Source organism: Coturnix japonica, chromosome 23 (genome assembly GCF_001577835.2).
Source record: "Coturnix japonica isolate 7356 chromosome 23, Coturnix japonica 2.1, whole genome shotgun sequence".
NCBI classification, from domain to species: Eukaryota; Metazoa; Chordata; class Aves; order Galliformes; family Phasianidae; genus Coturnix; species Coturnix japonica.
This window is the reverse complement of record NC_029538.1, coordinates 119,954-173,222: the sequence shown is the minus strand read 5'-3', so window position 1 is coordinate 173,222 and position 53,269 is coordinate 119,954. Positions and strand designations below refer to the sequence as shown.

Genomic DNA, 53,269 nt, shown 5'->3' with positions numbered 1-53,269 from the left:
AGGTGTGCGTGGATATACACACGATCCTTCATTCACGTCGCTGCCTGAAGGAAAAGCGCAGGGCGGGGGTGGGTCAGGAAGGGCTTAAGGAAAGGCTCCGCACCGCAGTGGGCTGCCCAGGGCAGCGAGCGCAGCCGAGCGACGGTTCCCCGAGACCAGCTCGGAGCCGCCCCGGAGCCGGGAGGAGCCGCGCCGCCCCCCGCCCCGCCCCGCCGCTCCCGGCCCGGCTCGGGCAGCCGGTGCCCAGCGCGGGGCACGGAGCCGAGCGTTGCCGCGCCCTGCGGGGCTGCTCGCCGGCAGGATGCCGCTCGCACAGCTGGCCGAGCCCTGGCCCAACATGGAGCTGGTGCAGCTGGATACGGAGGTGAGCGGGGTGAGACGGGCGGCGACCCCCAGGGGTCTCGCGGAACAAAGGAGAGCCCGGCCGGCCTGCTCCTTTTCTTCCTTCCCTCCCTTCCTTCCCTCCCTCCCTCCGCTCTTGCCCCGCTGCTCCAACTGAGCCCCGCGGGGTTGGGAAGCGCGGCGGATCGCTGGGAGCTGCCGGCTGCGCTGCTTTCCTTCGGCTCCTCGGTACGAGCTGTGAACGCGAGCACGGCTCTGCTCTGGGAGCTTCCCCCGCCCGCCTCAGCGCTGCCCAGCCGCCGTCCTGCGTCTGTCCGCTGGATGTTGTGCGCTTCGCTCTTAACGAGCCCCCCCAGCCCAGGTGTGCGCTGCCCGCACCGCGCTTCGCACCGCAGCCGCCGCAGCACGTCGGCACCGCTCGCAACCTTTTCCTCGCTGTGGTGCAGCCGAGGTGTGAGCACAAACGGCTCCTCAGCCCGGCTGCAGCTCGCGGCTTTCGGGATGGGTTCGTGCGGGTTTTGTCCCGCTTCGCTCGCTCCCTGCCGCTCTCCCGTTTTAGACCTTCTGCCTCTTACCCCTCCTATCGTGCCGAGGGATGTCACAGTGGTTAACTGGTCAGTTTCGTTTATTCCTACTTAAAATTATCTCTTAAGGAAGCTCTGCTGGGAACGGAGGCCAGGTTGCCCAGCTGTCACAGCCAGATGTGAGGGGTGGGCGGCTGCGCCTCGTGCTGTGCACTCACCTCTGCTTGGGGTGTGGGGATGTGCCTGTGTCCTTCGGGGACTGGGTCGTGGTCCTGAGGCCATAACGTGCTCAGGGAAAGCTGGGTGTGATGGGGGGATGCGATTTGTCTGGAAAACAAACTTGGAGTGGGAGGAAACTAATGCTGGTGCCTGGGGCGATAGATGCCATGGGCAGGATTGGTGTGTCACTTAATCCTGGGGATTCGGGTGCTGGGTGGCAGCTGTGCCAACACCACAAACGTCTCCCCTGGCTGGAAGCAGCCACGGGGGCACCACATTCATCAGCCAAAGTCCCTCAGGAAGATTGTGGCAGCAGCGAGGGCTCCTCTCCCCATTGCATTAGTTGTGGATGTGTACTCTGTAAACTGCAGCTGCAGGCTGCCTTTCCCAGCTCTCCTTGGCAGGGCTGGAGGTTGGCGGCAGGGCTGGGAGCAGAGTGCTGGTGCTGGAAGGCACTTGACACCTCAGCACTGTGCCAGGTGGGACACCAGCAGCTCTGCTCCCTCGGGCTTCAGGTGAGCGATGTGCTCGGTAGCATGGGCACTCTGCACCTCTGGGCGCTGCTGCAGGCACCTGGAGCCGACAATCTGTGAATGGCAGAGAAGGACTTGGTGGAGTTTTGCACGCAGTGAGGTTCTGTTTGCCAGGGGCAGGAAGGTTCACCTTCTGTAGGGCAAGGTGGCACCAAAGAGAGAAACCAAAGAGACTTTTCTGGAATGCGTTACGTAAATCGCCTGGGATCGCTGCCATCGAGGTGTAAAGCCAGCTTCCTCCAACCTTTGCTTTCTGAGTCACGGAGCAGAGGTGCTGGCACTGTGCTGCGGAGGCACCCAACTCATTGTGTCAGGGGGTTTTTCCACTGCTCCCCAGGAGCAGCTGCTGAGCTGGTCACAGCCAGCACCCACTGTCTCAGAGCTGTGCTGAGGAAGCAGTGGGAGGGTGAGCTGTCCTGTGGACTGAGCTCGCTTCATCATGCTTCCTTCTGTTTACAAGGGTGGACAGTGATAGGACAAGGAGGAATGGTTTTAAACTAAGACGGGAGATTTAGGTTGGATCTTAGGAGGAAGTTTTTCCCCAAGAGGGTGGTGACACACTGGAACATGTTGCCCAAGGAGGCTGTGGATGCCCCATCTCTTCAGGCATTCAAGGCCAGGCTGGATGTGGCTCTGGGCAGCCTGGGCTGCTGGTTGGTGACCCTGCACACAGCAGGGGGTTGGAGCTGGATGAGCATTGTGGTCCTTTTCTACCCAGGCCATTCTATGATTTCATTCTATGATTTCATTTATTCCAGTTCTTTTATTTTTATTCCCTGCTCTATTTTTTTCTGCCTATTTGGAATGTTGCTTATGTGGTAGAAAAACCTGTGTGGGGCAGAGCACTAGAGATGGAGCAGAGCTGAATGACTGCATTGCCATAGTGATGGGAGCTGCCATCATGGCTGTGCATGCCTTTAAACTCTTGTTGTCATACACAAACACAGAGCAACACAGATGACATGAGATTACGACAAACCCAACCACTCCAAGCTAATTATTTTGGCCTGTGTGTGTGCATCTGCTCATCCCTTGTTGAGCAGAAGCTATTCAGGAGTAACTGTCTTTCTCTGTGTGCATTTCAGCTTAAAAGTGAAGACAGTGATGATCAAAGGGGAGGAAGCAGAGAGGTTTCTGTCCATGATACACTTTGAGCACTGTCTCCTCTTGCGTGGGGAACTCTGGAGGGAAGAGCTGGAGATGGTTGTTTTTGCAGAGTTCTGTCCTTTCCCCTGTGCCATGGGGTGATGTGTGTTGGCAGCACTGAGAGAAGCGCACAGCCCGCATGGTGCTGCCCGTCCTGACATTTGTCCTCCTTACGTATCAGAGCAGCGGTTCCCTGTTCTGTAAATTGCTCCTCCACATGCTTCAGATTAGGTGGAATTAAAGGGATTTAAAATGCAAGATGTCCTAAGAGAAATATCTCCAAGTTCAGCCAGGATGGCAGTTACGCAACCGAGTGCACTTCTCTGCGTGCCATTAAGAAAAGTTCTGAGAGCAGCATGTGCAGCAGCACTTTACATCCCCTCCTCACATGCAGAGCTGTTCCTTGAGCATTGTGCCCTGCTGCCAGGCTACCCTTCCATCCTGGGTGCTCCCAAATGGCTCTTGAATCCCATATGAGGACATAAAGGCTCTGCTTTTTCTCTAGGGTAGAAGGAAAGCACTCAGCTCCAAACACTTCAGTTCTCACCAGTCTGCCCAACATCTGCTGGAGAACACGGCAGTCACATTAGAGCTTCATCTCTAAGACCATTGCTCTGCTGATACAGGGATCTGCTCTCAGCTGTGTGCCACACACTGCTGTGTCTGGCTCAGAGGTTCTGCTCCTTGTGGAACTCGAGCTGCTTTGGACATACACAGCCCTCCCAGCGCTATAGTTTTGATTAGCAGTGACTTAATAATTGTTGATGGGTGACAGCTGAGCCAGTAAACACGAGCATGTTTCCAAGTCTGACTATCTTCAGCTCTTTGTGGGGGATAAACATAAACACAAAATCTTACTTCACTTCTTAGATATTCTCTGTGCTGATGGCACCAATAGGTCCATGTAAACACTGGGGCTGTGCTCCTCTGAGCCTTCACAGCAACCCTGTTCCTGCCCTCCAGTAACCAGCTGCAAGCACTCGTGCTCCTAAGGCAGATGTCAGGTTGATGTCCCCTTGCTTCTCCAGGGAAGGAGTATCATCAGCTGTGATATGGTAATAAACAACTGATGAACGTTCCCATTAAAACTAGTGTGGAGCAAAATGGCTGTGAGGCTGCAAAGTGTTCTCTGGCACTGCTTTGCTATCCCTGCCTCATCCTTTGCTGCATGATGCATGGAGAGTGCTCCATACCCTGTCTGAAAGCGGCACCTCCAGCTCGTCCCATTTGAAATGCTCTCAGAGGCAGTGCCAGTGCCTGGCGTGTGCTAACAGCAGCTTTTCTTCCTTTGCAGAACGGGCAGGCTGCTCCAGAGGAAGGCAGGAACCCTCCGTGCAAGGTAAAGCCACAGCGGGGCCAAGTCCTTCACCGTCACTCTGAGCTGCGTGCGGTGTGTGATGGCGGGTGAAAGGGCTGAGGACAGCTATTTTTAAATCCTCTAAGCCTCTGCTTTGTAATCTGGATAAGTGCATGCAGGAGCACGGGGGCTGGTGTGGGGAAAGATTGCAGGCAGACCCTCTTTTTCCCCATCCATTTGGTTATCCAAACTCACTTGGGCAATCCCAAAGCGCTGCCATGGAGCAGCATGCTGGTGTCAGACAGCAGCCAGAGCAGAGGGCTCAGGTGAGAACTGACAGAGTGTTTCAGGCTGTTTCAGTGCCTCAAAAGCACAAGCCCTGCAAGATTTCCTTTTCTGATGCACACACGCTGTAGCTATGGGGAGCAACACCACGTGTTTGCTTTGGCTTGGGATCCCTTGCTGCATGGATTGTCTGGAGCTTGTCCTGCTCCTCACAGCGAGCACCCTGGTCTGTTGTTCATGCCAAGGGCCCTGGAGGATTATGGCCATGCTTTCCCACTTGGTCACTGTTACACATTTAGTAAAAGAAATATAAGCCAAATCCAACTGGCGGCTTCTCAGCTCATCCTTTTCTAGAAACTTACACTGAACTTCCAGCATTGCTGTTGCATCTCAGCCACCTGTTCTGCCCTTCTGGGCCAACTGATGGGCTGGCACCATGGGAAAGCTGGCATGGGTGGGATGAGCTCACGTCAATGACCCTGCGCGCTCCTCTTCCCTGAGATAATGTTTGTATGGTTCTTCACCATGCACACATCTGTGGTATGGAAGAGAATATCTGTCTCTTGTGGTTGGATTCCAGCTGGGCTTCTAAGACTTGAGCTTTTGCCTTTTTGATCATCAAGCACTTGGCTGAACTGCCCTCCTGGTACTGTGGGTGCCAGCGTCCTGCTTTGCCCTCTGCTGAGGTGCTGTGTCCGTGTGCTGTGCCAACAATCCCATTTTCAGTCATTTTTAAACCTACAGAGCCCTACAGGAATAACCTCTGGTGTGTTTTCCAAGTTTGTACAAGGCGTACGTTCTACAAGCATGAAGACAAATGAAATCCCTGCTGTAAACACATAACTTACACTTAACTCTGGCACTCTGCACCAGCTCCAGCGCTCTGGAGGGGGAAGTGAGCAGGCAGCAAACTCAATATATCTGTTTTTCTGCTCGCTTGGGAGCCGATGTCAGCAGCAGATTGTGGCACTGCCTCCTTTCACCTACAGCAAGGGCTAAAAAAGGATAAGGAAGCGGCAGCCCGGGGCTGTGTGTCTGTGATTGGAAAACTGCTCAGGGTCTCTCCCATACCCCTCTGTTTCAGCTCTGCTGCTGCCCTTCCTGAGATGGCAGACAGGAAGGTTGGGTTTCTGCTTTCATCCTTTTGTGGCTCATTCTGTGATCTCTGCTAAAAATAGCTGGAAGAAGCAACAGCGGCGATTCCTCAACGCCCACACAAAGTGCCATCCGTCCCTCCGTCCCCGCCAGCGGGATGCTGCCAGAAGCAAAACCTTTATCTGCTTGGGCAAGAACCAAAGAAACTTCAACAAAAAGGAAATCCAAGGGTTCCTCAAAAGAGTTGGGAATTTGGCAGCAAAGGGCTCTGTCACATCCATCTTCTCCCTCCCATCCCACCTGCTGTTGTTGTTCACTGGGGCCTTTGGATATGAAGCACAAGAGAAGGATTGCTGCAGATGTAGGGAGAGGAGATCTGTGTTCAGCTGCTTGTGGTCTGGGAACAGCTGGGCAGCCCTCAGCCTCCTTCCAAGGACAGCTGGGGCATTTTGCAACTCCTGGCTTCTATTCCTGTGTGGATTCCCACCTTTCGAGAACAGCTGCGGTGCGCAAGTCCCTGCAAGCAGTGTACCTCTCTGTGTTTATCATCTCAGTATCTTGGAAATGCCTGCAAGATCCTACAGGTCATGCAGAGCCTGGAGTGACTGCCTGCACTCGCATGGTCAGAGCCATCTCAGCAGCATTCCAGCTGAATGGCACCGGGATTTCCAAGCCAAACTCTCACCTGACAACGAACACAATGCTAAATTGCTAATGCGTGAATCCTTGCTTATCTGGCTGTTCCCACTGTAAGAGTTTGCAGTCTGCCAGGCAGTTCTGGCAGCATCCCTAGAACCGGATTGCTGATCCAACTGCATTGAGCAGGAGAACTTTGGACAAGATGGGTACAAGTGTGTCTGCTTTTTGCTTTTCTCGCTGTTGGTGGTGGTGGTCAAACCATTCGGCGTTGGCTTTCAGCCATCAGCAGTGACCTGGATGCAGTTTCAGTGCAACTTCTGCAGCGCAGCCGAAGGTCTCTTGCTTTGCTCACAGGGCTGCTCTGTGCCAGGGGCTAATTGCCAGCGCGGCACACTGCTCTCCAGGGTCCAAACCTCATTCTCTCCTATGTTCTCTAGATTTAATTGTCATGTAGACTGAGGATTGATCCTTGTTCGGGTGGGGAATGGCAACAGAGGGCTTGAATTGAGTGGAAAAACAGAACCTGTTGTCATTGGGGTTTTACAGCCAGTTTGGCTGAGGGGTGAGCACATGCTCCCTGAAGGTGCTGAGTGTGAGGAATTGTACATGAAAGTACAACACCCTATTAGTGAAATCACTTCATAATGAAGGGCAGAGGAGTGGATTTGCAGTGCTGAGTGTGCCCACTCTCTCTGGAGGTAATGCTGGGAGTACTGAGCAGTTTGTTCGTGGGTGATAATCACAGCACTCAGTTAAACCTGGGGAGGTGAATGAATAACCTCTTCCAGCTCTGCTTGACACCATAAAAGAGACCTTTGAAAGCAGGGAGCTGCTGTTGTGCCAAGCACAGGGTGCTCCATCGCAGCACAGTGCATTGGTGCTTGGCCATGGCTGTGCTCTCCAGCAGCCCACATTGCCCAGGCTGTGCGTTCAGCACTGCAGGTACCTCCAGCTCCAGGCTGAAGCCAATGGGATGAAGTTCAACAAGGCCAAACGCCAGGTCCTGCTCTTTGGCCACAACGATCCCAGGCAGCACTACAGGCTTGGGACAGAGTAGCTGGAAGACTGCGTAGAGGAAATGGACCTGGGGGTACTGATTGATGCTGGGCTGAACATGAGCTGACAGTGTGCCCAGGTGGCCAAGAAGAAATAGTGTGGCCAGCAGGAGCAGAGAGGTGATCATCCCCCTGTACTCAGCTCTGGTGAGGCCGCACCTCGAGTGCTGTGTTCAGTTTTGGGCCCCTCACTGCAAGAAAGACATTGAGGCCCTGGACTGTGTTCAAAGAAGGGCAACAAAGCTGGTGAGGGGTCTGGAGCACAGGCCTTATGAGGAGAGGCTGAGGGAGCTGGGAATGTTCAGCCTGGAGAAGAGGAGGCTCAGGGGAGACCTCATTGCTCTCTATAACTTCCTGAAGGGACGTTGTAGTGGGCTGGGGGTCGGCATCTTTCCTCATGTAACTGGTGATAGGACCAGAGGGAATGGCTTCAAGCTGCACCAGGGGAGGTTCAGGCTGGACGTTAGGAAATACTACTGCTCTGAAAGAGTGGTCAGGCAGTGGAATGGGCTGCCCAGGGAGGTGGTGGATTCACCAGACCTGGAGACGTTCAAGGAACGTTTGGACGTTGTGTTGAGGGACACAGATTAGTGAGGACTGATGGTGATGGGCAGATGGTTGGACTGGGTGATCCTGGGGGTCTTTTCCAACCTTGGTGATTCTGTGATTCTATGAATAAGAGAGCAACAGTGATCCTCATCAGCACAGACTGCGGATCCAATTGCAGCCTCTTAAAGTGAAGAGTTTTAAAACAAACAAACAGAGTACTCTTCTTTGAAGCAGCAGCCGGCTGTGCTTGCACAGCTGCTTCTGTTTTCTGCAAGAGTTAGAAAGCTGCTGAGTGTGGGAAGAGACAGGTATCTCCGCAAAGGCATTCTCTGCCCAGTGCCCCTCCTTGTTGCTTCCAGCTGCATAGCAAAGCATGCTCTTGCTGGTTGGATCCCCAAGCCTTGGATGCAGAACACCACAGCATTGCCTGGAAACCCTCCTGGCCTGGCTGCAGTTATTGCATCTTTCCACATGCAGCCTTTCAGCCTGACAGTGGCGAAGCTGTGGGGCGAGCTGGCTGCTCTGTGTTGCCAGCTGAAGTCATCAAGTGATTTTGTTCTCAATGCAATGCCCAACAGTTTTTTGTCCTCAGCAGGGCCAGGCTATGGTTAATAGCAAGTGTCTGAGCTCCTTAAAAACACAGCAACTAAATGCCTGCTTTAGAAGCTGAGCCTCTCTGATGAGCTGCAGGCTCTAATGAATAATTGAAGAGGGGTCAGTTTGCATGAGCGCATGTGAGGAAGGCAGAGCTGGGAATCCCACACACTGGTGTCTGACCGATCAGAAATCTGCTCTTCTTTCTCCTCTTCCATTTCCATCCACCTCACTGATTAATAGAAATTGCTACAAGGTCTGTTTCCCAGAAGCCTCTTTTACTGGGAAACATACAAACAAACAAACAAAAAACCCTCTTTGGCCATATAAAGGAAATTTGTGTCATCCATCTGCCCACCAGAGTTCAAAAGAATGAACTTTCAGCCTTGTGGGAAAAGTCCTTCTCACCTTTAGGTACCAAAAATGAGACCATTTGTCCCTTGTTTGTACTTGAAAGCAGCACAGCTTCTACTGCAGGTCTGGGAGTACTGAACTGACTGAACAGAATCTTTTTGTGCTCTGAAAGCACTCTGGGATGGGGTACTATCAATTTCCTCGCTGTCAGAAGGTGTGTTTCACTGCTCTGCTCTGGCTGGGCTGGTTGCACTGTGCTGTGTACACAGGGCAGCGATGTCAGTGTGTGGTGTGCTGAGCCGGGTTGGCTCTGTGTTGGCTGTGTGGGGCTGCTGCATGCAGGCAGAGCAATGCTTGGGGCTCTGCAAGCACAGTAGGGAAAAGAAGCGCCTTAAGAGAGCTGTCTGAAAATGTGCTGTCTTCTTGTGCATCTTGCAAGGAGAAAACTCCTTGCAGCCTGTGTGGTGGGAGGAGTGTGGAATTCCTGCATCAATGCAAAGAATAGTTTCCACATCCCACGACAGCTCCAGGAGCAGCAAACAGTGCTCGTGGTGAAAGCAGTGCTGTGTCCTCAGATTCGGACAGAAAGAGCCTGTGCATTTTGTGTGAGGGCAGCGTGGCTGCACAGCACATTCAGGTTGTGTCTCAGTGCTGGTTCATAGTTTCATAGTTTCATAGTTTCATAGTTTCGTGCGGGTTGGAAAGGACCTTAGAGATCATCGAGTCCAGCCCCCGGAATTCGAGCCTCTGTGTAGCAGAGCGGCACTTCTACCACTTGCGCCACAGGGGGGAACTGTATTTATTAAAACGTGGCAGTGGGCCAATGTTTTTGTGCTCCTGCTCCAGTGAGTCAGGTACCAGTGAGCAGATGCATGGAGATGTCAGCATAGCTTGCCTTGCCATGGCCAATTTCTATCTCTTTCTTTCTTCAGACTCAAGTTTTATCCCTTTATCTGTTCCTAACGCCCCATTTCGGGGTGCCATCTGTTCCACAGGTGGTTACAAAATGAGCCCTTTCTGTTTGTTTAGGACTTTGCAGAAGCTCTGAGTGCCACCTGCTGGAGTGTGCCCAGCTGGCCCTGGGCAGCCTGCTGCCTTCCTCCCTCCTCATCCTGCAGTGGGATGTGGCAATGAGAGAGGACAGTGGCACAGGACAGCCTGTGCCATGACCCTGGAACACGTTGCCCCATGCCCTGCTGGAGGTCTCACACTGTCCCTGCTGCTCCTCTCGTTGCCCAGGAGCACCAACATCTATTTGTGTCCTCCAGGATTTTGCAGCATTTCCTTCCTGCTACAGTTCCCTCCACCTCCATAGGAGAAGGCGTGAGTCGTTTTCTGGAATACAAAAGCAGTGAACTTTTGCTCTGCTTAAAGAAAGTGCCAATTAAAATAAAATGAAACAAAACAAAAACAAACCACCAAACCAAAACAACAACAACAAAGCAAAACAAACCAACAAACCATGAGTCCTTCTGAATACCAAACAAGGCAAAAGTGGACTGGTTTGAATTTTCGCTTCTTAGGGATTTGCTTGTAACCTCTTTGGGGGGAAACTCAGGCAGTGAAGTTTTTCGCAGGGGGTGACCAAATGAACGTGACGTTGGAGTGCATGCAGAGCAGTGCAGCACTTCCAGGATGTTACGGTGCCTGGGGTATGTGGTTCTGTGGCAAGAGCTAATGTGTTAAGATGACAAATATGATTCCAAACATGAGGGCTCCTGATGTAACACTGGGGGATGTGGTCAGTGGGCATGGCTGTGATGGGTTGATGGGCTAGGTGATATTAGGGGTCTTTTCCAACCTCAGTGATTCTGTGATTCTAAGAGGTCTTGGGCAGAAGGGTTTAAAACCTGCTTGTGGTTTCAAATGATTGTTGCTGCTTAGGGCGATAGGAGGTGCAATGCTGACATGATGGATGTGCTGCAGAAGGCACTGTGTGGGTATGTGGTGACATTCCACTGGTCCCAGAAGGGCTTGGAGCAGCTGTGGGCATACTGGGAAGTGTCAGGGGGCAGTTTCCTCTGCAGGAAAGCAGCATCACCCACCTTGCCTTCTCAGGAGCTGGTAGGCAGCAAGGCAGTGAGCTACAGACCTCAGCAATGTGACCACCTTGGTGCATCCTCTTGCATCAAAATGGCTTCTGCCTCAAGGGCTGACTGTGTTTGTGGCCACAGTCCTTCTGTTGCTGCCTCCTCACCCCCTGGCAGCCCCTGTGTGTGTGTGCAGGGTGTGCAGCACCTGGTGGGATTCCTAGGGACTGAACCTGACTGCTCCCAGGAGCTCCTGGGTGGCACCCACCAGAGAAGGAGAGACACATGGCCGCTGTTCTGCTCAGTTCTCTGCTTGCACACAAGGGTAGCCATCAGCCTTGCCCAAATAAGGTCTGTGCATGAGGGGAATAAGGGAAGGCAGAGGCTGGTGAGGTTTCTTTGCTTTGTAAGTTCCCTTTTTTGAGAACCACCACTTTAAAAAAAAAACCAAAATAAAACCAACAAACAAAAAAACCAACACAACGTTTTCAGACTGAGCTGCCACTGTCTCTTTACTCGTTACAGCAGCAAAAAGTGCATTTATTTCCTGTGCATCTCCTACTTCCCACTTGCCCCAAGATCTGCAGTGGGAGCACCACATACCTGATATGGAATAGGGCTTACAAGCAGCTGAGATCTCCCCAGGTGTCAAACTCAGATCTTCTAGAAGTGTGATATGGGAAGGCTGGCTCAGCCTGGCTTTCTCCTGCTGGTTACATGTTCATGTGCTGTACTGCACATTCCTGTGAATGCCATAGCAGTGATACTGGTGAAGCAGCTGGGTAACTGCAGAAGCCATATAGGGCATCTACTTTGCATAGATGAAATGCAGATGGCCTCTTGAAAGGAGCTAGGAGCATGCACGTGGCTCTCTTTTCTCCTACACTGGGAGAGGACTGGCTTAGAGCCGTAGGACTCAAGGCCTCCTGCAGCCCCGTGGTAGTGCTGCTTGATGTGAGCGTTCCCAGTTCCTGTCTCCTCACCTCCTTTCTGTATCAGGACATCTCTGTGCTGGGGGGCAGTGTCATGGTGCAGGAGCTGACACCGAGCAGGCAGCGTTGCACAATACTCAGCGGATGTCAGTGTGCAGGGCTCACGTGGGGCCTTGCAGCAGTTTCTAAAAGCCCTGATGCAGCAGGATGCAGGTGGCCGAGTTGAGACTCCAGCACGGGGCAGGGACAAACAAAAGGTGTAGAAACAGCTCCTTCTGACCTTCTGAGAGCTGCATTCCAGCACTGGGGGACTGATGCTGGAAACAGCGTTTATGCTACTCAGAAGGGCAGTGTAGCTTTAGGGAAGAGCTGAAGGGGCTCAGCTGCTATATGCTGCCTCACATTGTTCTGTCTGTGATGTGGGACCTCAAAACACATCCTCTTGGAAAGCCTGCTGAGATTTGCTGTTGGAAAGAGCCGTGTCTGAGCACACAGAAGTCATCTGGTGTTCGCGTTGTGTTGGTGCTGTGCAGCCATCGCCACACGGTGCAATTTCCCCATAAGGAACCGCAGTTTCCTTTCAGAGAAAACTCCCAAAATACATCCCAGTGACGTAACTCCTATTTGGGGTTCTCGTGGCAGTCTGGGTGCTGCAGAGAGCTCTGGGTTCAGAAGCCAGCTTGCAAACTATGGGAGAATAGCAGCCCAAAGCGTTAGAGATGTTGAGGCTCCTCTTCCGCAGCAAGCCGAGGATCCAGGAGGCAAGTGTTTAGCTCTAAGGTATCTGCTGTGCACAGCTCTGTACTGTCTGCTCTGCAGGGTGCAGGGAGGAGTGGGGAACCTCCTGCTCTCAGAGAGCCGGTCCTCGTCCTGTCTTCATTAATGACTTCTTTCTTGCAAAAGGCGTTTCTGATGGTAAAACTGCTTTCCTAGAAGTGTCTTTCCTAGGTGCTGCCAGAATTTGGGGACCAGAGCATGTGTGAAGCAACAGAAATTACAACAGCTTCTGGTTAGTTGTTGATGAATAGGAAGCGAAATGCCAGAAGCATAATCTGCTTCTAGCTCTTGCAGTTTTTTCTTGCATTTCGATGTGACTGTCTCAACTGTCAAAGTGACAAAACGCGAGCAAAAACAAACCTGTCTCTTGGCTTCTGGTTCGCAAAAGCTTTCCTCAGAAGGGGGAAAGCAGGAAGGAGGACTTGGATTTTGTATTTGGAGTGGCTCGTACCCCTCGCCCTTGCATGGGATGAGCCATCTGTGCTGGGATGTTCACCAGAAGTCGTCTCCAGCTCCGACTTATGCAACTTCCTGCGCTCAGAGCTGCCGGACACGTATGGCTGCACTTTTCCAGGAGTGCGGAGGTGATTTCCCCAGCGTGCAGGAATGTGCAAAATGGCCTCCCCTGGGGCTGCGGGCAGGAGATGGCTGCTTCGTGTTCGTGGGGTGGGACTTGTGCAATGGGTCCGTGCCTGGTGGAGGGTGCTGGAGTGGGACAGCCCTTCCCCACACCCCCAGGGAGATGCAGTGTGGCAGGAAGGGGAAGAGGTGAACAAAGGGCCCCTCCAACGTGATTCAGTCCTTCCGGACCTTCAATCTGTCAGCTCTGAGTGCTGATCTGCAGCTTTGACGCACCTCCTTTCCCTTGGGTGCTCCTGTGCTGCTGGTGGAGCAGCAGGAGCTTGAGTCCCTCCTCAGGGCTCTCCTGCACAGACCTGCAGGCTGAAGGCTTGGACCCTGGGGAAACATCTCACATATGATCAGATTTTTCTGGTCTGATCTTTTTTGAGTGTTTTTTGTTTTTTTTCCTATCTGAGGTTCAAGCTCATTCTCAAAACCAAACCAAAGAGCATCTTTGTGATAGCATATCTACATGCACTCATAAAAACATAAGAGGTCTCAGGATCTCAGCTCTGTCCATCCAAAATGTCTTACCTGTTTGAGTTCTTAGGAGGAGAAAGAGCCATATCCTATCCAAGAAGCACTTTTTCTAAGCTCCCTTTACATGTTCCTTAGTTTCTCCATAAGGTTTCATAGGATTGCATCCAGTACCAAAGTGTACACCAGTATCTCTAGTGCTACTCAGGCCTGCACCAGTCTTACCCTGCCCTCCCCTAGAGGGATGCAGTGAGGTTCAGTGTTTGGATGTGTTCCCCTGGTTGCTTCAGGAGTGCTGGGCCTCCCTCCTTGGCAGCAGTGCTCTGGATTCAGCTTTTTTAGATGAAAAGTTAATCTCAGCACATCTGCGGTCTCCATCCATCCCTGTCTGTGAAGATGGCTTGAGGGAACTGGGCTTGTTCACCCTGGAGACAAGGCAGCTCCTGGGAGACCTCACTGCGGCCTTCCAGTACTTGAGGGAAGCTTAAAAACAGGAGGGAGAAACTTTGTACACAGTCAGATAGTGACAGGACAAGGAGAAATGGCTTTCAACTAAAAGGCAGGAGATTTAAGTTAGGTGTTAGGGAGAAATTATTTACCCAAAGGCAGTGAGGGCCTGGTGGTGCTGCCCAGAGCTGCGGTGCCCCATCCCTGGAGGTGCCCAAGGTCATGGCTGGGCAGCCTGAGCTGGGGGGCACGGCAAGGGGTTGGAACCAGATGATCCATAAAGTCCCTTCCAACCCAACCATTCTGTGATTCTTTGATCATGGGGAAGACGTGGATCCCATTGCCAGCACCATGTGTCCTTCTCTGCTGCCTGTCAGAGTCTGTCCAAGGCTCAACAGCAGCTGGCTCCTCCTGCTCTCCTGCAACCACCACCAGATCAGGGTGTGTAGTGGGACATGACTAGGGGCTGCAAGCAGCTTGCCCTCCTGCTAAACAAGTTTGCTGGCAAAGCTTTAGTAGAATATTGCAAACTCTTTGTGCTGACACTTATTTATTGTTCTTCAGGCAAAGTCAGACATCACTTGGGTAGAGAAAGATCTGATGAACTCATCAGACAAGGTAAGAGCCTCTGGGAGGGTGGTGCACTGAGTGGCGTGTGTCCCATGGTAGCACGTGTGAGGAGGAAGCAGTGCTTGCAGGGACCCCAGCACCATCCCTGCCTTGCAACATTTGCCTACAGACCTCTCTCTGCTCAGTGGAAGTGCTCGTGGAGCAAACAGCGCTTAGTCACTTGCTCATGTGACATCCCAGACTTGACTTCATCCTCCTCCTCCTTCCTGCCCACACCAAACCCTTTTAAGTGCTGTCGTTCTTTTCTCCTGCCACGTTCTGATCTTCTCAGCTTGCAGGGGTCTGCTGTTGAACTGTGTGGATGTAAGGTGGCTTCTTCAGAGTGCTGAGTGGTGGTAACCCAACATGTAATGGTGCCGTGGTTGGAACAAAACTTATCAGATCTAAATAGCTCCAGCTTCAGATGTCTGAAGAGAGCTGTTACTGCAGCTCCTGTGGTGAGGTCTGCACCCCTGAGGAGTAAAGAAGGTGTCAGAATGAACTGAGGCTCTGCAGAGCTCCTGGTGAGCAGCTGTGCAGTGCTGTCCCATGCTGCTCTCTGTTTCCAGCCCCTTGCTTTGGGCATCCTCACCAGGTGCTGAGGCTCTCCCTGCAAAGCTGGGACTTGCTGGCATTCAGTCATTTGATTCTTTCGTTATTGGTTATCAAAGAGCATGGTATAGGGGTGGAGGAGGCAGGACAGTCATAAATGGGCTCTCTGAGTCCCCTTTTCAGACTGTGTGTTCTGCAGAAATTCAGAAGTCAACACCGTTATTTCTAGTTGCAAAGGGTGTGTGGGTGTCTTTGTACTCATCTCAAGGGGTTTCTTTCTTACCTACACTCTGGGGGTGCTGCTGCAGAAGACATCTTTCCTGACCCCATGTAAAGGTCAAAGGGAGATGTGGGTTTAGGGGGGAATGAAACAAAAGGGATTGGGTTTGAAATAAAAATGAAGGGGTATGTGTAAACCTCAATGATGGCAGAGGGTTCACCATGGGATTGGTGCCCACCACATTCCACTGAGGGTGACCATCATCCCTGTGGGAGAGCCAACTGAAGTGCTTCCAGGCATCTGAATGGGGTTTCATTCATCTCTTCCTTTTAAAAGAGAAAGAGGCTTACCAGCATATTCCCCTGTTGTGGAAATACCCAAAGAGTGAACATGGCCCACAGTGCTTAATAGAAGTCAGACGATGACCTACATCATGCACGTTTTCTGTCAGAGAGCATCTTTTCTGAGCGAGGGAAGGGAAATCAAATGTGAACACAGAGCTGTGAGATTTTTTTATAAAGCAAAACAACAACAACAAAAAAAAGCCCCAACCACAAGCACCGCCAAGGAGCATGAACCTGCCTCTGTGTGACCAAATTGCTCACTTCTGCCACACATCTGCCAGCGGGCTTTAACCACCCGCATCTCCTCCAGCGAGGCTGTGCGCCCATCTCCGCGTGCTCATGATGGAGCCTCCCCAGCTCCAGGAGCTCCCCGAGGTGGTCACTGGGACTCTGCAATGTTGAGCGGGATGGGAGAATGGAGAGGGACCCCAAGCTGCCCCGCATCTGCACCTTCCTCACGCTGTGGCTGCAAAGGAAGCACCGAGCGAAGCCCTGCAGCCTGCAGCTGCCAGCCCCCAGCCCGCTCCCCAGCCCGGTCAGTATGTAGGTTGTGTCACCTGCTGCACATCCCAGTGGGCCAATGCTTCAGATGAATGTTCTGGTTTGCTTTTGTCTTTGTGCCTTGTGGGGTGGTTTGCCTTGTGGTGCCATTGTAAGAAACTCGTTGTGGTGCAATGAAGGCTGTTAGTGCTGTGGCTCAGTGGCACATGGGGGCTGTTGTGCTGGTGGTGTAGGACTTGGTCTCAGAGCTGCAGGTTGCTGGGGGATGCCGCAAGCTGCAGCTTGGTCTGCAGTGACCCTTCACAGCTCAACACAGTGGGTCTTGCCATTGGCCAAGGCAAAGAGTTCCCACAGCTCTTGTATGAGGAGGTCTTTTGGAAGTAGACACGGTGTTTGTTTTGAATGTTCCTCTCTGAAAAAGTGTGTGAAGCTGCAAGGTGAAATACATGGGAGTGACATGTAGGCTTGGTTTCCCACTTGAGTTTCCATGAAGATGGCAGGAGGGAGGGAAGGAGCCCAGCAGCCTGCAGACAGCCCCATTGTGACACAACCAGCCTCCAGGGTGATTGTTTTACTGTGCCTAAAGGTTCATGTAACCCTACACAGCCCACATTAGCACCTGGATTAAGGACAGCCATGGAGACCTGTGGGCCAATTGTTGGCTGGAGGGGGGGAGCTTTTCCTGACCAACAGGTTTCTGCCATGGGCAAAGCCTGCAAACAAAACTAGAGGTGTAAGATGGCTGATTTAAGCTGAGAGATCACATGGAATGTGAGACCTTGTTGTCATAGAGGTTATAAGAGCTTTCTTGGCTGTGCTCGCTGAGTTGGACATGGTGGTCTTAGAGGTCTTTTCCAACCTTCATGATTCCATGAGTGGGCATGGAGTGGGTTGACACTTGGACTAGATGATCCTAGAGGTCTTTTCCAACCTTTAATGGCTCTATGATTCTGTGACATAGGAGGAGCTTCTGCCTCACCACCCTCTCTATGTGCTCAGGCTGTATTGTGCATGGGTCTCTGACAGATCTGAGTGTCTGGATATCATGGGATCTTGAGAGAGCAAAGCTACCAACAGACATGGAGCAAAGCTCTACTAGAGAAAAGACAAGCACAGGAGTGGGAAAGGAAGGGTGCTCAATGCTGTGCTGCAGGCAGCAACCACATCCGTGTGCTGTGTGAGGAGGAGTGAGGGTGGGAGCTCAGTGTGCGCAGGGCAGAGCCTGCAGCTTGGTTCCTGTTTTTTTCTAAAAGCTTTGATTAGGTGGGTTCCGCAGTGAGTATCTGAGTAGCTCTAGAAAACGAAGTCTGATTTTCTCACTAATTTCTCCCCTACTCGGCAAGGGGAAAATCTAACTAGTAACTAGTAAAAGAATGTGTTTTAAACAAAACATGTGCCAGAGACCTTGGCTTCCCCTCAATCTTTCTGAAGGCTTGAGTCTGTTAAAAGCATCATCTGTATGTGCTGAAGATGCACCAAGGCTTATGTTGCAGAGTTGCTCAGATTGCTGAGCAGATGGGCTCCAACATGTCTGATTTTTGCCAGCCCTGGCCATGTTTTGACAACACCACCATATTTTTGTGTTGTGGGATTTTTAGTGGCATAAACACTCCTGTTTTTGCCACCAGTGCCTTAAAAAGGAAGGTGCTTTCAAGAACTCTTCTGAAATGCAGTTCAAAGGAACGCAACACCTCTGGTGCCGGGGAGAGTGTGGGGATGTAATGGTGCTGCCTGGTGGTAACCCACTGGGGACTGCTTTGTTCCAGGTGTTGAAGCCAGGAGGTAGCTGCGACATGCACCTGCTTTTATGGCTCTGTCAGATGTGGTTCCTGTGAGTCTGCAGCTGTAGACCTTGCTCTTTGACTCAATAAGACCTTTTTCCCCTTGTTCAGTATATTCACAGCCAACCATGTCCTCTCTTTTCCAGGGTGAGGGTGTTGTGAAGGAAATCAACATCACACACCATGTGAAGGAAGGTTTTGAAAAAGCCGACCCTTCGCAGTTTGAGCTTCTGAAGGTTCTGGGACAGGGTTCTTTTGGCAAGGTGAGCTCAGCTCTTCCTGCGTGTCACACAGATAAGTGGTGTTGAAAGAAGAGCTGAAAAAGGGACTGTCCCCAGCGTAACCTCTTTCCTGATTCTCACCGGACCGTATCCGGTGAGAATCTGATATGTTCACTTAGCAACTGGCTGCTTCTAGTTTGAAGGGCAGCTGCGGAGACACTTCTCATCAACGTCAGTGTGCCAGCTCTACCCGGAGGTCTTTATGCAGCTGGTCAGGAGGAAAGAAGCATGCAGTGCTGTGTGGGGCAGAGGGCTGGGGCATGCCTCTCTTCTCACGGTGATGCTGTGTGCCAGGGACTGGGTTTGGCCTATTTGCTGCTTCCCTTCTGTGAAGGAGGAAGGAAATAGCCTGTAATTTGTATCTGTTTCAAAGTGCAAACAAGCTAGGTCTTTTGCAGACCATCTGCTCCCATGTTGTCTTCAACTTCACGTCAGTCAGCCATCACCACAGCAAGGGGTGGTGCAGCAGGGGTGCTGTGCATGTGCAGCAGCAGCTTTGTTGCAATGAATAAAGGACTTTTGAAGCTGTTTAAAACCAGCTTGTGTGTTCTTCTGCCTCAGGTTTTCTTGGTGAGGAAAATAACACCACCAGACAGCAACCACCTTTATGCCATGAAAGTGCTCAAAAAGGCAACACTGAAAGGTAAGGGAGCCTTACTGCTGTGTCCTATTGCTTCATGGGAAATGGCACTGCAAAAAGGTCACCACCAGTCACTGCTGGCCCTGGGTTGATGGAGATTGGAAAGATCTGGCTCCAGCTGCCTGATCCCAGAAGGCTTAGGGCTAGGGGTGAAGCTGACATCACGGCTTTGATCTTTCTCCAGCATCTGAACTGTTCCTCTCTTTTCCCACAGTGCGTGATCGTGTAAGGACAAAGATAGAAAGGGACATCCTAGCTGATGTAAACCATCCCTTTGTGGTGAAGCTGCACTATGGTGAGTACGGGGTTGGCTGGGACAGGTGTGTCTGCCATGGTCCTGGGCACCTGCAGTGGCAGAGCCTGTGTCAGTCCATGTCTCTCAGTGGCTGTGCTGTGCTGGAGCATTCACAATCCCCTTAAAACAAATCCTTTCCTGGAAAGGCCTTTGGTCTTGTGTTCACCCTTGAGTGGGGCACCAGGAGAGGAGGTTTAAAACGTCAAATCCTTGGGATTAAAACACTAATTCAGGAGAAACTGAGAAAGCTGAGTTAACTGTTCAAGTCAGAGCATGGCAGGATGAACACTCTCACTCTGAGGAAGTTGAGGACAGCTTCTGCCCCAGTAAATTGACCAGTGTATTGCTTGAGAAACAGCCCATCCAGCAGGGCATCAATGGCTGAAAAGGAACAAATCCCACATAAAATGATGCTTTTCTGCACTGCCAGGGGATTGCATCCTTTTCAGTATCATAGGCAGGAGATCTGATCTACCTTGAATAGTTACCCTACTTGAATCCTAGCAATAATGCAGGGCATTTGCACAACTGAAGCCATTGGAATTTAAGTGATTAATGTCACACTATCGAGCTTTCCCTCAGTGGAGGGGTCTGATTCCTGCTCTGGCTTGTGTTTCAGCATTCCAGACAGAGGGGAAGCTGTATCTCATCTTGGATTTCCTCCGAGGAGGTGACCTTTTCACTCGGCTTTCCAAAGAGGTGGGTATACTGTGGCATCTTAGTGGGTTGCTGAGGCTCTCTGTTTGTGTGTTAATTGCCTGGAGGAACAACTAACCCTCAGAAAGTCCTTGAGAGAGCTGAAAGGAGCCTCCAAACTGCTGCTAGCCCAAAGGAGGGTATGTCAGGATGTCATGTCTCCTGGCAAAGCCTCAGAAACTTAGATTTAAAAGGGCACAAAGGCACAACATGGGTGTGAAGGGTGTTGCTTGTCATGCTTCCAGGATTATAACCCCCATCCATTCCTGCAGGTCATGTTCACAGAGGAGGATGTGAAGTTCTACCTTGCAGAGCTCGCTCTAGGACTTGACCATTTGCACAGCCTGGGAATCATATACAGAGACCTCAAACCAGAGAAGTACGTGTGGTACAGATCTGTGTTCAGTCCTCAGCCTGCAGTCAGAGCACAGCACAACCTTATTCCACGAAACGATGCCTTGGGCCAAGCAGATGGAAGGCAGCAGGGTAGATCAGTGAGGCTCTTGCTCCTCACACCAGCAGTTAGAGCCAGGAGCACTGTGGCAGCAGCAAGTGTGTACCACATGTCTGAGTATGTCAGCCAGTGCTGAGTTCCAGCTTTGAGTAAGTGAGAGCCTTCGGAGGAAAAAGGCCTCTGAGGAGACACACAGCAGCTGCATGAGTGGGTTGTTCTTACCTGAGACATGGGAGGGATCAAACTTGGTGTAGTCTGTGTGGCTCATTGGTTCAGTGTGAAGTTTAGTATGTATAGAAGGGGGCTGCTTTCCCCCATTCACGGTGATGGAGCTTAAAGCTTAAACAGGTGTTGGAAGGATGGATAAGTCCCTCCTCTGGAGTTCTGGAGCATCTCTGACCAGCTCTGGGACACCTGCTGGTTCTCACCAGCCTTTCTTGCCACTAATGACTTGTTTTCTTCTTCCTTGCTGTAGCATCCTCCTGGATGAAGAAGGACACATCAAACTCACAGGTGAGGTGCTCCATAAAAACCTTGGTTCTTGAAACATGGAACTTCTCTCAGACCTCTCTGCTCAAGGCCATTGTGAAGACCAGGTGGTTTTTTAGACCATGCTGATGGTTTTTCTCTTTCGTAGATTTTGGCTTGAGTAAGGAAGCGATAGACCATGAGAAGAAAGCCTACTCCTTCTGCGGGACAGTGGAATATATGGCCCCAGAGGTTGTGAACCGTCAGGGCCACTCCCACAGTGCGGACTGGTGGTCCTATGGGGTGTTGATGGTAGGTACCAACTGGTGGGCTTGGAAACCTCAGCATCTGCTCAGGGGTTAGCTATGAAATGCCATTTGGTGACTCTGCATCCAGCAGATGTGCTGGTGCCAGTGTCAGCCCTGGAGCAGGCTGTTGGTTGCTGTGCAGATCTGGTGCCACCATCTGGCAGCTGCTGGATCCAAGGGCTGTGGCAGGAGCAGACACTGCTGGAACATATCCCCACTACACAATGTGATATACAGCTCCCTTCTGAGAATGTAATGCCTGCTCTCTTTTTCCAGAGCCAGGCTTTTGATCACTTGCAAGGCTTCTGCCAGCTGTGGAGAATTCCCAGATGAAGGTGTAATGAGATCTGTGCAGCCCTCAGACTTGTTTATATATGTGACCTCCCCTTGTTGTCTCTTTGTCTCAGTTTGAGATGCTCACTGGCTCGCTGCCGTTCCAGGGGAAGGACCGCAAGGAGACGATGACCCTCATCCTTAAGTAAGAGGAGATTTCATGTGTGTATAGAGACAAGCGTGCTGCTCTTTCTCTAAGCATGCTGCAGTTGGGGTTCTCACAACATAATGCCATTACTTGGCAGGTAGCTTTGTATCAACACTCAGTTTGAAGGCTGCAGTACAAAATGCCAAACAGATTGTTGTTTCAGGGGTGGAGGTGCTGCTTGTGGGTTGGCTTCTTTATACCTGCAGCTGATTGCATAACTTCTTCCCTAGAGCAAAACTGGGCATGCCTCAGTTCCTGAGCGCTGAGGCACAGAGCCTCCTTCGAGCCCTTTTCAAAAGGAACCCAGCCAACAGATTAGGTAAGGCATTTTTTGTTTCTGAATCCACCTGATGCTGTAGCTGTGCCTCTCACATCACAGTGGGTTGGCAGCATGCTGGCACTTGTGCTAAGTTAATAGGTTCTCCATAATACATGGTTATGTTGCATGCTTGGTGATAGCCTTCGCTTTGTTGCTGATCCTGATTAAATGTTAAGCAGTCTGCGGGTGGATCTTTCAGGTTCTGGTCCAGATGGGGCAGAAGAGATAAAGCGTCATCCGTTCTACTCTACTATTGACTGGAATGTGAGTATCAGAAACGCAAAAGCAATTTTCACCCCATTCAGCACAGTGATGCAGCTCTGCTGACCTCAGTGGTGCCACCTGCAGTCTGACCAGCTGAGGGAGTGCTACCAACCCATGTTTCCATCTTTCCTAATTGTCCTTCCCGAAACCAAACTGCTGTTAGTCATGCAAGATACTGTTTCATACTGAGTTGCTGGTGACCTCACCCTGGTTTGAGCTCTCAGAACTAAGGTGCAGGTTTTAATTGAGGTTTGGCGCAAGGATTGCCTTGCACAGAGTAGGAAGGGCTCAGGTAAACAGCTGCATTGTACCCTGCAGAGAAGCAGGGCAATAGCTGAACCTACATTTCCCTGCATTATACATAGAACTTTTTTTTTATTTATTTACTTTTTTTCTTGATTAATATATGATAGGTGGTAGAAACCTAAAGAATTTCTCCACAAACGGACTGAAAGGCGCTCTCTTGGCCAGGAGGCCATCCCTCCCACTGCTGAACTGCAGTCACAACACTGTTTCTAGTGTTGTAAATTTTCTTCCCAGCCTCTCATTCCTAGCAGCTATTTGCACGCTTCTGAGCACATTCAGCTATTCCAGGACTTCCATATACTACCTGTATTTTGCAGAAGCTGTACCGAAGGGAAATCAAGCCACCCTTCAAGCCTGCTGTAGGTCAGCCTGATGACACCTTTTATTTTGATACAGAATTTACATCGCGTACACCAAAAGGTTGGTATGAATTTATGAATTCAGCTGAAGCCTGTGTGAAATAGTACAGCTTAATCCTGCCTTGCCTTTGCCATCAGGGTAAAGGTTTGCCTCCTCCTGGCTACTTTAGGGAGGAGTCCCAGCCATACACAGGGTGTTACTGGTAGCTTGGTGCTGCATCATATTGCTCTTGTCTGAGCACAGCCATGAGGGGAAGGCTTCTGCTTCCGCTGCTGCTCCTTTTCAAGTTTTCCTTCAACTCCTGTTGCAGATTCCCCAGGCATCCCTCCCAGTGCAGGTGCACATCAGCTCTTCCGCGGATTCAGCTTTGTGGCCACCGGTCTGATGGAAGACAGCAAGGTGAAACCTGCACAGCCCCCCCTGCATTCCGTGGTGCAGGTGAGACATGGGGATGGAAGAACATCTGCTTTGAGACTGCAGTAACTCCAGAGTGGGTCTTCAGGAGTTAAAGGAAAGATATTCTGGTTCGAATTCTTGCATCCTGATTTCTTTTGCTCTTACTGACTGTCATGCAGAGGTCAGCAGAGCACACTGAGTGTTTGCCTCCTTCTTGCCAGGTGGACTCAGGCTATGTGAATGAGAGGTGCTGCAGGAATGCAGTGTGCTGGATGCAGATTGTGTTAGCCTACTGACCTATATTTGCCGTGTTCTCCTCTCCTCTGTCTCCCCAGGAGGGAGGAGAGGATGTGGGATGTAGCAGACAGCAGTCTATCACTTCACTTGGTGTTGCAGTTAACTCGTTGCACAAACCATTCCCTGAACCCTCCCAGCTCATTCGCTCCCTGCTCTCTTCTTGCAGCAGCTGCATGGCAAGAACATCCAGTTCAGTGATGGCTACGTGGTGAAGGAGGCGATTGGTGTGGGCTCCTACTCAGTGTGCAAACGGTGCATTCACAAAACAACCAACATGGAGTATGCAGTCAAGGTCTGAGATATTCAGTCTGACCTCCCTTGTTAGATTTCTGTTCATCCCTGTAATGACCAAAATAATAACAAGGAATGAAATTGTTTTCCCTGACTGTGGGACTTAAATATACAATTTTGGGGCAAATGACAAGGAATGGATATAGCACAGTATGTCTGCAGTGCACTGGCACAGGCTGCTTAGAAGAGCTGTGGGTTCTCCATCCCCAGAAGTGCCCAAGGCCAGGCTGGATGGGGCCCTGGGCAGCCTGACTGGGTGGGGGGCAAGCAGCCCACAGCAGGGGTTGGAACTGGATGGTGGTTGTGATTTATCCCAGCAGGTGGCTGTGCACCACACAATCTGTTGCTCACTGGCCCCTTTCCCAGTGAGATAGGGGAGAGAATCAGAAAGAAAAAAAAAAAAAAAAAAAAACTCGTGAGTTGAGATGAAACGATTTACTAAGATACAGAAAAGGAAATAGTTATCACTATATATGTATGTGTGTGTATATGTATATAAATGTGTATAGCATATGATGCACAAGCAGTTGCTCACCACCTACTGACTGATGCCCAGCTTGCCTCTCAGTGAGTAGAAAAGAGCAAGATGAGCTCCCATTCCCTTCAAAACTCTCATTCCACATGATGCATATGGTATGAAATACCCCTTTGGCTGGTTTAAGTCAGCTGATTAAGTCCTGATTCTGTCCCCTCCCAGCTCCTTGGGCCTCATCAGCCTTTCACTGAGAAATGCTGGAATAGCCTTGGCTCTGTACAACACTGCACACAGCAACAACTATAAACGTTGGTGTGTTATCAACATTGTTTTTCTCTTTGAACCAAAACATAGCATCATACCAGCCACACAAGATAATAATTCTGTCCCAGCTGAAATTAAGACTGGGTCTTTAAGGTCCCTTCTAACCCAACCATTCTGTACTTCTGTGATGAAACCTTCAGCTTGTCCCATCCAGCTGTGAGTAACATTTACTCGTACCCTTGCAGGTGATAGACAAGAGCAAGAGGGACCCCTCTGAAGAAATTGAGATTCTCCTGCGATATGGACAACATCCAAACATCATTACTTTGAAAGATGTGAGTGTACCTTGAATAACTTGTCATGTGTGTGTGAGAATGCCACTTCAGCATGGGCACCCCAGTGGCACTGCTCATTGGATCATGCTGGGGTGAGGAAGCATCCAATCAGTACCACCTCTGTGTTGCTGACTTCTTTCTGCTTCTTGGTGGTAGAAATACAACAGGGAAGCCTGGAAAGCAGTTTTTAATTAACCCCTTCCACGTTTGCTTTGGTAGGTTTATGATGATGGGAAGTACGTGTATCTGGTGACAGAACTGATGAGAGGAGGGGAGCTGCTAGATAAAATCCTGAGACAGAAGTTTTTCTCGGAGCGGGAGGCCAGTTCAGTCCTGCACACAATCTGCAGAACAGTGGAATATCTGCATTCTCAAGGGGTGAGTATGGTTACATCTGCTTCCCTGGGTGCTTTGTGTCAATATTGTGCCTTGCGTTGATGTCTTGGCAAAGCAGATATGGGGCCAGAGCAGGGGTTGAGGATCTTGATGTAATTTCAGTCTTTCTTGGGGCATGAATGTAGCATTGCCTTTGTTCTGCAGGTAGTTCACAGGGACTTGAAACCCAGCAATATTCTCTATGTGGATGAGTCAGGAAACCCAGAAAGCATTCGCATATGTGACTTTGGCTTTGCCAAGCAGCTGAGAGCTGAGAATGGTCTTCTCATGACTCCTTGCTATACCGCAAACTTTGTGGCACCTGAGGTAAGCGCCTTGCTGACTTGAGGCTTCAGTAGCTCTCAGTTCCCTCCCCCAGCCTGTGTTTGAACTCTGCACAGATTGGTCTAATTTTACCTGTTCTGGCATATTTTGTCTTGGATTAGTTACTAGAAAAATAACAATACCTGCAGTACAGAACAAATATGGGATCTCCAGTGCAGTCCTCCAGCTTGTGCTGTCCAAAATGCTGGGGCTCTGTGTAGGGAAATAAGATGCTAAAATCCCAGTGATTTCATAGGCTGCTTCTCTTCCTGATTAAATGACCTGTTAGAGGTGGGATTACTTTCCCTCCAACTGTCTTCGTGTGGAAGAAAGAAAAAGAGATGGGAAGCAATGGAGCATTCATGCAGTGTCAGCACTTTGGAATGTAGCTTCTTTCTCACTTGTCATTTTGATGCAGCTGGGAGGGTTACTCTATTCCATGAAACTGAAGTCTGATTTGAATGCTGACCTTTAGTCCATGCCATTGTTGTTCAGTGGGGCTTTAGCAGCTTTGCACCCAGCTTGCACAGGGGGCTTGTGCTGCTCTTTGCAAGCTGAAACAAGCTCAGCAACCAGAACCAAACATATTTATTCTCCTTTGCTTATTCCAGGTACTGAAGCGACAGGGCTACGATGAGGGCTGTGACATCTGGAGCCTGGGAGTCCTCCTTTACACGATGCTTGCAGGGTGAGTGCCTCTCTCTGTGGCTTCCTGCTGCCCAGAACCACTCCGTGGCCTAGATACAGGATGGTAAATGTTGTTCTTGCTCTCATCTCTCCTCAGCTGCACTCCATTTGCAAACGGACCCAGTGACACTCCAGAAGAGATCCTGACCCGAATAGGCGGGGGAAAGTTCTCAGTCAATGGAGGCAACTGGGACTCCATTTCTGACATGGCCAAGGCATGATGTGGTGTCTACCTGCAATGTATTACAGGGTGGGGGTCGGGCATATGTGATGCAAGTTTAGAGCAGGCTAGAGAGGGAAGGTAGAGGGGAGTAGAGAAAAGCAGTAGTGTGGCTTTTTCCCTGTGTGCATCTTCCCCACGAGCAGCTCAGCAGTGCACCTCTGCCTGCTTTGTTTTAGCTCAGGCTGTGAAAATTTGCATGCAGCAACAACCTCATGCCTGACTCACACTGGGTTTGTTGCTGTGTTATACCTCCCAGGCCCACTGAAAACATATTTTATACAAAAGGAGCTTGATATCTTGGGTCCTTAAACTTGGCTTCTGAACTGAAATCTGAATTTGGGAACAGGTGGGTGGCATTTTTTCTTTTAAAGTATGAAGTTTTCAGAAGTCTGACTTTCCAAATGATTCCCTTAGGACCTTGTATCAAAGATGCTTCATGTAGATCCTCACCAGCGCCTGACAGCCAAACAGGTCCTGCAGCACCCATGGATAACACAGAAGGACAGTTTGCCCCAGAGCCAGCTGAATCACCAGGATGTCCAGCTGGTAAAGGTACGGAGTGGGCTGGGTTCCTTGTCCCTGAGCTCTTTGGAAAGCAGTGGGCCTGGTGTGTGCAGAGCAGACTAGAAGACTGTAGAGCTGTGGGCTCTGTGGAGACAATGCCAGTGTTTGGGGCAGGAAAGCTTAGGAAGGTTCTCTGAAAAACTGACTGGACAGATAGGCTCAGAGAGTGGTGGTGAATGGAGTTAGATCCAGCTGGTGGCAGTCACAGATCGTGTTCCCCAGGAGCTGATACTGGGGCCAGCCCAGTTTAATATCTTCTATGATGAGCTGGACATGGGGATTGAGTGCACCCTCTGGAATTCTGCAGATGACACCAGACTAGGAAAAAGTGTTGATCTGCATGAGGGTAGGAAGGCTCTAAAGAGGGACCTGGACAAGATCATCAATGGGCTGAGGCCAATGGGATGAAATTCAGCAAGACTTTGGTCACAATAAACCCATGCCAGTTCTACAGTCTTGGGGCAGCAAGGCAGAGTTGCAAGGAAGAAGAGGACCTGGGAGTGTTGTTCAGCCAGGTGTCAACCATTAGCCAGCAGAGTGCCCGGATGGCAAAGAAGGACAATGGCATCTCGGCTGTGTCAGCAGTAGCACAGCTGGCAGGAGCAGGAATTGACTGTCTCTCTGTATGGCACTGGTGAGGCAGCACCCCAAGTGTTCAGTTTTGGGCCCCCCACTACAGGAAAGACATCAAGGCCCTGGAGCATGTCCAGAGAAGGAAATGGAGTTGAGAGGGATCTGGAGCACAGTGCTATGGGGAGCAGCTGAGGGAAATGGGATGTTCTATACGGAGGAGGCTCAGGGGAGACCTCATCACTCTCTACAAGGGGAGGTGGTGGAGTCACAATCCCTGAAGGTGTTTGGAAAACATAGAGATGTGGCACCGAAGGACATGGTCAGTGGGCATGGTGGGGATAGGTGGGGGTTGAACTTGGTGATCTTAGAGGTCTTTTCCAAACCTCAGTGATTCTATCGTTCTATGAATGGCATGTCAGTGAGGGATGGAGATTTAAAGAAAAAAAAGCAATCTGATCTTGGCTTTGATTCTGGCTCCTCTGCTCCCTCCTCTTGTAAAGCATCTCCCACACCTGAGTGATCACTCTTGTGTCTTCTCTCCAAGGGGGCAATGGCTGCCACATACTCTGCACTGAACAGCTCCAAGCCGAGCCCCCAGCTGAAACCCATCGAGTCTTCCATCCTGGCACAGCGGCGGGTGAAGAAGCTCCCCTCCACCACCCTGTGAGAATGGGGCAGTGTGGGGTGGTTACACCAGACTTTGCAGAACTACTGAGGTGTGGCAGGACATAGGGCAGTCGGTGCCTGCCCCTTGAGGACTTGTTCCCAAATCTACGTCAAGGCCAAGTGCCTTCTGCCTGCAGTAGACTGGCTCCTCCTTGCGTGGACTGATCTTTGCTGAAAGAACTTCACTGTAAAACTTTTTTGAAGTGTAAATTGTTGATTTTTAAAGACGACCATCTGTGTACATGAGAACTAGAATGTATAACTGATGTCAAGTGGCACTAAGAAGCAGCTCTGATTCACCCTTTCCCACGTAGGGACAGATATTTTTTGTAGCTACATCATTTCAAATAAGGTAGGAATCATCTAGAGAGTCCAGCAGAGGGCCACAAAGATGATTAAGGGCCTGGAGCCCAGAACTGGTCATGGTGTTCCAGATGTGGCAGGGCAGAGGGGCATGATCACCTCCCTCGTCCTTCTATCCACATGTTTTTTTAATGCACCCCAGGTTACCATTGGCCTTCTTTGGCCACCAGGGCACACAGATCTACAGAGCTGTGTCATTTGTCCTGTGACAGGCAAACCAGCAGTACTGTAGCAGGGCTGCATATTGGGCCACCTCCTCTCAGGTGTATTACACCACTTTGCAGTGGGAAATAATGAGAAATAGTTGGAACAAGGTAGGAATCAAAAGGAAAGATGGCAGGATGTGGGCTGCGGAGGGGAACTCCTTCTCTCAGGGCATTTTAGTGTTAATAGAACCCAACACTTTGAGGTGAACTGTGCTAGAAGTAAATCCCAGGCCCACTCTCACCTGCAGGCCAGTGCTGGAGCTGCCCCAGTGCTGGCAGAGCAGAATGGCAGAGGCTGCAGGTGCACGAGGGTGTGACTGAAGTCAGCAAAGATCCTTGTGCGAATTTCTGCTACTGGCAAATTTTGGTTATTAGTTCCCAGTCAACCAAGTGCTGTTACTTTTTTAATTCCACTGCTCAATAAAAAAGGATGTGTTGATCTCTGTGTATGAGAGCTGTGGGTATCTGTGTGGCCGGGCAGCCCTTTGCTCCCTTTGTGGTTTTCTCTGACAGCATTAGAAACCTTTCCCAAAATATAGAGGGATTAACTGCTATCATCTGAATGGAGGTCACATCATTACTCAGAGTGAAAGCAGGGCTCCTTCAACCTGCTGTCCTGTAGATCTGAAGGAAAGCTTTGGAAAGATGCAGTCTGGGATCCAGCTTCTAATCACGGAGTCTACCTGGAATTATTCAGCTGTGCCTGGGTACTGTGTTAACCCACAGCCACGTGGCCTGGAGATAGCAGTGAGCATCTCTCTCTGTGTAAATGCAGCTTCTGAGTAGGAAAGGTTGAGATTTCCCATTTGGGAGCATAAATCAGCAATGTTTTCTATTGCAGAAGGGCTGACCCAGCTGAGAGACTGTTTTCCTTCTTCCCACTGCGTAAAGCAGCCGTGCCTTCCTCTTAATGATGTGGTACTGACCTGTCAAATTAAATGGAGCATAAATAAATGCTTTTTGGCCTGGTAGCTGTTCCCACCGTGAGTTCTTGGGCTGTTTGGAAAGTGAAGTCTGGTAACTCTCTAAGCAATCATCTTTTTTCCTTACTGAAATGCAGCACAGCTCCATGTACCCTCTGCCAGACCCCACCTGTATATGATGTTTATGCAGTTTTAACTCCTTCCTGCAGCTTTGCCACCAGTCACTGGCTGGGACAAGCCCCAGATGGGTTGGCTTCAAGGTGCCACCAGCCCCCAGCAGGGCCTCAGGATGTTCTGGAGTTGTAGGCACACGCCAGGATGTGGGGCAAGTGCTGTGCTTTCATGTAACATTCAACAACGTAATCTCCTTTTGAAAGCAAAGACAACATTTTAAATATATCAACATCTTTTTCAAGTACAGGGCAGGCAATGAATAAAACCTTCATTCATGCTATGGAAGCTGGAGGTCTACTGCCACTCCATTTTCTTGCTCTGGTTATTAACACATCAAGCTGTCTCGCCACTCAGCACAGCTCACTTGCTGCCTTCCTCCTTTGTGCAGCGCCAGAACACCTGCCATTAATACTAATTCTGCTCTGGAGAGAAACTCCCTTTCAGATATGCTTGTCTGAAAATAAATTGACATGTAAAAGGTCTCTTTTGTCGGGAAGTGCGTGTAAAATGCCAGAGTAAGTAGCCGATCACTTACAAAAGGAGCCACTGACTCTTTAAAGGATGCAAGTAAAGGGGGTTATAAATGTTAAATATGGGGGTTATGTTGTAAATGGGCCAGCAACTCAACAAGGTTCACATAGCTGCATCTTCTGTTTGGTATTAGACTTTAAGAATTGGGGTGGTTTTTTTTCACCCGAACCTGTGGCAATAGAAGCAGTGCATTGACTCTGGGTGACGCCACTTAGAACCCATTTGGAGTAAACTCTTCTTTTTGGAAAAAGCACTGTTAAGAATATTTTGCTGCTTTTTAAGCCATGCAACAAAAACTGAGAGCACTGGTGAAAAGAACTTTGATTCGAACATTTTGTGAGATCCAATGTGCTCTTGTTTTTCCTGGGACAAAAACTGATATTTGCTTTCAGTTAGGAAGCAGCAAAAGAATCCTTGGCTGGAGCATTTGTTCCATTACCCAGCAGCAGCATGAGGCAGTAAGAGGTAAGTACTGGTATTTTTGAGAAAATAAAGGCTTTCTTTGAATTCCCCACACCCTGCAGAGCCTGTGGCTCTCTCTTAAGGAAACATCCGTAAGTTCTTGTAAGATCCCTTCTAACTCCAACGATTGTATGGTTGCATGATTCTTTGGGTCAGGTTTGGTAGTGGGAGAATGCTGGGGTCTGGCTCTCAGCTGCTGCCCACTGGTTCCTGGGTTCCCAAGAAATCATTCACTTCCTAATTAGGAACAAACTGAAATATGTTTGGGGCTGAAGGAACAAAAGTGGATTGTGCCAATTACACGTACCATCCTAGATAAGCTGGCATTGCTTCTAGCTTATCAAAAGAGCGCAGACTCTGTGTGATGGTATCTCCAGTGCTGTCTTATTTTTAAACAGCAGATGGTGGTAAAAACCTGTAACAGGTGGGAACATCTTCAGCATGATGGGAGAGATCAGAAGTGGCAGCGCTTCCTCATTTCCCAAGATGATAACAGCATGCTGCCCATCGGCAGGGAAATTTATTGCAGAGGGAAAAACTTTGCAATCACACGTGCTCATAGAAGAAAGCAATTCTAGTTGACATTCTGGTTATAATAAAAGGAGCCTGGTAATGTTCTTCACAATGCTCTGTTAGCACCTGTAGAAGAAAGCTGCAGGAGTATGCTGCGCTCAGTGTGCTTCAAACTCTGCTCCAGTCAGTAGAATACTGCCTATTTCTTTCCTGTATATGATAATAGCACTCCACAAGCTTAGTGTTTATAAACATTTAATTACTGTTGCATTTGACTCAAAGCCAGGAATCTCTCATTCATCTGCATCTTGCAAGGTCTGTGAAAATGATATTCAAATTACAGAATTACAACAAGGGCTGAGTTCAGACTTCACTTACAGGAGCCTCCACCAGCACAGATTTGTGAGCATCATTTCCAGAGCTGCAAGGCAAATCCCTTCATCCTCTGCCTGAAGTCATCAGAAAATGATTTTGTTAACAATTATTTGCTAAATGTCGCTCTTTTCCCACTCACCACTCCAGTGGCAGGCCCTGAGTGCTCCATTCCTGAAGGTGCCCTCTGTTTTCTGTGTAGCACAGGTGAGATTTTTCCAGAAAATGCCCAGCAGCGTTTGTTTCCATCCGGACAACGCCCAGGGTGAGGCTGTGCCGTGGGCTGGTAATTCTGGTTTCCTGCATAGAGTGCAGTGGCGGCGCCCCCTCAGCCTCCGCGCATCACTCTGAGAAGCACAGACTTAAATAATTTGGAATGGCATGAATTCATATTTGAAGGGTCTCCTTGAGGAGATAGGACACTCCCTCATAAATCAGAAGGGGAATACCCAGTCTGGCAGTGCCCAGATGTGGAAAAAGAAACAAATAACATTGAAAATTACTTTGCACTCAGCTGCAGGGTCTTACGTGCAACCTGCATGAAGCAAAAACACTTTTTATGCAACGTGCACAGTAAAAGCTATTTTTGAGGGTTCTTTGGGGATTGTTTGTAGGTTTTTTTAAGAACAACCCCACTCTACCACAGATCTGCCACTGCCTGAGATATTTACAGGGCACAGCAGGACCCCAGGGTGCATTCCAGCCCTTTCTCAGCCAGGACACCTGCTCCATCCCGCCCCCCAGCTGTCTGTCTGCCTCATTTATGTCAATTAGGGATTCAGTGCTGCCTGATTTAATTGGCCTGACTTTCCCCTCTTGTAGCAGCCCCATGGGCTGGTATGAGTGCATTCTGGCTGGGGCTACACAGAGCACAATGACCTGCTTGTTGCCATTGGCTGCTGTGGGAAGGTTGCTGACTTCCTGCAGTGCTAAGATTCACATGACGAATGTTATTGGGATATTTCTGGGGGTTCAGAGAACCTGTGCAGGCTGAGCCCCCTAAGATGGCATCCCCCCAGCAAAGCTACCACCCTCTGCAGATGGAGGTCTCCAAGAGCTTTTTTGGGCCTTTATGGGCAGGGCCAGCCTGACTGTTTCCTCTCCAGAAAATAGAGCAGCCAGAGTGAACCCCTTTGCCATGCTTCCAGCCACAGAATTTCAGGAGCAGAACTGAGCTCCTGACTCCTTCAGTTCTTTTCTTGTGTTTACCTGATTTGCTATGAGGCATTTCTTCATCTCTCAGCAGAAATGTGAGTTCCCCAAGCAGCCAGTCCACAGAGGCATAAATATTAAACAGCAACAGTACCATCTAGTGACTCTGACTTATGGAGCATCTTCTAAGAAGGGGATGAGGAGATCTGTAGGCTGGGGAGCCCGGGAGTGGTCCTAGCCCTGCATGTGTCACACCTCTGGGTTCATTTGGGTTTAGGAAACCATTCCGGCAGCAAAGCAGTATTTCCTCGGGCGACGATCCCCGTTTTGGCCTCTTGACTCCCTGCTGAACCCAGCCTGACCCACGCTCCCTCTGCTGGTAATGAACCAATTTACTTAATGTGTTCACAACTTCACCAGCAAGCACAGCTGCAAATCCAGTCAGATGCATGAGATGGAAATTTGAGCTGCAGCAATTTTTTGGTCCTGATGAACCAGTTCTGATGAGCCGGGAGTGAAATCTGGAACTGGACACACAAAATAAATAGACACGGTTCCATTTACTGTATCAAAACCAGGCCTAAAATCAAGCATAAAGGGCACATAAGCTCAAAAGACCCACTCCAAGCAGATCTGAAATTACATACTCTCCTTCACAGCTGAAGGGAGGAAATCAAATTAAAGCATTTCTCCATCAGAGCACATTAGTCTCTATGTAGCTTGTTATGCTTCACCAGCACTCTGTGAGCACTGCAGCTCTCCCTGCACACTGCTACACAACCACAGCACTGCCATGTCGGCAGAGGCTCTGGGATTCTTTGCAACATGTGTGCATTGCCTCCTTCCCACTCAAAGAGGCAGTTATCGCATGCACAAAAATGCAGTGCTGCTAAACTTAAATGCTAAGACATGATGGCAAGTCTTAAATGCCACTGGAACTTGCATAAGAAATTGTTTTGCCATCTAATCTACTGTGACCCCTCTTTGCTATCAGGAGCACAGTGGTGCCCTGTGTCCACTCGCTTGTGGGCTGATGGGCGCCTGACAATTTTCTGGTTTCAAATTAAATAGAAAACTACATTAGCAAATTAATTGTTTGCTGTGTTCTTCCTTGGTCCCCATCAACTGCTTGAGCCAATCCCATTGCCTGCACAGCAGTCCTGAGCAGGAGGTGGAGTTCCACTCTGGTCCTGCTATCCACCAAGTGTCAGTCATGTTAATTTTAAATTACTTTTGTACAGCTTGGTGTCAAAACGATTAAAGCATGAAAAGAATAAACTGAACTAGAGAGAGGGAACGGGGGAGCTGGATTGAGGGAGGGGGGGAGTGAGAGAGAATGAATAATTTACCTTGCATTTACAGCAAGGACATGTATATTTCTTTAACTTCTCAACTCTGAGAAGCTGAAACTTTATATTTCCTTGGCTGTGACCTGCACAGCACTATGCTGCGCTCTGGATCCTTGCTATCTGCATTAACAATTTGCAGCACAAAGCTGTGCATGATCTGAGTTTGTCCCAGACAAGGTTTGCTCAGCTCTGCACTCACCATTCATTGTCACTGTCAGCACAAAAGCCACCTACTCACCTGCAGACCTCTTCTTCCCTTCCTGCTCTGCACTCAGCTGGGCTCACTCCATAACCAGTACATGCTGTGCTACCATAACACATCTCTGTGCCGCATGCTGCGCTCTCCAGCGAGAAGCCAGGGAAGAGGAAAGGGCCTCAGCTGCAGCAAACTGGAGCAAGAGATGCCACCTCCTTTTGACTCCCCCAGATTTGTGCTGTCTACACTCGGAGCACAGAAATTGTGTGGTTTTGTACATTTTAGGAGCTGTGACTGGGCTGTAGTGTTGCATGGGATTTCACTTAAGCATGCAGGCACGAAAATGTTTCTTTCATTAATAGTGGGATTCCCTTCCCATGCTAATGTTGCTTCAGCTGCTGACTCACAAATAAATCATTTAATCGACTTTCCCATTTGGGAAGCTCCTTTAGCTCCCCTCATTCTGTGCCAGAGGCCTAGCAGGAGGCTCGAGAGCTGACGAGCAGAGCTTCCTGCTCAGTGTTCAGTGACGTCACCCAGCCGTGTTCTGTGCTCACTGCTCCCTGCAGCTTCCCCTGCCCAATGCACTCAGCATAGGAGCAGCAGCCCTCTGCTTTTCTGGGTGCCACTCAGGCCCCTAATATTAGCACAGTCCATACTGGTTTCCATGAAAAGAAAAAGACAAGCAGTAACTAACACCAGAGCACAAAAAAGAGTTTAGAACAAAGCATATTTCCTTGATTAAGAGCTCACGAAATCCAGGAGATGTGGGTTTGGTGGTTGTTTTGTTTTGTTTTTTTTTTTTTCCCTTTTCCAACACTTGTATTTCTTACAGTTGGACACTACAAATTTCTGTATTTCATTTTAATGTGTTTGGGTTTTTTTAGGCTTTTGATAATTCTCCCATGATAATTTAAACTATCTACCAAGCAATGCAAAGCTTTTCAGTTCCAATCCCTGTCCAGTTCTGCCAGTTCTTTGTTAGCAGATACTCCATCCCCCTGAAGTATCTAGGAAGATTTATTCCAATGGGGCACATAAACAAAGTGACATTTTCCTGTTTCCTGCTATCTAAACACAGAATGGCAATTACTCCAATATAACCAGCATCAGAATCTGGTTTGCTATTGGCTTTTCAATAGCTGTGCCTATCAGCTTTCGCCAGGACCTGCTTTTTTTACTGAGGGGCAAAAGGATCTGAAAACAATCAATTTTCAGCAAAAAGGTTTTTTTTGGAGGGAGCTGGTTTTAATTTGCTGACTTGCTCCAAGAAAGCAGCCTGTGTATAAATCCGAAGATCTGCTGATGAATAATCAGCAAGCTTTTGTGTTTTAATATTTTGATGGTAGAAGCAGTACAAGGCTGACAGGAAAAAAACACATATCTACAAAACACTCTGAATTGACTGGAGTACAAAGACCAAAATAATAAAAGCATAACAAAAAGAACAACAAAAAGGCAGATGCTAAGAGGGATCCGAGGCCTAAAGAAGAGAACAGATTATCTGTAAATTGGTCAGGACAAGATGAGCTCATTCATACCATGTCTTATCTTTGTCCTAAAGATTCACAAAACTTCCCTGCACCACACAGGTTGAGGCTGAGCAATGAATGAGACAGAACTTCATGAGACCCACAGGTCGGGGGCATAAGGTTGAAAACCCTTCACCCTATATTTACATCTGGGTTTTATGTTTGTAAATAAAGCCACATCCAAATTTTAGGAACAGCGATAATGAAATGGAAGCTCATGAAAGGTGTGGGACATTGGGAATCAGGATATTTCTATGGAAATGCTTGATGGTTAACAGGATTTACAGACACCTACTTGCTGTCATTAATCTTTTTTTTCCACATCATTCCATTACATATCACCTGCTTTTCCTGAGTAGAGCCCCAGTGCTGATGGAACACACAGGCTCAGTGCAGGAATGGTTCTGATGTCTGAGGGACCCACAGCCCCAAGTCAGGGCAGAGCAGGAAAGGGAGAATAGTAACGTTAAGGTCAGAAAAACCACCAACCACATTTTCAGCCACCAACCCATGCTTGTGACCACTCAAGACAACATCACACAGTGCCATATCCACCCTTTTCTTGAGCACCTCTACGGATGATGGCTCCATCACCTCCCCAGGCAGGCTGTACCAATATGGAACCATTCTTTCTGAGAATGTTTTGTTTTTTTCTGACTGGTTCTAAACTGAACCTATCCTGGTGCAACTTAAGGCCATTACCTCACGTCCTACTGCTGTTATCTGGGAAAACAGGCTGACCACACTTCTCCACAGCCTCCCTTCAGTTAGTTGTAGAGAGCGATGAGCTCTCCCCTGAGCCTCCTCCAGACAGAACCATCCCAGCTCCCTCAGCCACTCCCCATAGCACTGTGCTCCAGACCCCCTCACAGCCCCATTCCCTTCTCAGGACACACTCCAGGGCCTCAGTGTAGCGAGAGGCCCAGCACTGAGCACAGCGCTGAGGTACAGTGTTCTGCTGTACAGAGGGATGGACACCTCCTGCTCCTGCTGGCTGCATTTGCTGCCGACAACCAGGATGCCACTGAGCTCCTCAGCCCCCTGGACATCTGCTGGCTCGTGTTCAGCAGTGTTAACAGCATCCCCAGGTCCTGCTACTCCACACAGCTCTTGGCCACTATGCCCCATCCCTGCAGCACTGCATGGGGCTGCTGTGGCCAAAGTGCAGGACCAACACTTGTCTTGCTGAACCTCATCCCACTGGCCTCCACCCAGGTCTCTCTGCAGGGCCTTCCTACCTTCAGACAGATCGACACTTCCACCCAACCCTGTGTCACCTACGAAATTCACGAGGGTGCACTGAATCCCCTCGTCCAGACCATTACTGAGGATATTACACACGGCTGGCGCCATTACAGACCGCTGCGGTCTTAACACCACCCGTGGCCGGTCCCGAGCCGGACCTCGCCCCGCTCCAGATCTCACGCAGGGTCGTGAGGGCGGCGGGCGGCCCCGGCGGAGCTCCGAGCTCCTCACATTGGCAGCGCGGACTGACACCTCGTGTCCCCGTCCTTTACGGACCACCGGCGGGCTCTATCTCCCCTGTTTTCCCACTCGGCACTCAGGCATTCTATGGGACAGTGTTTTCACTTCTTTTTTTTTTTTTTTTTTTTTTTTTTTTTTTTTTTTTTTTTTTTTGTTCTCAGCTCTTTGCAGCCGGAGCTTCGCAGTCTGACCGCGCTGGGCGCTCCCGTACCCGTGCTTCCATTTACAAACTCCGCTCCCCTCCTCCCCCAGGCGGTAACTACCCCACTACACCACTACACCACTGCACGGCACGGGCATCGACCCCGAGAAGAGTTCTCCCTCATGAAGGGACTCCGTGCGTTATGAGGGAGAAAAGGGCCTCCTTGACAGTGGGAGGAGTGGGTCTGAGGAGTTCATCCGTCACTTTCCACAAAGGGAAATGGCGCTGGGGGCCGCCCGGGCTCCGTGCGCGCCTCACGGGGGCGGCGGTGAGAAAGGAGCGCGCCCCCGCCTGCAGCCGGACTGGAACTCTTTCTCTGCCGCTTCCCCCCCACCCCCTCCTCATGAGCGGGAGTTTCCAGGAAGCGCTGAGGAGCCGCAGTACCGCTCAGCGGCCCGCACAGCGCGCCCCTTCCGCCGAAGCCGTGGCAGGAACGCAAAGTAGTCCCAGCACCTCTCTGCTCTAAGCCGCCGTAAAACGCCGTCCCGCTCTCCTCTCGCGACAGATTATTACAGAAGCGGGAGGAAATAAATGTTTAGCTCTTCTTCTCGTCCTGTGGATTTGCGCGGAAAAAGTGAGGAAGTGGGGGGAAGGGAGGTTAGAAAAATAAGAGCCGGCTGCGGCGGAGAGATCCGCGGGCGCGGAGGAGTGAGGCGGCACTGGGCGCTGTGCGCGAGGGAGGGGTGAGCGGGAAAACGCGGCGTGGAGCCGGGAACTGCGCCCCCGCCCCTCACACGGGGAGCGGCGCTGAGGGGCGGCTGCTGCCGCTGCTGCCTCCGCTGCCGCCTCCGCTGCCTCCCACCCCGCAGGCGGACGGGTGCGGGGGCGGCTGTGGAAGGCGAAGTTTGGGGAAAAGTTTTCCCCCGCCTCGAGGTGGAGGGCCAGGGGTCGCGGCTCGGCCCCGCCTGTTGGGACGCGTCCCTCGGCGGCAGGTGAGCGGCCCGGGCTGCTCTCGCCCTGTGCGACAAGCGGCGTTTCTGTCGGCGCTCGCGGGCCCTCCGCTCGGCCCGCAGCTGGGCCCCGGCCCGCGGAGACTCGCTGGATCGTGCGAGGGAAGTTCGGCCCGGAACTGCCCCGGGCGTTGTGTTTGGCTTTGGGTCACGCCGACCACCGCCCCGCCCCGTTACCGCTCCCCGTGTCCCGTCCCCCCTCCCCGTTAGCCCTGTGGTGAGAAGACAAAAGCCAAACGAAGACCCTGCTCGGCTCCCCGAGCCCCACGTGCCCGCCTTGGGAGCACAGCAGCAGAACAAGGCTGCGCTAATCGCGACGCCTCGCGCCGCTCTCCCCACCCCCCTCCGCAGCCCCATCCCCCACTGCAGCTCCCACAGCCGCGCATCCCTCCCATTAACGCTGAAAGGGGAGGACAGGAGCTCTGATGGGTTTTTCTCAGGCTGACTCTGTTTTTTCCCCCCACCAGCTAATACCAGCTCGCAGCCCTGCATAAGTGCAAAGCACGCATCTGGCTCTGCGAGCGTATCGACTGAATGCCCCCTTTCCTCTGAGACGTGCGAGAAAGAACCAATTCCCCTTGTTTTGCTTATTCATTATAAGGGCTTGGCAGTGTGCTTTTTATAAACGTGAGATCTCTCGTTTTAGAAGCATCTGTGCTTTAAGAATAAGGTTTTGTCTTCTATCGTTACTCTTGATAATAATCTCTTGAAGTGCTCCATTTTTTCCTTTAAAGTTCTTTTTTATTACCTTTTGTGAATCAGTGAAGGTCAGTTTAACCCTTCATGTATGAAAATCGGCAGTCACTGTACAAAAAGGTTGCTTTATTCTTTACTGATTCATGTTTATGATAATATTGCATTGAGTGAGAGTTTTTTTGTTTTATTTTCCCCCCAGATAAGTCCTGGTGCATGCTGGAAGAAGCGTGTGCTTCAGCACTGATTAAAGTCATGTATGAGTTAATGAGAAGCTTGCAGAGTATCTGAAGCAAGAGAAAATCTTTAACCAGCTCTGCTGTTCCCTCTACATAGCACAAACTTGTAAGCTGTAACCAGAAGGTGGATTGAATATGTGAAATGCTGCAGTAGGAGACTCTTGTAATTGCATCACAGGTGGATGCTCAATTAATGTGTTATTGTCACCATACCTAAAAGTTCGGGCTTTGTTGTTTTGTGTTTGTTTTTCTCAAATTTCTGTAAGATGGCAAAATATATTTAAATCCTTGGGTGCTACAAACCTACAAAGTAGTATTTTCTGGCTTGGTTTTTAATTTTAAACAGTGCCTTTGTTTGTTGAGATGTTGTTTTGTTGCTTTTTTTTTCCTTTTTTTTTTTTCCCCTTTTTTTCTTTTTTTTCCCTATGCTAACTGCTTCCTGGATTAATAAATTGGTAATACATAAGAGACTCTCAGGTGGTGCAGGCACGCAGTGGTGTAATATCAACATTCTAGTTGTGGGACTTCTAATTTAAGAAACACATTGCCAGAAGAAATAAGATCAAGGCTGAATCTTGCTTGCATTTAGGTCCAAATGTAAGATCCCCTTTCTAAGTAGTCCCCAGTGAACACTGAGGGTAATTAAGTAAAAATAAAACCTTTCACTTCAGCCCTCTCCATCGTTTTTCACATAAACAAGAAAATGCAACACTGTTTTCATTATGTGTTCTGATATTTCTTAATTTTGTACTGCATCTTAAATCCTCCAGAGGCTTATAATTGGTGTGATTTGGGGGTATTTCTAGACAATACTTTTAACGAAATCATCTCACTCTGTCCCAAAAGGAGCTGCTGAGCAGTTGTTCTCTTAAAAAACAAAACAAAAAAACCCTGAATTTCTACAGCTTTGTCTTCCACCCCCCCCCCCCCCCCCCCCCTCCCGCCCCCTTTTTCTTTCCCTTAATGGAATTTTCATATTTAATTGCTGAATTCTTCTTTCCTTTGATTGAGTTAAATATTTATTGGGATCAGATGGATTTTTTTTTTTATTTTTTTTTTTTTAAAAAAAAGAAGAGAGCCTTAGTGCTTCATACTGCACTGAGGATACAACATAGAAAGGGACTGAAGGAGAGTTGTTTTGTGCTGGGAAAGTCAGTGCTGTTTTGGGGGAAAATATGTTATAGGAAATGGAAATTAAAAATACATTTTATGCTGGTGGGAACTTTGGAATGAGGCTAAGAGAGGATTTGAAGTCTCAGAAAAGCAGTTATTACAAGGGAAAAAGAAGGACTTTATCATCCATTTGTAAAAGTTCTCCAGCTGAATATCCTTTCGGGGAACTGAAATTTGGCTCAAGTCTGTCTATGAACATCTGTTGAATGGAATTTTAAAAAGGCACAGATTATAATCTTAGTTTCTGTTATCTGTTTAAGCTGGAATTGACAAAAACAAAGTAAAATGCAATGGCTTTTTTTTTTTTTTTTTAATAGTGAGCTGCATGAATCTTCCATATTCTGCAGTGCTGATTACCTGCCTGTGTATGTTTATTCTGTGCATTTTTCCTCTTTGGCTCATAACATGCAGATTTATAGCTTCCGCCCCTGTCTGTAGTTAGTTAATTCCATTACTTTCCTAGAGAGCTTTCAAATTGTGAGGGTTTTTGTTGTTTTGTTTCTATTTTTATTTATTTATTTTCACCAAGAGTCTTTTGGATTTCTGTGTCTCTGGTGATTTTGTACAAGGAATAGAGTGATATATTTGAGGGGAAATTTTGAGAAATGCTGGATGTTACTAGAACTGTTGCCATTTGCTCTGTTTAGTTTTGCATCCTTCCCATCTGTCTTCAACTTGGTTTCTGTCAATGCAATCATTTTGTGTCCACTGTCTCTGGATAGTACTACTTCAGCATCTATTTCTGCAGTGTTTGTAACCTCCTGTTATTCAGGGAGGTCTTCACTATAATTTTCCCTTCTATTATTTTGCTTCTTTTACAGCCCGATGTTTTTGCTGTTGTTTTATATTCCCAGCAAGAATCTTGTGAATGCTTCAGCTCAAAATTTAGGTCATCTCTGATAGAAGAAGGAAGAGGAAACCTAAAAAGTAAGAATAAGATTTCAGTGCACTTTAAAAAGTGACAACTCTTTTAGGGGAAGAAGAAACAAAACAAAACACATGAACTCTTCTGTATTTTATGTTCTGTATGAACTGGGCAGAATGGAGGGGGCCTTTGTTTGATTTCAGGAGGAAAGCTGTGTTATCTTCATGTGACCGTGGTTTCTTACCCTTGTGCTTTGCTGATCGTTTTCATTTTCACACCTGCCTTGAGCTTTAATCACTCAAATTATTCATAGACTTGCCCTGGAAAAAGAAGAGACTGACCTCTTCCCATCTGGAGTAGATAGATTTACTATCAATAATTGTAAATGGACTTGGATGACTTAATGGTTTTAATGCTTAATTTTATTTTATTTTTTTAATTCTGTGACTTTTTTTTTTTTTACTTTTTTTTTTCTCTCTCCTTTAGGGATTCTGCCCACAGTCTTCCCCTGAACTGATAGATCTCTATGGCATAACTTCAAGTTATTCCTTCCAAACTATATCGTTAACGCTGGGCTCACATCTGCAGCATGCTGATGCTGTGAATTGCTGAGTAGTCAAAGAATGCTCAGTTTGCACAGGATCAGGCCTGGAAGTTGCAGTTGTCTTTCCCCCTCCCCACCCCTTCCATAATTATATACAATGTCTTTCATAACAAAGAACCTCAAGACAATTTATGAAATCAGCAGCTACAAAAGTAATGCAGTGCCCGTTGGGGGTTATGTATTCACATTGATTACAATTTAACAATCCCTCAAGCCTGTGGATATCTGAGAGGACTTAGAGTCAACTGCTTTTCAATCCGTACATGTTGCTATAAGCAGCAAGCTGGAATTGATAGATATCTGTTGCTCTTGCCATCAACTCTTGTTTCTCAGTTACTTTAGTAGCTTAATTTAAATTAAGAAACTTGTGAATCTGTTTTGTTTTTCTACTCTTCCTAGCACCTAAATTTCATCTGGCCTAGATGTATAAGAAATACTTTGGTGAATGTGATTTAGTCCAGTTTCCTCCACTAGATCTTTTCTGAATTGTTTCACACTCAGGAGAAGACTTGCATAGCTGGAGTTCACTTGGATAAATTGAACTTGGGGCAGAATAAGATGCAAAATGACAGTCTTGATTTAGACTCAAGAAACTTTGTGTTGTTCTGCTACAGAATCGTACTTGGTAAAAGACAACCAGAGGGAGCCACCTGTAACCAAACACATCTTGGTGATGGAGGGAGCACCACAAGGTGACTTCAGTGAGCTCAGCCATGGGGCTATGTCTTTAGGTAGTCATCCTGTATTTCCTTAATACCGTCTTTTGCATACTGTGCTTCTGTTTCCTCTGTTTTGCTCTTTCTGATACTCAGAATGCAATGATTTGTTTTTTGTTTTGTTTTGTTTTTCCCTACAAACAGATGATAGTTTGCTGTTTCCTTGGTGTCCTCCCATGGTTCCCTGTAGGTTACGTTCTGACACTGATGCTGTGTTTTCTGCAGCTATGTGGAAGTGCCACTTCAAAAATCAGCAGCTCTCAGGCTTCCTAGGTTTTATCTGAGTTTAACCTTTGGTGATTAGTAAACAGTCATGTTAAGAAAATGTGTGGCCCAGTCATTCCTCTTTCAAATTACACAGACTTGTCAAGCAAACTCTGCACCTTTGTCAGTCTACATGTCAGTGTCCTTCTCATCTTATTGCAGTTTCTAGCTATTCTACTGGAGATGGGAACTTGTAAAGATATCTTTAGGGTGATGGATGTTATATGTGGATACAGATAGCAGTATTTTTGGTGCCAATAAGGAAAGAAAATGCTCTCCAACTTCTGAATGTATATGCTAGGTTCTTTGTTAACACTAGGTCATTTGTTTCTTCTTCCCTCTGCTTCACAAGTTTGGTAGGTTATTAATTGAAATTAGTTCTGCTAACTTCATAAATTAGTGATGTATGTCATAGACCTGCCTCTGACCAGAACAAATCTTGCAAGGAAAAAAAGTGCTTTTTTTTTTTTTTTTTTTTTCTTTTTCCCCTAGTTTCTAACAACTGTTTAAGATATACATAGGTCTCTTTGAAAGTAATGCCGCCTCATTATTTCCATGGAAACAACAATAGATACAAAGGGCACGATAACACTATTTGATAGAGCAAAATCTTAGCTGCAAAACACTCCTTTCAACATAGTCACCACCATTATCTGTGCATTTTCACAATGAACAAGAGCCTGCGTGCCACACTCATCAAAATCTGCACTGCCACTACTGCTGAAATGCAGCACCCACCACCTCACTGTGCTCACATCTACTGCTTGATCTCAATAAGTGTTCAACAAGTGTCAGTGAATGCCATGCTGGTGTTTTTTTGTTTGTTTGTTTGTTTTTGGTTTTTTCACATGGAGGAATTTGATTCCACATCTTTACTTCATATGCATGTCCATGTCAGACACCCTTCTGTCAGTGAGCCCCTCTGCTACCCTCTGCCATATGGCAACAAAATATAATGGGCTATTGGCAGGGAGGTTCAACTTCTACTGCTGTGCCATTAACACCTGCCTTACATTGTGAGACAATGTAATATAGGAGGCATCTCTTCTGAAGCAGCTGTGGTAATTGTTTAGCACTATTACAATTTTCCAGGTACCCCTTCAAAAATTGCAGTTGCAAACTAAGCCTGTTTTTCTTCACTCGTAAGTGTCCTCTATGTTAAGGTATTATTTGATAGCTTCCATTTAGCCATGTTATCCTGTTAGCGATAACGCCACTGTTTTTGCCAAAAGATAGGAAAGACATTCCTGGTCTTCACCCAGATTTGCTACAATGTGCGGATATGTCATCATTTACTCCTTAATTTATCAGGCTACATCTTAGACAATAGAACTACCAGAGAGAAAACTGCAGCCACTATAACTGGTGTGGCTTGCAGTGCTGGTTGTGTCCCGAAGGATGCTAATGTGCAGACTGCATCTCTTCCTAATTCCATAGTAACACTGCAGCTAATTCTGATGGTTCCAGCTCTTCTGACTAGTTACCACTGTGCTTTTTGTTTGTTTGCTTTTTTCCAAGTTCAAACAGTACATCTTATATTTGTTCAACATAAGGTTATTTTTTACTTTCAGCATTTTTATAACGTCTCCATTACTTATGGGAGTTGAGGATGTTCTTTTTGATTCTGAGTGTTTGATGAATATATTTGTAGGCACCTGCAAACTTTGTCCTTGCTTCATCTACTCATTCCATGTTTACTTTAAGATAAACCTATCTTCACTCCCCTAGATATGATGGGTCTTTACTTCAACCAGATTAGAGCTTCCTGTTGGTGTTTTGTTATTTCTGAGTAAGGAAAGTCTGATATATTTCAGCTCAGTTGTTGCTTCATCTCCTCTGCTCTCCCAGGGGTCTTACAAGTTCTTTCAGTTCTGTCTTATGTTTTTGATTTTGTGATGTTCCCTACTATTCACATTTCCTCACATATATCCTCTTCATACTATCTGCTGCTTCATGCCTTGCTCATCTCTGAAGTTTGGTAACCATGCTGCATGCAAAAGCATGCTACCTGATTAAAGTTTAATAAAAAAGTTTTAAAAGAACACAGCAAATTAGAATTCACCATTTCCATCTAGACATCTTAACTGAAGGAACAAATCAATGAAGGCCATCAAATCCTTGAGATGAATTAATTTGTAACTGAGATATTGTATGTTGTTTATGCAGAAGTATTTTAGTATCATCCAATCTGCCACAGAGGTTTTACTGCTGACAAAAATTAAGTTGCTTTAGTGTTCTTCCCTATAAATTCTTTTCTTTAGAATTTGGTAATTCTACTAGGTAGTATTTACTTTAGAGTCAGTGTGTGGCTGTGCCTTGTTAGATAAAAGCTGCAATACTAAAACTGTTTTACTGAACTTAGCTCCTGACCTACCTTCTAAGGCCACGTCTACAAAGGGATGATACATCAATCCAATCTTTTTGATCTAATTACAGCTGTTTAACTATATTGAGCACAAGTGCATTCATTCTGCTTTGTTAGGCTGATTTAAAGTATTTTCACTGTTAATTGTGTGCACATCATCTTTTTTTTTGTTTGTTTGTTTTTGGTTTTTTTTTGGTATCAGTTCACCTCTCAAAATATTCTGTATTGTTATCCCATGGAGTGCTATTCTGCTTCTCAGCTGTATGTTCTTTTTCACAGCAGGCTGACAGGGAATTTTCTGTGTACGGTATACAATTGTACAGTTATACAGTTGAGAGATAAACAGATATTTTGTATGAAAAATTATCATGATAGAAAGGTAATCTATGATAAATGGAAAACACTCACCAATGTTGAAGGTTTGCAGTAAACTCTACAAGGGAGCAATCTCCAGAGGAAGAGATCCTGCCTTAAATGAGATCTAGGAGAGGTGGAGTCAAGCTCCACCCCTTCTGGTAGCACAGCTGAATTGCCTTCACCTGTGCTCCTACAGCTGACTCATTGCTTGCTTCAGGTGTTTAATCAGAGGTTCAGGCTGTTTCCCATACGCTCTGGAATGTGGGAATTCTACAGGTCAAACTGATAATTTACTATTGCTTTTTATCTTGGCATTGATTTTTGCCTGTGCAACTTCTTCAGGATGCTGCAATATGGCACAAAGAATAAGCCAGTAAGTCCATTATAATCCTTATTCCTCAGAGGTCGTATAGGTGGAAAGGTTTTGTTCTACAGCTTTGTAAGTAGCAAAAGCTCTATGTAGTAAAAGAAATGCAAGAAGGGATGATCAACATGTTACTTCTGTGTGGTGTTTCTGGAGCAGCTGACACAGTGCGCTGTGTCTGGGTGGAGTCAGCTTGCTGTGTCTGAATAGCACAGGAGGCCAATGCAGACCATTAGCAGCAACTGAACAGCGGGATGACAGCAGTGCACTCATGGAAAGCTATGCAGATCTCAGCTGCAGAGGTGAAATGCAAAGCAGGGACTTCCCTTAACATGCAGAAGCCCATTGCTGTCTATGGAAAAGCATTATTTCTGATTACTACCAACTGAAAACCATCTGGGTTTGTGTCAGGGATGTTGTTATGTTTGTTTGTTTGTTTGTTTGTTTTAATGCATATAGCTGAAGAAGGTGCTAATCTTCTGTATCATAAAGCGTGGCACTGCATAAGAAGTTACTGAGAGCTTTTCCCTTTAGGCCATAGGGGTTCAAGGAACAAGCATGGCCTATTTGAGCCAGGAGAGAGAATTTACGAAGACTGTGAACAATTTCTTAATGGCTGTACAACGCCTTGCTTGCTGAAGGTGATTTACCATTAGTTGGATGTGGAAGTGAGCAGTACTATAAAACTTTCATAACAGCCCAGAAACTTGAAATTGCTCTGGTTAGTACAACATCTGTAAGAAAAGATAATAAAGAGTGGGTGAAGACAAGGAGCGGAAAGGTGATTTTTTTTATATTATCCAATGAAAAAAAGCCTCAGCAAAGTAGCCACATTGAGGAAGACCTGTGCACTTTTCTCAACAGAATTTTTCTTTCTGTATTTTCTATAGTAGTGTAGCAGTCAGACAGCAGGAATCTTTGGTCCCATGTGGATGTTTAATGTGCTATCTTTAAAAAAATATATTTTCTCCTCATGCTGGTATTTTTGTTGTTTGGGCATCGTTTTTGTTGCTTTACCAAATTTTACTGGATGAAGACTATTACCTGTCCCATTTTCAGTGGACGTGAGCATTTGATTGCCAACATTCAGCATAACTAAGTGGAAGATTGGTATTTCATCCATTCTCAGTTCTCAGGTAAGCGCTTCCCTTTAGTTTCTCTAAGTCACCTGGCATTCTTTTTGGTTTTTTTTAATCAGTTATTATGTGGTGCCTAAAACTGGACACGATATTCCAGCTGAGAATTTCACCAGCACTGAGTTGAACAAGATAACTGTCAGGAGTGTCCTATGTAAAAAACCTTATTAAATATTTCTGTGACGTATTATCTTTATTGTGTTGACTCAAATTCAGTTTGTGATACATTACAACCACTGGCTTCTTTAGTGCAGTACTGCCTGTTGCTCCTCTTCTTGTGCATGCTTCTGACTTGATCCTTGGTTACAGAAAACTGCTGAAAATGTCATGTCTGAAGACGAGGAGAAAAAGAGATGAGCTTTTCCAAAGACACTGCTCCTGTGAAGTCCAAGTGGGTCAGCCTGCCTATGAAAGAGAGATTATCGCTTAATGTTTATCACAGTATCACAGTCTCATGCGGGTTGGAAGGGACCATAGAGATCATCGAGTCCAACCCCCGGGATTCGAGCCTCTGTGCGGCAGAGCAGCACTTCTACCACTTGTGCCACAGGGGGATTTGAATCCGGGCCTCCGATGTTGCAAGCGGCACTTCTACCACTGCGCCAATGGGTGGGAAGGACAAAGTGTTGTCATTATTAAGTTCATAGAAGTCCTAATATGAGCTGGAGTAGGAATGTTTGCAAATGAGAAAGAAGATGGTTACAGTACATGACTCTTAGATTATACTTCTTGATACTTTTTTTTTTTTCACTCTCCTGTAACTCACAAGATGTGCAGAACAACTTAATAAATGTCCCTTTTAATAATAGTTCTGGCTGCCGGAGCTGAGATGAACTGAAGTTAAAATGGAAAGGCTTTTGAAGAAAGAAGAAAACAACCAGAAAAATTATGCAATTCTGCTTTTGTCCAAAATGCTGAGAACATAAAGATGCAATCTATGGATGTGAGGTGTCCTCTTTTGATCTTTCATGTGGTTATCTGGTTAGAACACTACCAGAACCAACCAAACAAATAAGACAAACGTTGTGTTTCTGCCTAATGCCCCTTGTATATTATTGTTTAAAGAAACATGAAGCAGTGGCTGATGAGGAAGGAGTCTGACAGCATGGAACATGGTGTGCTTAAAATAATGAAAAACATACCCACTTGAGAATAGAAGATCCCAGCAAGAGCAGCCAAGGTTTGTTTGCAAAACAGAAGTATTTCTAAAGCAAGTGTATTTTTGTCTGGAGAAATTAAGAGACCTTAGATTGGAAGAATTCAATGGTGAAGTTCTTTGTGATCAAAATTGAAAGTCATTAGCAAAAAAAAAAAAAATAATATTTATATATATAGTGGAAGCCTTTTATAGTCATCTAGGACCTCCTTTTGGAAAGCTCTCCCCTGAGAAAAGATGGTTCTTTCAACTGTTCCTTGCTGAGCCAGAGGGTCATTATAGTGCTGAGGTGAGTCTGTGTGTGTGAGTGGAGGTTTGGCTGCAGCAAGGGTCACTGTTCAGTTCTCCAAGTGCTGACTGACAGAATGTGCTGAGCTTGTGTGTATTCCATTGCTGGGTCAGCTTGCATACTATTCACTGTGTATTTCATGCTGCTTAACCCATAACCCATGTTTGCAGACCAGTCCCATCCTATTTCAGCCTTTCTTTTGTTGGAGTTAGCTGAGCTAAAACTTCTCATTATAGATTCTTTGCTCTTATAACCATCTTAGTGAGCTGTTCTATGACCATTCCAATTTCTATGTATCATCCATGAATATAAACTGTGCACGGAATGTTTTCAGGAGAGTCATTGCAGTAACATCTCAGTGTGCCTTACCTGGCTGTTAGTTCACATTAGACTTCTTCATTTTTTGTGGTGTGTGGTCATTCTGAGACCAAATCGTGCTTTCAGGTCTTTTTCCTTCTCCATTAACTGAAATGAATTCCCAGTTTGCAGGAATGTTGGCTGCTAGTCCCTGGCTGAACAGCCTCATGCTTTGCAATGCTCTCATTACTGCATTCCACTCCTGCTGGTCCAGTTTTCAGAATTCCCGTCTTGTTCTAAAACCTCGTCTGATTTTCCCCTCCAGGTGAGAAATGAGCCTTGTACCTCTCACTGCGCTGGCCACTCTGTACACGTGTATACATATGTATAAAGTAGTCCTTAAGAAAATACAATCTAAGATTAGCCAAAATAAATAAAATGATGTGGTGGGAAAGCAGTGAATCTGGAGGAAGACATGGAGAACACTTGCCATGCTGGCAGTGATTGCATCCAGGACCTGAGCTTTTCAGCAGCACAGCTTACCTGTGTTTCCTGAAAGAAAGAAAAAAAATGATGCTTTGAATACTTACTTAATGATATGTGTTGTTACACCTGTTACCTTTTGGAGCACCTTTCGCTGAGGTGTCTAATTCCAAAGGCAGGAACACAATTGGTGACCTTGGATGGTTTTCTGCTCGGTATACTCTGCTTTAACCAACGCCTTTGTTTTACTGAAGGTGCCTGTGATAGTATCAGCTATTATGAAGGAGTAATATTGGTAAGGTTTGATTGTGGGCTTCTCAAAGTCAGAGATAACAGCTAGATTAAAAATGACCTTGTTTCTCAGCACAAGCAATGAGTTCCAAATGTACCAGTGAAGCCAGTCCAAGTGTGAGTGAACTGCTCTGAGGTATGTACTTGTGAAGCTAAGAACCGGGCTTTTGGGTCAAGCACCATTGAGCTCCCCATTGTGGGTTGGGCTACAGAACTCAGACACTGAAATACACGTTTATGGATGGCTGTAGATGAGTAGGATCATGATCAAGTATTTCAAGGCTGGTCAACACCTTGTTGATCTGGAGCGTTACATTTGTTGTATTAAATTTATTTATTGGTGCCCACCTTCGTACATTTGAAATGAAGGGATGCTAATGAGTGTTCTCCCCATAGCACGAGTATTCAGTAGTCTGTGTGTTCTTTCTCTGTATTGTGTGTGTGTACCTATTTTATATCAACAACAAACTCTTAAAATCAATTTATGAGAGATTTTCAAAGCACGTCATGTGACTGAGTCACAGCTCCGGATGAACTGAGCTATTGTAGAATCTCACATCAAATACTGGAGTGCATTTGCCCAATAGGGGTATTTGAGCAGTGAGCACAGACTCAGCGAACCTCCCCTCGAGGTTTTAGTTCGCTGTGACCTGAGTTCCCCCCCACAGATGAAACCAAAAATCTTCAGCTCTTTTCAAAAGATTTTCTTTTTGTTCTCAATGCAGAGATGCTCGTTTTCTCGAGCGAGGAGCTGCGATGAGTGTTAGGGGCGGATCCTGCGAAGTGCTGAGTACACAGTTAACTTTAAGGGAGTATATGCTTGAAATCCCAGGGACTGCTGCTGTTTGAAATCTCTCATCCACTGAAGCGCTCTGCGGCCCGGGGGCCGATGGGCTGCGCATCCTGTAGGACTGAGCCCTGAGCAGCACACAGCGAACTGTGTGGAATTTTCTTTCTCTGTTTTAAACGTGAGGCTTAACGCAGAAATCCTGACAGATTTAACAACAGTTAGTTCAAAAGCGAGGAATGCAATGTGTAAAGCTGACGTGCCGGGTTTCTTTCTGCCTCTCCAGGCATCCGAGCTCCTTCCTCTCCAGCCGTAGTGCAGCGTTTGCCGCTCTCGGTGCCGCTCCGTTCCTGTGCGATCCTTCTCCATCTTTTCCATCTGCTTCATTCTGTTTGGAAAATGGCAATGTAGAATGTGTTTGGTGTAACCTTAATCCTGACCAGCATCTGGGCTCCGTTTAAAAAAAAAGGAAAAAAGCAGCATCTACTGCAGGCAAGGTTTGTGTGTGTGCTTCCCTGCTCCAGTCAAACCAAGTTGGGACAAAACACCGAGCCCAACAACCAGACATAAACGTAGCAAATAATATTTATTCGAATTGACATTTTTATTAACATGAGGCTGTAATTAATTGGAGGTTTTATCATATTCTGCTGCACAAACGGACAAAGTGCGAGGCTGGAGCTTGTCCCCTCACCTCTGCCCAGTGTGTCACGGCAGAGGCAAAGCGGGTCTGCACCATTTTGGAAAGAGAAAGGAGAGGGGAGCTGTTATCTGCTCCAAAATACGGATAAGTTTAATGCCACCATTAAAAAACCAATAATGTAATGAACTGAAATTCCTGTGCGATGCCTTATGGCATTTCCTTAATAAACTTTTACGGGCCTTGTAGGGGTCCCCAGCAGAGGGACGTTTCTCCTCCCCGCCCCCATCCAGGCTCTCGCGGCCCGCAGTGCCCGCACGGAGCGGGGGGTGGGGGTCGGATGGGGCTCCGCGCAGCGCCCGCGCCTTTGAAAATCCGGCGCTAGATGTCTCCAGCACCTGGAGATCGCGCACATGACTCCGTAATTGTGCACCCTGCGGAGCAGCATTGTGTGCAGCCACACGTTGAAATCGCCGCTTCAGAGCCAGTTCCGATCGCTGGGGTGTGACTCCTAATTACGAAGCGCAGAATAACGCTTCTTAGCCAATTGCGCTTCCCTGATGTTCCCCCCACCTCTCCTTTTATTCCTTCCTTTCTTTCCTTTTTTTTTTCCTGTTTGATTTTCGCGACCCAGAACTCGGTGGCACAGCGCCGAATCTGCCGGGGTTCACCGAGGGCTGCTGAACTTCACTTCCCGAGCAGCCACGGGGGTCGCTTTTGAGCAGCACGAAACGTGGTTGGTTTGATGGTTTTTTGTTTTTTTTTTTTTGGTTGTGTTTTTTTTTCCCCCTCCGAGGCTCTCCGTCCCTCATGGCCACGGTGGAAAAGCACGTTTAAATCCTTAACTCGGCTTTCCCACGTGGTGTGTTGTTCAGCTGCTGTCACAGCACGCAGCGCGCTCATTTGCACGGGGTGAATGCACTTGTTTCCTGCTTGCGCTGAGAATGCGGGAGGTGATGAACATTTTTAATCAAACGGCGTTTCCAGAACAGAACAGGGGGAAAAAAAAAAAAGTGGGAAAATCTGGTGTGTGCTGGGAGACAAACCGCGGCTGTTGGTGCACATACAGGGTGTATTGGGTATTGGATGGGTGTGTGAGCATTGAAGCGGCGCTGGAAGGAGGGGGTGGGGAATTTTTTTGTCATCTTTTTGCCCCGTTCAGAGCTGCCGGTCACACCGTGCGGTGGTTCGGCACTTAGTGGGGAGAAGGGAAGGGGAGGACCCAAAGTTGCATCTGGTCTTTGGACCTTGCTGTAATTTCTAATGGAAGGTGTCCTTTACCTTTAATTATTTAGTTTAAACAGATCTATAGCTCACTTCACGTCAAGGCCTTTTCCCCGCTGTCTCTCGGAGGCGCCCTGCATCGAGCAACGAGATCAAATCTTGGCAAAAAGAGCACCGAAGGATGTGAACCCCTCGGAAAATTCCACTTCCTGTACACTAATGCTTGTCCTTGGGTCTCTCACTCATTCCCGGGCATTTAACAAGGGATTTGTGCCTGAGGCTACAACGTTAACTTTCTAAATAAATGCTGTGCTTCAGAGAATAACCGAGCTCGCTGCTTTCCACCTTCTGCAGCTCGGTACGACCTGCGTCTCCTCTCCTCCTCCTTCCCTCCATTTTATTTCTCCTCCGTCTCTTTTTCAGCAGGCTCAACTCTCTCCTGCTGAACTTGCTGTGAACAAAAGGCTCCGTTCCAGATCCAGCCCGGAGTTGCCGTGAGAAACTTCACTGCGAGCGCTGTCTGTCGTGCTCCCTCCCTTGCTCGCTCGCTCCCTTCCTGCTCGGTAAAATGGCAGTGCAAAGCTTTTGAAAAGGGTGAAAACCTCCTTTCTCGGCGCCCGCCTCTCCCGCAGCAACATCACCCCCCCCCCC

At 47.9% G+C, this 53,269-nt stretch overlaps 1 protein-coding gene and 1 long non-coding RNA gene across 5 annotated transcripts; both read left to right on the top strand.

Moving 5' to 3' along the window:
* The first annotated feature begins 216 nt into the window (after positions 1–216).
* Positions 217–29,805, top strand: RPS6KA1 (ribosomal protein S6 kinase A1). Of its 4 annotated transcripts, XM_015883668.2 has the most exons (23): positions 217–364; positions 4,059–4,103; positions 14,481–14,534; positions 18,070–18,186; positions 18,766–18,847; positions 19,059–19,139; positions 19,759–19,838; positions 20,108–20,214; positions 20,765–20,802; positions 20,927–21,069; positions 21,473–21,543; positions 21,777–21,865; positions 22,065–22,129; positions 22,753–22,855; positions 23,106–23,233; positions 23,655–23,780; positions 24,764–24,853; positions 25,073–25,231; positions 25,394–25,555; positions 26,164–26,240; positions 26,337–26,454; positions 26,877–27,014; positions 28,144–29,805. In XM_015883668.2, the coding sequence occupies exons 1-23, from the start codon at positions 302–304 to the stop codon at positions 28,264–28,266; spliced, it is 2,259 nt and encodes a 752-aa protein (XP_015739154.1). In that variant the 5' UTR covers positions 217–301; the 3' UTR covers positions 28,267–29,805. The 4 variants fall into 4 exon arrangements, with proteins under 4 accessions (XP_015739154.1, XP_015739156.1, XP_032304863.1 ...); XM_015883670.2 differs by lacking the exon at positions 14,481–14,534; XM_032448972.1 differs by lacking the exons at positions 217–364; positions 4,059–4,103 and adding an exon at positions 12,070–12,355.
* An 8,558-nt stretch (positions 29,806–38,363) lies between these two features.
* LOC107324077 lies at positions 38,364–40,277 on the top strand. Its single transcript, XR_001559399.2, has 2 exons — positions 38,364–38,657; positions 39,571–40,277. It is a non-coding gene; the product is annotated as an uncharacterized LOC107324077 (long non-coding RNA).
* Positions 40,278–53,269: the final 12,992 nt, after the last annotated feature.

Excerpts from the sequence above, each read along its gene's own strand:
- RPS6KA1 (XM_015883668.2), top strand. The coding sequence starts at position 302 with ATGCCGCTCGCACAGCTGGCCGAGCCCTGGCCCAACATGGAGCTGGTG. Across the intron at positions 23,234-23,654 it reads CCCTGCATTCCGTGGTGCAG|CAGCTGCATGGCAAGAACAT; the intron begins GTGAGACATGGG and ends CTCTTCTTGCAG. Across the intron at positions 26,241-26,336 it reads CTTTACACGATGCTTGCAGG|CTGCACTCCATTTGCAAACG; the intron begins GTGAGTGCCTCT and ends ATCTCTCCTCAG.